The sequence below is a fragment of the Talpa occidentalis genome, unplaced genomic scaffold (assembly GCF_014898055.3).
Source record: "Talpa occidentalis isolate TD23 unplaced genomic scaffold, MPIMG_talOcc4v2.1 talOcc4.8, whole genome shotgun sequence".
NCBI classification, from domain to species: domain Eukaryota; kingdom Metazoa; phylum Chordata; class Mammalia; order Eulipotyphla; family Talpidae; genus Talpa; species Talpa occidentalis.
The window spans coordinates 88,876,321-88,947,992 of NW_023605194.1; the positions used below are offsets into that span (position 1 = coordinate 88,876,321).

Here is a 71,672-nt window from a genome sequence, read left to right on the forward strand (position 1 = left end):
TCTAGCTGGGCACGTAGCCTGTGTACATGGGGGCAGGGACAGGGGTCTGATCAAAGGTAGCTTGATCAGGGGATGGCGTTTGATGCTCACTGGTTTTCAAAATCATCCTCTAGATTGTTGGCCTCAGAAGAGGACATCTCCAGTGACACCACCTTAACAGGCACAAAACAAAAGGGTAACGGGGAGGAAGCCCATGAAGTGGCTTATCTCATTTATTTATTTTTCCTCCCCCATTTCCGTTTATGCTCATCCAAACCAAGCTCCCCTGGTCTCTGGTTCCCCGGGCTCTATCTGGCTAATAACCCCACACAGCCACATTCTCAGCCCCTGGTCTCTAGACCCAGCTGAGGGCTGCACTTAGCACCGCACAGGATTTCCGCAGGGCAGGCTGCTCGCTCCTCCTCCCTCCTGTCTATTTAGAGCAAGGGAAGAAATCTCTGTCCCCAGAAGATTGGGAGCATCCTCAGGTGTCTCCTGCACTGACAACTGAGCTTCTCGCGTGCACCTCGGGTCCGGGGGTGCGCGTTCCATTGGAAGCCAGGATGAGGTAGGAAGGCAGGGTCACTCCAGCCTGGGGTAGGGCAGGGCAGCTAGTGGCGCGTGGCCTCGGTCTCCTTGACGGAACTCCTGGCACCACATGGAGGACCCAGGGTCCTGGTTCCATCCACTTACCCCAGAGTGCTGACTTAACGCTGGAGCAAGCATGCACCTCACAGGGGAACTGAGACTTTGAATCTTATCACTTTATTGGTGTCACACACATTCAGGAAAGTACACAAATCACAAGTTCAATAATGTTAACAAAATGGACACATGGAGGCAATCCCAGGCACGCAGACATAAACACAGATACACAAACACACACACACACATATACAGACACACAGATCTTCCTGGGGTCCTCCCAGCCACCACCCACCTCCTCCCCACCCCAGCCCTGCACCCCCAGTCCTGACTTTGCACCTCACCACCTATTTTGCCTCCCATGCTTTTACACTGAAGAAATGGGATTCCAGAGATACACCGAAAAGATGTTCATTTTTCGTAATCAACAATATCTGGTACATTGTGGGGGAGGGCACTGTTATTGAGCCTGAGGTGGGTGTGCTACTTTATTTTCAACTGTCAAGACACCTAACTCCTTAACACTACGTACCTGTGAGGAAATTTCAGGAAAGAGTGATCTTAGCAAACAGCCGAGCAGCGGGCAGAATGCCAAGTGAGGAGAAAAGTGAGTGGAGACCAACGAGACCACAGCGTGGAAGAGACAAACCCCACGAAACTGAGGCTTCTGGGAGCTGCAAGGTGGCAGGATGTTGAACCACGTTCTCATATTTAACCTCTCTTTCTTCCACCCCTGCCTCCTTCCACTTCTCTATTTCTAGAGACATTATTTCAAGCAATGCCAAACCTACCCACCTCTTTAGTATAAGCAAGCATTGACCGGTACAAGCATAACACGAGCCATCCCTGTTATTTGTCTGTGTGTGTGGTAAAACACACAGGACCTAAAATTACCATGCATGACACTTGGTGCTTTTGTGCAACTGTTACCACCACCCAGGTCCAGAGCATTCTCATCAGCCCAGAAGGAAACCTCACACCCATGAAGCAGCCACTCTCTTTTCTCATATCCACAGCTCGACACCACCAAGCGCTTCCTCACAGGAGGGGAGCAAATCTGTTCTCCTTTATGCAACACCTCCATACGCAAGCTTTCCAGTAGCACTATTCAAAAGGTAGAAGAGAAAGATGAAATTAATTCTGACAATTGACACAACCTGACACAACCTAATACGTGCAAACCGCTCACACCTCAATGTCTAATGTCTGACATTACTTTATTTGTACTAAATCATCAAAATTCAGTGTGTAGTTTACACACACAGCAGCTCGACCTGCCACACATCAGCCCCATGTGGCTCGTGGCCATGTGTGGGATGGTGTGGCTCTCAACAGTCTGTAGAATGCTATGGCTACCCTAAGTCACCTTTATAAAAGGTGACTATTAATGCACAATAATAACGAGGCTTTAATTTTGCAGTTCAAAACTGTATTTTCTTAATATATATATATATATATTAGAACTACAGAAAAAAAAATTACCCATAAGCACCAACACACAAACAAACCGAATACTTTATAGTGCTCCATAGGGTGTGACTTCTCTAAAGAATTTTCTCCATGTGTCGATGCCCCGCAGAGCAGCATCACCACTTCACAGAGTGTGAGGGGGCGGGGGGAGGAGGGGGCAGCAGTGGCCCCAGGAAAGCTGCAGGTTTGGCCAACCTCCTATCCTACCAGCCACCAGCCAGCCAGCCAGAGGTAGCCGGGGCCTAGAAACTCAGAGCCTGGCAGCATGAGAAGCTGCCCAGGTGGTTTGAGGGGTGAGGAAGGTCCTTTTCTCTGTGGTTGGGGCCCCAGGTCTGGTGGAAGAGAATCCAGGACAGACCAACATCTGCTCCCCTGTGGCCTCTTGGTCTGGCCCTCCTCTGCCAGCTGGGGCATCTTCCCCAGGGTGCTGGTGCTTCCAGAGGGGGTGCCCAAGGCCCTCCCTTGGGAGTCTTTACAAGGAGCTACAACATCCTCTTGCTTGAGGATTCAGGGAGAAAGAGGACTGAAGGCAAGGGATGAATTCAAGCACTTTCAAAATCCCTTCAAGGGCCTCCCTGGTGGTGCAAGGGGTTAAGATGCAACCTATGAAGCTATCTGCAGCCTCTGCAGTACGAGTTCAATTCCCAGCCAGGGAGCTACCTACATGGCGCAGCAGACCTCTTCTGACTCGCCCGCTGCTCCCCTCAGCAGTGTATTTCAGTCAGTCTGCCTGTTCTGTTCCCCACTCTGTCTCTGGTGAATCCTTTCACCTCCCATACCTCTGGCCTGTACCCCAGCTCTTGTATGCATAAATAAATTAATCTTTAAAAAAAATCCCTTCAAACCTCCAGCTTTGGTGGCCTCTCACCACATTTAAACCTGCAATTGAAAATAGGATCTTAATAATGAAAAGCCTGGTTAACTAGCCTGAATGCAAGATCCCTGCTGACCTGAGCATTCCAGGGTTCTAGAAGGCCATTCATCACCTCTGCTGGACAGACAGACAGCAAACACACACACACACACACACACACACACGTGTGGACACACACAAGACATACACACAGACGTAGATACAGAGAGACACACATACAGACATACATTATGCACAGAGACATGTATAAACACAGACACACACATACATACATAAATAGACACACACACCCCACCCACCTCCCAGCTCCACCCCCAGAACAGCCTCCAAAGGAGCTGGGACAGTGTATTAGGCAGTCTTGCTAAACAGAAGCATGTTTAGTTCATGTTCATTCTCTGAAGGAAGAAAACCTAGCAGAAAGCAGACTTGCTCTCTAAGAATGTAAAAACATATTTTTTTTTTAGATTCCCAGAAGCTTCATGCCACAATGCCCCAAGTTGGGAAAAAAATGTGTCATTTCATATGTTTATAACAACATCTGATTTAATATTATACAATTTTGCTTCGTCACAAACCAGAACAAATACTTTCAGATTTATTACATCCTTGCATTCAAACTTAAGTAATCACAGTTCATAATGCCGCCATTCCACAGCCCAGGGAAAAGCTTCATAATTCCTTAGGACCTCAGATTCCTGAGAGACAGGTTATTTTCAAGAAGGATTTAAGGTTAAGCTCTCAATGAAGCTTGAAATTCATCTTTTCCAGTTCACATGAAGTTTTCTCTGTAGTTCGGCTGGGCGGAGAGAGAAGAGCTAGTGCTACAGACTCTCCCCAGCTACTAGACAATGCAACAGTCACTCAGCACCCTGCACTCACTTTGTCTTAAAAATTAAAACAAATAAAAAAAAATAAAAATGAAAAAATGTCATTGATTCCTTTATATTTTATTTTATTTAAAAATTTATTTATTTATGCATACAAGAACTGGGGTACAGGCCAGAGGTGCAGGGGGTGAGAAGATTCACCGGAGACAGAGTGGGGAGTAAAACAGGCACAGTGACTGAAATACACTGCTGAGGGGAGCAGCAGGCAAGACAGGAGAGGTCTGCTGTGCCATGTGGGTAGCTCCTTGGACAGCCGGGGATCGAACTCATGCTTCAATGGCTGCCGATAGCTTGCATCTTAACCCCTTGTGCCACCAGGGAGGCCCTCCTTTATATATTTTTTAAATTTATTTTATTTTACATATTTTTTACATCATTTTTCATTTTTGCACAATGTGTGCATTTTCATCTTGGTTATAGTCCCCATACAATCCCTCCCTTTATTTGGACCCTAATCCCTCCCTCCTTTATATTTCTTTTTTTTTTTTTAATAGAGGCATGTTTTATTTATTTATTTATTTGTTTGTTTGTTTGTTTGTTTATACAAGCACTGGGTACAGTCAGAAGCGCGGGAGGGTGAGAGAATTCACCAGAGCCAGAGCGGGGAGCAGAGCAGGCAGAAGGACCGAAGTACACTGCTGAGGGGAGCAGCGGGCGGCAGGAGAGGTCTGCGCACCATGTGGGACCCTCCTTTGGTGGCCGGGGAGCAGCCGGGGATCGAACCTGCGTCACAGAGGCCGCGGGCAGCTTTGCAACCCAGCGCTCAACCGCTGCGCCACCGGGGAGGGCCCTTCCTTTATATTTCAATGCTAGATTTTGGACTCCTTTGTTGAGTCATTAAGATACTAATTGATTTTTTTTAAATAACAACACACACTTTCCTGTTTATTCCCATACATATGTATGCACACAGGCGTTTATGCCCAATTTGTACAGAATTGTTAAGCCAGAGCATTGCCCCTCCCAGCTAATGAGGTCAGGACTAGTTAACTTTGTGGTTGGTCATTAACTGAGTTGCTGGGAGACCTAAGTTCTAGGTTTGGTGCCTTCAGAGCTTTGTTCTCTTTTAGGGTGCAGATGATCCTCCACTGGGTTTGATGGGGGCTCAGGAGGCAGGGAAGTCACCACAGCTTGTGGAGGAATCCGTACACACACACACACACACACACACACACACACACACACACACGGCATAGTCTGCACATGTACACTATATGACTAATGATCTGTTTTTTTTTTTTTAATAGAGGCATGCTTTTATTTTTTTTTTATTTATTTGTTTGTTTTTTGTTTATACATGCACTGGGTACAGTCAGAATCGCGGGAGGGTGAGAGGATTCACCAGAGCCAGAGCGGGGAGCAGAACAGGCAGAAGGACCGAAGTACACTGCTGAGGGGAGCAGCGGGCGGCAGGAGAGGTCTGCGCGCCATGTGGGACCCTCCTCCGGTGGCCGGGGAGCAGCCGGGGATCGAACCGGAGCTGCAGAGGCCGCGGGCAGCTTCGCAACCCAGCGCTCAAGCGCTGCGCCACCGGGGAGGCCCATGATCTGTTTTCTTTAAACTAAAACTCTTTCTTTAAAACTGAGATTCCTGCCCCATTGGTGCCCAAATGAGTTCATGCCATCAGATGTACCAGAATCAAGATAACCAAGAACAAGTGCTTTCCCACTGAGTGCAGGGTTTTGCTGCCAAGCTCATCTCTTGGATGAAAGAGACCAGAATCCCAACACCTGGTGGCAAGTAGCACCTAAGAAGCAGGGGAGGAAGAGCAGAGCACAACTGCTGCTCCCAGATTTACCAATCAGATCTCTCCTGAGTGGGAGGGAATGTGAGGAGGCAGAGGGGCCAAGACTAACCAGCACCCCTTGATTGCGTGAGTCGGGGACAGGTCAGATTAAAATACTGCAACTAGGGCCTCCCCGGTGGCGCAGCGGTTGAGCGCTGGGTTGCAAAGCTGCCCGCGGCCTCTGTGAGCGCCGGTTCGATCCCCGGCTGCTCCCCGGCCACCGGAGGAGGGTCCCACATGGCGCGCAGACCTCTCCTGCCGCCCGCTGCTCCCCTCAGCAGTGTACTTCGGTCCTTCTGCCTGCTCTGCTCCCCGCTCTGGCTCTGGTGAATTCTCTCACCCTCCCGCGCTTCTGACTGTACCCAGTGCTTGTATAAATAAATAAAAATAAATCTTTAAAAATAAATAAAAAAAATAAAATACTGCAACTAAACAGGGAAGCTATCATCTCTGCCTCCAGATTCCTCAATGTTTTGTTCTTTGAACCTGCCATGCTTAACCATTGTGCCTGCATTGAACTGGAAGTAGGGCAGCATCTTAAAAGGGGATCAGCCCCCAGCCCAATCCAGCCTCTGCTCTATTAAAGATCTTCCCTAGCAGACAATGTGGACTTTTGCCCCATAAACTTCTGAGATGTGTCAGTCCAGGAGATTATGCTTTTCGAGCATCCTCTGTAGACAAGATAGAAAATGTAGGTCCTCTGCTATTTTCTGACTCAAATGATTTCCCACCATCTTGAGCAACACAACAGATGAGAGGTGATGCAGTGAAATCCAATGGGGTCATGAAAGCACCCCAACCACAAAATGCCAATAAGATGGTCTGCACTTGAATTTAATCCCCCTCCCAATGTCAAATTACCAAATCCAAAATTAAGTCGAAGTTAAGGTCCAAAGAACTTAAAACAAGAAACTAAAGTCTGGAGTTAAATGATCTCACCCTCAGACAAGATTGAGTTCAAAGACAATGCATTGCAATTTCTTATTCTCCTGCACCTCTTGATGTTCGGGTGGGGCCGGGGCTGTCATCGGCTCTGCCTGCCCAAGTTTCCAGGAAGGGCCTTAGAGTTCACATTCGTTCAACTCCAAGTCTCTGATGTACTTCACTTTTTTTTTTCATTTTTTAATTGTGGTGAACTCCACATAACTTCAAATTCACCCACTTAACCATTTTTAAGTGCACAGTGCTGTGGTATTAAGTCCATTCACGCTGTTGTGTAACCACTGTCCATTCAGAACTCTTTTCATCTTGCAAAATGAAAACTGTCCCCATTTGACACAGGGTCCCCTCCCCTTCCCTTCCCCCGGCCCCTGGCACCCACCCCTCTGCTTTCTGCCTCCAGAGAGTCTGGCTACACCACACATCTGAAATCAATGGTCGTATAGCATCTGTCCTTTCGTGACTGGCTCGTGTCACTTAGCATGATGTCCTCACAGGTCGTTGTGTTGCAGCGTATCACATGGTTTCCTTTATTTTTCAGGAATAATTATTTTTCAGTCAATAATTCCATTGACTGCATGGACCACATTGTGTTTATTCGTGCTCCTGTGGATGGAAGCTTGGGTTGCTTCCACACTGACTATTAGGAATAATGCTATGAACATGGTGCATGTGCCTCATTTTATTTTTTATTTTTTTTAAAGATTTATTTATTTATTTATACAAGCACTGGGTACAGTCAGAAGCACAGGAGGATGAGAGAATTCACCAGAGCAAGAGCGGAGAGCAGAGCAGGCAGACTGACGAAGTACACTGCTGAGGGGAGTAGCGGGCAGCAGGAGAGGTCTGCGTGCCATGTGGGACCCTTGCCTGGCAGCCGGGGATCGAATCGGCATTGCAGAGGCTGCAGGCAGCTTTGCAACCCAGCGCTCAACCACTGCGCCACCGGGGAGGCCCATGTGCATAATTTTAAAATAGATCAAAAAGTTTAAACCTCACAGGAGATTATTACAGCATTGCCCTCAAATCATCCAACTGAGGAAATAACCCAATCCCAGAGAAGTGACCCGGGTAACACCGAGTTTCTGAAGGCCAATATGTGGCACGACCAAAGACCGCAGTGGGCTCAGACGGGAAGAATCTTCTCAGGGAAGAAGAGTAAATGGATTTTTTTGAAGTTCTCATCAATCACCCCTAGGTGACCATAATCTACAAGGGGGTTAATTATGGCGCCATGTTTACCATATCCAGGGAGATGAACTCATTCCTAGAAACAGCCTGGGGAGAGAAAGCTGTATTTGAGCCAGGATTGCCTTCAACGCATTTTTGTGGTTCACAATAAACACAATTAAAAAGAGCTTCTTAAACAAGGATTTACTTTCTGCCTGAAAAGCTTCAAAACATGGACCTCCACAACAAAGGTCAACCTGGTGAGCACCTCCTAAAGAAGAAGCAAGCTGAGCCTCCCTCGTGGCACAAGGGGTTGAGATGCAGCCTATGGAGCTATCTGCAGCCACTGCAGCACAAGTTCGATTCCCAGCCAGGGGGTGACCCACATGGTACAGCAGATCTCTCCTGGCTCTCCTGCTGCTCCCCTCACCAGTGTATTTCAGTCAATCTGCCTGCTCTGTTCCCCACTCTGTCTCTGGTGAGTCCTCTCACCCCCACCCCCACACCTCAGGCCTGTACCCCAGTTCTTGTGTGCATAAATAAATAAATCTTTAAAAAAAAAAAGAAGAAAGCTAACTGTTCAGCCTGCCCTACAGTGCACGCCCAGAACAGCATCTGCCAGCACTTGCATTGCCAGCTGAATGAAGCAAAATGTCACACACACATCTGCAGAGAAGGGACACAGTTTATAAGAAGCAAGACATGGGGGCAGAGGGAGGATGCATACAATTAAAACTTTACAACGCAGTGTAACTCAGGAAAATGTGGTTGAGCAACATATGCCTAGAACATGAAATCTTCGCTTCTTTCCAAAGCCCTATGAGCATAATGAGAAGAATATGGCTTTAAGAACTAAGATTCACCCCACAGGCACTAATGGTGTCCAGAAACAATGAGAACAATCTCACTTGACATCCCCAAGAAACATTTATATCTGTCCAACTCAAAACCAGAGGGGGAAGTGTTCATTTTCTCAGCCTTTTGATAGCACATATACAAGATTTCTTAGCCCCATGAAAAGCTCCAAATATATTCATTCTCTAGGACTTCAACGGCCTTAAAATATAGACTTGCATTTATCTTGGCCACATTAACGAGATCTGTTTGACCAATACATTTATATTTATGATGACTAAGGGCAGATTATGGTTGTTAAAATTTGTCCTTGGGACATGAAAACACTCCTCTGTCATTAATACAGTGCGTAATATAAACTATGATGTCAGGTCAACATAAAGGGTAAAATCGCTCCTAAAGTATGCACACATCATTTTTTAAAGCAATTGAGCCTAATGGAATAACAAAGGTCATCATAACAAACCATTACAGCCTGGGTCTTGGCAACTCTGGCCACAGAAGAATCTCCAAGAAACAATCATCATTTCTCCAATGTTATGGCATCCAGACGACAGGAATGGCTCGCAAATGAGTCATCGGGGCTCAGATCCTCAGTAGCTATGTGAGCGCTGCACGATCAATTATTCATGTGTTTACAAAGGGCTTTCCTGGTTGATGTTAACCAGAGCTGCTTGCAAAGAAGAGCTCTCCAGCTGTCCTCGGCCGTCCTGGGCCTCCGACTGACTAACAAGCTCCTTTAATTGCTGGGCAAGTCATGAAGAGGTGGCCCTTCTCTAGCCCAAGCCAATGTCATCTCTCTGAGACTTTATTGGGTATAAAAATATTCACTAGAAATATCGTGACAACAATACTTTATTTACAATACTCCCAGCAAATCCCAAAGAGAGAGACAGGTGTGGTACCTGACCTCCATTCCAAAGGACTCTATATGGACCAGAGTCCAGACTATTGAAGACGCAGGCCAGGGACAAGTGGAGATGGTAGAGAGAATGAAAGGCAATTGTCAAGGACCATGGGTTTCATGAGGGAAGCTGGTGGAAGGGCAGTCTGGAATGTTCTATGAAGGTAGAGCATGACTGTGGACCACCAGGGTGATTGACTGGATTGGTCAAGAGCCAAATGTGTGAACTTGACTCACCTATCATGATCAATCTTGGACGATAGGGATGGAAGTCACTTCTTAGCCTGTTCCATAATATAACCTATAACCTGTCCAGGAAGACTAATAATGTCATCAGATCAACTTCTATTTCTGAGCTAGGGAGAACATGGCTTTCATATTGTTAGCCCCAGGAGGCCCCAATAGTCCCCTATTAGTCATGTTTTCAGGGAAAACAGGATCATAGTTAAAACCAAGGCCTGGGCCTCTTCCACTGAAGACAGGGCAGCGCAAGCAGACAAAGGTTTAATTGCAGGCACATTTTTATCATCCCAATTCCAAGAACATTTAAATGCTGAGCCAGATTCCTCTGCTGGCTTGAAATGGGATAACTTCAGACACTAAAATAACACACTTGTCCACTTTCTATGAAAATGGAGAAGCCAACAATGTCCGTTCTTTCTGATAGAAGATCACAGTATGAAGTGAACAAGTGAGTATGTGCTTCCTGTGGGGGAGGCAGCTCTCACTGAGAAAGGGAAGGGGAGGGAAAGGGAAAGCCAGCAGACAGAGAGATGGTGCCTCCCTGGTGCAGCAGGCAGCCTGGTCCAATGTGTCACGTGGTACTGCTGCAAGGCCAGGACGTGTCACCCCACCTCTCTATCAGGGCACACCCTTCCATACATGAATAGGTTTGGAAGATGAGAGCAAAGTGAATACTTCTCCCTCGGCCTGTGATAGGAGAGCTGGTCTAAGACACCCTTTCCATACCATCAGCCTCTTTAGCCTCAGTCGCATCCTCCCACCCAAGTCACAGGGACCAGGGAGACAACGAGAGGAAGCATCTCCGAGGCCTCCAAGTGTTAACAGCTTGAAACTTCCCAAGAAGGCACCTCCTGCTGGTCACCCTTCTTGCCCCTGGCTGGTGCTCCCTTAGAGTTCAGAGCAGATTTTCTCCAGAGACCAGAAGGAGCGCCTTGGGGAGAGTGGTGCTCTCGTCTGCAGGTCCCCACAGCCTTCCACCGGCAGCTGGGCCTTTGAAAAGGAGTGAGGCATTCAGCACTTCCTACAGTTTTGGCCCATGGAATTTTTTGCTATGGGGTTTTTTTCACAGGCAATCTTCCAAATTCCTGGGCCCAATGGTGGCTAGGAGAGGGCAGCGGTGTGGCCTGGCTCCAATACTCCGATTGGACCTACAGTGGAGGGATGTCTGGTCTGAGAGGCTCGGGGCTTCTGTGAGTGACCACTGGTCACTCAGTGGATTCACCATTGTGGGCTTTATTCACCTGTCACACTCTCAGCATTGGCCACCAGCTGCCATAACTCTCAGGGACAGTATCACAAAGGGCCTCCCAAGGCACTCCTGCTAGTCAGGCTCTCCTGAGTTTGGCCACATGGGCAGCTGCCCCCAAGTGCATCTCCTGCCCCCACATCACATCCATGTGGGAGGAGAGGAGGGTGGGAGGAGGGTACCCCATATCACAGAAGGAGGAGGATCCCCCAAATCACTGAGGGAGAGAAAGTATGTTCCTCATTGATAGCAATTGACTCACTTCCATCAGCCCACCTGGATCTCTTTCTGACCTGGTGTGTCTAAGTGGCCTCTTCTCTCTCCTGGTAGCAAATTTCTAAATTTTCTGTGGAAAAGCCAAGAAAGTGGGCCTTGAGCAGGCTGCCCAGAATCTTTCCCACTCTGTCCCTTCTCCTCTCCCTCAGATAGCCACTGCTGGGCCTGTAGCTCCACAGTGACAGCTGCATGAAGCTGACACCCAGAATGATAGGCCCACCAAGGGGGGGTATCAGCCTGACCTCAAATGCCCATCACCCACACCCAGGAGGAGACCTTCCTGAGGGTCTGTGCTCCTGCTCCTATATTTCAAGTGGAATTGTGTGCAAACGTTCAGTATCCAAAATAAACGAGACATTAGGCCTGCCTGTGGCATGAACCCTCTCATTAAATATAAAATAAACACAAGTAAATGGCTTTTAAATCTCACTGACAGAAGGCTGGGCAACTACTCTGAGACTCGAGAGGCCACGGGACCCTCTGTTCTAACAGGCATTTCCCACACATCCTGAGAAGTAGGAGACTTTCCACCACCAGGGGTCCTCTGCCATGCGGGGAGTGGCAGGCCAGCAGGAGGTGTGGCCCACTCAGTCTGGTCGCCAAGAAAGTGGATGTGACTACTTGCAAAGGATTAAAAATCCAAGGTAGGCATTCAGCGTGTGCTAATGCTAAATATCTAGGAAAAGCTCCCTACCCAGCCTCGGGAAGTATCCCTAAGGACGGGGCTCTCAGACCATCCATAGCCAAGTGGTTCCCTAACTCCTATGTGAGCCTGTCCTGGGTTCCCCAAGCTCCTGCATAAAGTTCGTTGTTGGACTCTGACATCTGCCTCCACCTATCCGTAGTTCCAGCTACAGTGGACCTACCGGGGGAGGCGATGGGTGAGATGAGCTGACTGCTTTCATCCTCCACATCACACCAAATGTGCAGAAAACAAATTGCAGTTATTCACCGAGCAGAAAACACACACACGTACCTTTATCTCCGAGCTAGGCTACGTCCCAGTGATTCTGAGAGGCTGTGGAAAACACACAGCCCTTGGATAAAAGCTTGCTCTCCTGACAGCCCTTCAAAGATGGTTGTTTGCCCCGGGAGGCTGGTATGAGCTGGCCCATGTAAGAGACCAGCTCCGGGCCGGTGGCAGAATTACCGACTCTCACCTTCACCTACATCCGTTCTCAAAGTCTGACCCTCGAAACTGGGTGACTTCAGATGGTGAGCCAGGAAGCTAGTAAGGTCTGAAACTAGTCTGAAGCTAGTAAGTCACTTCCCTTTATTTACAGTTTTGAAACATTTTTTCATGATTGAGTCAGCTCCTTAATACAATCAAAGCGAAAAAAGGGCAAATGATACATTTCATCAGATCTTAAGAGTCATATAATTCAATCAGTAGGAAAATTAAATATTGTTTTTTTTTTTTAAAACAGCTGGCATGGTTTCCTCTTCTCCTTTGAAGGGTTTTCAATGGTTTATTTCAAACCACACAATCATGTTTCTTCTCATCCATGGACTTCAGCTCCATTTCACCTGAATCTGGGGAGGAGCATCCTGCCATGGAGAACCCAGCAGGACCCGCAACATCACAGCCCCTCCGAGTGCTGTAGGAAACCCACTGCCTACGGCAGGCCAGCAGACAACACCAAGCACAACACCGGCTTCCCTTCTAAACAACTTTTCCTAGGATAGAAAACTAAGACCCACCCACCAGCATTTTTCAAGTTTTCCAACAGCATGGGCTGAGCCACCACGCAGGGCCGCCAGGTGGCAGCAGCTGTCAGGCCGTTCTCTGCGCGGGCATTTCCCTGAGCAACATCCAACAGCATCTCAGACATCAGACTACGCCTCCTGTGCTCGAAAATTTTGGATCATGAGGGAGACAGACTTGACATTTTGTTTCATGGCAAGAAAGGGTTTGCTTCTCTTGCTTTTCTCATGTCCCATGTCAGGGTGTCACCACGGCTGCTCACATTAAGTTGATTTTCATCTTTTTTCCCCCACTTTATTGATTTATGAGTTGATTTTCTACCCTGACATTTCTTTTTTTTTCTTTTTTTTAAAAGATTTATTTATTTATACAAGAACTGGGGCACAGGCCAGATGTGCAGGAGGGTGAGTGGATTCACCAGAGACAGAGGAAGGAACAAAACAGGCAGATTGAAATACACTGCTGAGGGGAGGAGCAGGCGAGACAGGAGAGGTCTGCCATGCCAGGTGTGTATCTCCCCAGCCAGCCAGAATCGAACCCGCACTGCAGAAGCTGCAGACAGCTTCACATTGCGCTGTGCTCAACCACCTGAGTCACCAGGGAGGCCTCTACCCTAATATTTCTGTTGTCCTGTAGCAGCAATGCATGCCATGAAGGATCCATCAAATCCTCATCGACACTATCTGAAAAGCAATAGATGCATGAAAAAATTGTAGATATGTACGAAAGATGTATGATGCATGACAAGTGAACATCTTCAGTTACCTGACAGGCAGGCTCTTGGTGCCCCTTCAAAAGCAAGCCCAGGGCTCAAGGAAAAAAACAAAATGTATTTCCAGTCTTACATGGGGAGATAGTGGGCTTCCACTTCATTCACCATGCATTGGGGCATTAAAACATTCCAGAACTTTCCTCTCACTCACTTATTGATGATGGAAGTTAATGTGCTGGTAGGTGAGTGAAGAAGGAGAATTATCCCACAATCATAGTTCCATAGAGTTTTCAGAAACCTTTCTTCTCATGTAAGGATCTTCCAGAAGTTTTACTAAGTTACTTCTTTGCTTTGTGCACTGAGCTCCCGGAAGCACTGAGATACAAGAAAATCCAAAAAAGGGAAATCTTGGCCAAAAATTTTTTTCTAAAGAAAAGGCTGCAGTGGCCATTCCAAAACCCTGCTCTTCAAGCGCTGGCTTCTTCAAGGGCATTTCTCTAGGCATCAATACCAGGTCTACGACCCTATTAGTTGCCCAGCAGGTACACGGGGTCTCCCACTTGGATCGTTCCTGGGTTTTCCAGAACAAAATATTGTCCAAACAGAGGTGATTTTCCATATAACTTTTGTTCAGAAGGATCACACAGGCGATAGCTGCGGCAGGAGAGAAATCATGATGAGTCACAGCCGACAGAAGCGAGAGCTCAGACAGCACATGGCTGCTTCCCTGTGGCCAGGAGGGTCCACCTCACACAGAGCCACCATGTTGTCCAGCAGCGGACAGCGCCCTCCCCTGCCCAGTCTGTGGAACAGTGCCTCCCGGTGGTGCAGGGAGCTGCCTGGGCACAAGCTAGAGAAGAGGAACCAAGGGCCACCTCCCCTTATCTTTTCTCCAAGCAGTGCTCTCTGTTTCAGCATTAAGAGGTCAGACATTCAATATGTATTTTCTTCTTTTCTCCTGGATATCCTTCCTCCTGCTCCTCTGTCAGGAGACCACCCACCTGCAGATTCCCAGCATCATCCTTCACACCTTTCCCTCCAGCTCCAGCTTCGTTGTCACATGCTGAGAGCCTTCCTGCACCACCTCATTTGCCTTCGCTCACTGTTCTCCCACTATTGCCATCTTGGAATTCTACCCTTTTTTTGCAAGACCCAACTCTAATGCCACAGCTCGCAGAAAGGAAGCCCAGGATCCTGCAGCTGGAGTGAGGTCACCTTTTATTTACTCTGCCTGCCCCTTGAACATTCAGAGTCAGGGTGCATGTCTGTCTATCTGGCCTGCCAGGTGACAGGTGGTACTCCTGGAGAATAGGGCTCTGTTGACCTCCCCAGCCTCCTCACCCCAACATTGGGTGCTGGCATCACAGGAGTCTCATGGTGTTTGCTGAGCTGATGAATGTGTTAGTGGCGTGAATAACTTTGTAAAGCAGAAAACACTAGAAGCCCCTGAAAGTGTGCATAGGAGCAGGTGTGTGGGAGTAACATGCTGAATGTACCCTATCTTTCCTCCACCTGCACAAAGTTTTCCTTCACTTTCCCATTTAACTTCAATTTTACATTATTTTTAATAGTGAAAACATTTTTAAAGACAGCACTTGTTTCTTTCTGCCTCCCTTTTAAAAAAATTAATTGCATCAGTTAAGTTTGAATTCTGGTCTTCACGTCAGAAATGATGAATGAGAAATGGAAGTGAGTCAAATGTAGCGCCCCCTTCTGGAGATGCTCCGTTCTTCCCCCACCACTTCCCAGACTGCAGACACCATATGAGCTGCGTGGATTCTGTGCAGCCATTGCCGTGTGTCCTACACATACAGCGCTGGTTGAGCAAGAAATGAATAAATCAAAAAATAAATGAAACCCACTAGCCACTGACCCAGGCTGCCAGCCCTGCCAAGAGTACTGCCTCCCTCCCTGGTCAGGTCTCTGCAATGACCTTGGAACTGAGAACCCGGGCATCACTCCTAGCCTGTCTCTCCTGTGTGCATGCAACCCCAGGGACATTTGGGGTACTGTGTCTGTGGGAGGGTGACCTCTTCTGAATCAAAGGCGAATCTGCCACTTTTCTGGCTTGGGATTTCTTTCTGCTGCCCAGCCCTGTAGTCCCCATGAGGTCCTGAACTTTGACTCCCTCAGGGAGGGAATGGGGAATTGGAGCTCTGCATGTCATATATTCATAGTTTATAAAGGGCATCGCAAATATTATCTCTTTCAACCCTATGATAAACCTATGTGGGAATTTCTATCAGCTCAGAGAAGTAACTGCCATGCCCAGGAACAGGGATCTAAGTGGTTAGGATGTGGTCAGAAGCCTGGTTTGGTTGGTGACATTGTCTGGATTCTTCTTCCCAGTGTGAGCCATGGTCACCTGCACACCTCCCGAGGCCAAGAGCTGCCCTAAGTAAAATTGAGGGGGCCAACAGCTATTCTTCTACACAAAGGCTTAGCCTGCTCCCACCCATCAACCACTCACATGCACACTCTCTCCCACCAGAGATGTCAAGGGTGCAAGACCAAAAGGAGTCACCTCCCCTCCCAGCCCAGCATGGGGCAAGGGAGTGAGTTTGTACCAAAGCAGGTCTGGTCACCTGGTAGGCAGGTGGCCGCTCACTGTACGATCTAGGAAAGGAGTGGGGCAGTGAGTAGCTCTGGGCTCGCCCAGGCTGCCAGGACTTCCCTTGGGCCACTGCCCCTGCCTCCCCCAGTCTCTCCCCACCACCAGCTCCGTGGTGGCCTCCCTAGGCAGCAGGGGCTGGGAGACTCACTTAGGAGACCACCAGCGACCCCTGGTGGGGATGAGGCGGTATTACATAAGGCTATAGATTCGTGCGTACATTCAGCTTTTTCCAACAGACTGTCACCCAGTACCTGGATCTTTTATCATTATTTTCAAAATACATAGACGTGTTGGGAGCTAAATCACAGGTTCATTCAAAAGTTTCTCTCCTAATGCATCCTCTCTTTCAATAAATATGAAACATACAACCACTCATTTCATTTTGCTTCCCTTCAGCAAGTCTCCCCACCAGGGGGCGCAGTGTGCGGGAGGTGCGGTGGCTGCAGAGTGTTGTGCACCTGCGAGCGCCGCCCGCTGCTGTCTCTGCCCGCTGGCAAGTGACAGGCCGTGCCTAGGAGGGTCTCTGCTCCCGCCGGTCCCATGGAGCCCCTCACAAACAGCATGTGAAAACCAGGAGGAGCCAGGGGCTGAGCAAGAGGCGGGGGTTGAGGGGGTGTCACTCAATGCACACCCCTCCTCAGTGGAGTAAAGTGTCAGGTCAGTAAACAAGAGGCGCTGTGATGACAGCTCACGTGGGGCCTTGTCTATAGTATTTCACCGCCTATTTTTTTAAAAAATTCTATTTATTGCCTGATTCTGATCCACCAGAAGTATTATTATGAGTCCAGATTTTACAGAAAAAGTAGCTTCCCAAAGCTGAGTGATTTGTCAATGTCACACAGGTAGCAAGTGACAGAGGCAGACTAGGAGGGGGTGTCTGTCTCCCCCCACAGCCTCCCACCATTATCTGCTCTGACTTTGGCACGGCACAGCCTGACATCAGTGGCTGGTGACAGACGTCCCTATAGTCAAAGTGTCCACGTGTCCAATGAAACGTGTACCTAGACGCCCATGTGCTGTGTTCTCTCCACTGGGCACAAGATGTGGTAGCAAGGACAGCCCTCCTGCCACTCTCTGAGATGCAGGATCAGCGTGGGAGACACCTTCCCCTCAGCAAGAAGGGGGTAAGTCTGCCACTCGGCTATTGAAAAGGATGAAATCGTGCCTTGGGCTTTGGGGGCCATATGGATGGGTCTGAGCTGATGACACCCAATGAAATTATATCAGAAAGTGAAAAACAATGTCAGGATGGTTTCTCTCGTTCATGGAATATAAACAAGCACAGAAAACAAGCTGGCAAAACATAGCAAAAACGACTCTGAGAGTCATTGTAAACTGTGGTGGTTGGGGGGCACGTCTGGGGAGGTAAGTGGTAGGGTCTGGGAACTGGTGCCTTGCTGGAGGGCAAGGGAAGCGAAGCATGTGAGGGTAGTGCAGCTGCACTCCCAAACTTGTATTTTTTGTAAACAAATGGTAAAGCAATAAAACTTTGAAGAAAAATAAATGCTTCAAATATTTAACTACAAAAAAGAACCTGCCGACCTAACTTTAATATCTAATAAACATCCTAAGCTTTCCTTCTCTTTAAAAGGGTAATTCCATCCTCATATTCTCCAGGCAGCAGACAGACCTCACAGTGCTCCCCAGCCAGGTGAGGATTTTACAGACAAAGTCCCCCCACCCCCGCACCCCCTCCTGCAGATGCAGGCACTCTGAGCTCTGCTGTGTGGGAATGACTGAGACCCCAGGTGGGATTTGCAGCCCCCTGTCCTTCGAGGACATAAATGACTACATGCGTGGCAATTTAAATCTCAGTGAGAGACAGGAGACACGCAGGCTCGCTACACTGTCTCCTGGGGTATTAGGACTGACCCCGCATCTGCCTTGCTCTACTCTACGCTGGAGTCGCTTATCCTTCTGTAAACACAGGCCCCAGGGAGCGGCACTGAAGATTCAGACAGCTCGCCTTCAAGTCGAAGGTGATAACTCTTGCAAACACAGACTTTCAAGATCCAGAGCGAGAGGGCTGCAGACACCAAGCAAGGTGCTGGAGGCCAGAGAGAAAACAGGATGTAGAAAAAGGGGTAATGGGCAAGCCCCCAAATTGCACAGCTGAGTGACTGGAGGGGCACCCTGGGACAGGAGGCCGGGATGCAGCAGGAAGCCGGATAAGCTGGCTTATTCCGTCGGTGATGAATAGGGGCTGAGAGCAGGTGTGGTCTATCTTTGCTGCTCAAAGTCCTCCTCCTCTCAGGAGTACGGGTGACTCTGCCCCCCAACTCTCACTAAGACAATTCTCAAACAGGCCAACAAATAACAAAATTTTACAGCAAACACCTACTGGCCGATCACATGACTCCACCCTGGACATTTTCTCACAACTTATCTCCTTCCCTTAGCACATCGTCATCCACCTATCATTAATTTTTATGCATTTCCAAATAAGTGGTAAAGTTCAGCTGGAAACAGCCCCCCTCTTGCTCCCTAGAACTAAAATCTACTTTAGTTCTCCTGGGAGCGAGTGTAAGAGATCTAAGGGACACTACATATTCCATCATATCAGCTTTTCACAGAGAAGTTAACTAATGTTGTTTTAAGTCTTAAGAAATACAAAACAGGGCCTCCCTGGTGGCGCAAGGCGTTAAGATGCAGCCTATGGGGCAGTCTGCAGTCTCCAGCACGAGTTCGATACCCCGGCTGACCGGGGAGCAACCCACATGGCCCAGCAGACCTCTCCTGACTTGCCCGCTGCTCCTCTCAGCAGTGTATTTCAGAAATACACAACATCCCACAAAAGGATGGACTTGGCCTTAGGCTGCTCTGTAGCCCCTCTTAGAGTATTTCAGCAAATCCACACCCAGTGGTGGGAGCCCTGAGGAACCACAGTCATTTGCTCTTTACTTCAGGGGATCCTTGAACAACCCCCCACCCCCACCCCCACCCCCCACCCTGCACCCCCCACAGGCCTGCTTTCTCCAAGTTCCCTCAGCACTTCACTCCTGCCTGTCTCTGCACTGGCCCTCGAAGGTCAGCCATCTCCCTGGTGGGCCTGGCGCTCCTGACCCACGCTTCAGGGGCCAGAGCCTCAGGTCTGGGGACACGAGCTGGCTGGAAGACACCTGTCATTGCCAGGCCACAGCTTGCCCACCACCGAGGGGCAAGAGGAGCCTCTGGAAAGGCAGAATCGCCAGGGATGGATGGGTGCTATTCAAAGGAAAAGAGATTGCAGCCCTCAAGAGGCCCCAAGCTGGTGAGAGGTGGAAGAAAGGGGGTTGGCCAGGGAGGAGTCTGGTCCCACAAACCGCACACATCAGCTCCCCTGACATGCTCGGTCGTCGTGGTTCTGGTGTGGATGGTCACTGGGGTCTCCTGGGGGCTGGCAGCTCCCTCCCTGAACCCTTGCTGCTCCCTCCCATAAATAATACCTCGGACACATGTTGGGGTGAAAGCCCAGGGCCTCAGGGGCTGCAGACACGAGACCTGACACCCCACCTGTGGCCCAGCATCCCACATGGAAAGGACCAATGAAGATGAGAGACTCCAGTTCAGAGTCTCAGCAATGGCTGAGTCCTCATTTTGGCCAAAAACAGCGCTGAAACACATGGGCCCTGAATTGTCCTTTTAGCCACAGAAACGCAGTTTGATTGGAAAATGTTGGAGGGCCCATGTATACCCCCAGAATTCCACTGCCAAAAAAGCACCTCCACTAACATTTGGCTTAGACTCCCCGTCTTTTATCTACTTGAGCATTTTATTTAAACTCGAGCTTAGAAACTAAACTCATATAGATCAAAACAAAAAAGTAAATACTGCACATGCTATCTTCCCATGCAACTTAAAATTATTCTCAGTGTATCTTTCACTTAAAGTCTTCATGAAAATTCTAAAGCAAATATAGAAGTAGACCACAAAATTGTCACCCAGATTTTATTTGTCAAGATATTAGCATGGGGCCTCCCTGGTGGCGCACGGAGTTACCTATGAAGCTGTCCGCAGCCACTGCAGTACGAGCTGATTCCCAGCCAGCCAGGGAGCAACCCACATGGCACGCAGACCTCTCCTGACTCGCCTGCTGCTCCCCTCAGCAGTGTATTTCAGTCAGTCTGCCTGTTCTGTTCCCCGCTCTGTCTCTGGTGAATCCGCTCACCCCCCCCCCCACCGCCACACCTCTGGCCTGTCCCCCAGTTCTTGTATGCATAAATAAATACATCTTTAAAAAAAGATATTAGCATGTTTTTTTTTCTCTTTTTGCTAAAATAACACACAGCATGTTCCAGACATCACATGCTTCCCCCACACCTATCTCAATGTGCTTCTCCAAACCAGATAGGCAATCCCTGTATCTCTGCAATGTCATTCGCACACCTAACATATTTTGGTATCATCTAATACTCAGCCCATAATAAAATTTGCTAAAATACCCAAGCAATGTTTTTTTTTTTTTTTAAATTGGTTTGTTTGGATCATGAATTTGAAATGAAAAAAAAAAAATTACTTATGAAAGGAGACATTTGGAGACCAAAGCGCCCAGGCACCGGATCCCTCAGACTGCATGAGGGTGGATTTTCACTACTTCCTCTTAAGACATTAAATATCTGGCCCTACCTCTTCAGGGTCTCCAGTGGCTCCTTCCTGCTCATGATGCCAGTGTCTGGGTCCACGGTGGTTAAAATGCACCTGGACATACACAGAGTGTCAGGCAGAGGACAAAGCAGAAAGCCCTCCCTCCTCCCCCCTCCCTTCCCCTCCCCCCTCTCTCCCCCTGCAGGCCTGGGAGCTCACCTGGAACAAGCCATCACCCTCCTAAGTTCCACGTCACCAATAAGAAGTTCATCCCATGAATCCTGGGAACAAAGCACAAAATTCAGAGCAGCACTCCTGAGCCCCAGCCTTGACACACCAGTGTAGGGACGTCACCCGAATTGACACTAACCAAGCCACATGCATCAAAAATGGCAAACTTTCACATCAGTCCTGAGGAACCACACACTCTCCTGTCCCCTCCCTGTCTTGGATACATCAGCTCATGACCCTGAAATGAAAGGCTCCTTCTCTCTCCTGAATATCCAGGGATTGAAAGTCTCCTCCTTTAGGAAGCCACCCTGATCCCTGGGAGTGGGGGTGGGTGGTAGGGAAGGGGGCACATAGAGAGTGGGTGGAAAAGGAGAGGGTATGGTGAGGGGGTTACTCTAAGTTGTGCTGAGTCCCTTTTTTCCTGCCTAAGGTGGATTAAGATCCTTCAAGCTTGTGTTTGATCTTACATCTCCCCAGGCCAGGAGCAGGTCCGATGGCTTATTTCTCTGCATCCCCTGGAATTTTCACCAAGTGCTCAGCCCAGGAGGCTCTGCGGCATTTGTCTGTAACTTTGGTCATTAAGGCCTATTTTGAAGTACAAGGCTAGCGAGACAGGACACCATATGTGAAAGTTAATGAGCAGTATTCTACAGAGAAATGGTGGAAAAGCCATGTGAGGCAGGAGCTGCCTGTGGTTTTAACTGAAGCAACCTTATCCCAGGGATTGGAGGGACCCACCTTCCAGCTGCTCTGGCTGGAGAAGGTTACGGAGAAGCTGAGACCTACAGCAGCAGAGATTTCCAGAATCACAGAGAAGGGTCAGGACTCCAGTAATCATAGAAGGGAGGGCACCGAGGTGTCAAAGGCACCTGTGGTCCTTACCCTCAGAGAAGAGCGGGTTGGGCTGTCTGAGGGCTGAGAGGCAACATCTGAAGTTCATTTTAAAATGAAGTCCTATGTGGGTCACTAGACAGAGGCAGAGTTCCAGGAGCAGGATTTAAATATCTATGGTATTTAATTATTTAAAAATTTTATTTATTTATGCACACAAGAGCTGGGGTACAGGCCAGAGATGTGGGGGGTGAGAGGATTCACCAGAGACAGAGCGAGGAACAGAACAGGCAGACTGACTGTTGAGGGTAACAACGGGAGACAGGAGAGGTCTGCTGCACCATGTGGGTAGCTCCCTGGCCAGCCGGGGATCAAACTCGTGCTGCAGAGGCTGTGGATAGTTTCATAATGCTGTGCTTAGCTAATTGCACCAACTGACATACGTGTTGCTGATTTTTTTTTTTACTTTTTTTTTTCATAGTAATCTGTTTATCTTTATTTCTTTCATTTATGTTTTATATATTTCATAACTTTAATGCTGTCTATCATAAAACTAGTTTTAATCTTTTGCAAGTATTAATTTACATATATGCCTCTGAAAATATGTAATGAAATAATTATTTTAGAGGATTTTTCTTGATTTTTTTTAAGCCATCCTACCTGAACTTTTCCTAACAGCGGGAAAGCTGGGCACCTGGGGCGGGAGCCACCCAGCCTGCTCTGCGCACACTTCTCCATCAGAGGGCGCTGTGGTCATAAAAATCATAAAAGAGCCCAAAGGAGAGGAATTCCCCCTAGGAAATTAATTATTCATTAAAGAAATATTTCCAGAGCCTCTTTCATGTGCAATAAACACATAAAATTGAAGCACAGATACAGAAGGTAAAAATTCCACCATAGGAAAGTCTATTTAGCACAGAGACAAAAAGGAAAAGTTCTACATTGAGCCAGCACGGTAAGCCCAGAACACTGGAGAGGACCCCAAGAAAGACTTCCCACAGCACATTCCATGAGGGGGCAAGAAACTCACAGAGACAAGCCGGGTACGGGGCAGGCAAACTCAGGGGGCCATGGAGGAGGCATCTCTCCAGAACAGGCTTAGGGAAGAGGTAGCTTGTAATGGGGCTTTTAAGAAGCCAGGGCTGGGGCCTCCCCGGTGGCACAGCGGTTGAGCGCTGGGTTGCGAAGGAGGGTCCTGCATGGCGCGCAGACCTCTCCTGCCGCCCGCTGCTCCCCTCAGCAGTGTACTTCGGTCCTTCTGCCTGTTCTGCTCCCCGCTCTGGCTCTGGTGAATTCTCTCACCCTCCCGCGCCTCTGACTGTACCCAGTGCTTGCATAAATAAATCTTTAAAAAAAAAAAAGAAGAAGAAGCCAGGGCTTCTAAGTAGAGTTGAGGGCCAGACTGCAGGTGACCAGGACACCCAAGGACATTGTAGTGGGCCAGGAAGATGGAGCAGGATTTCTATGACCCAAGCAGACGGGTGAAGGAGTGAGTTCTGGAGGCCTCAGTGGCTTTCACAGGCTTTTATCAGGATTTACCAGGCACACAGCAGGCAGGGGTGCCAGGGGGCCAGGAGGCTGGCAGGCCTCCCAGCCCCCAGCAAGTCTTCACTCTATCTGGGCTCTGCAGCGTTGTCAGGTGGTCTCTGCTGCTCTCGTGTTTCTTCCATTCATTCTCTCTGCTTCTCTGTTTTCTGCTTTTCTCATGGTTCTCCTGTTTGTTCTGCTTCTGCTTCTCTGCTCTTCTATTCGTTCTTCTCGTGGTTCTGCTGGTGCCCCCATGATGCTGCCCTTATAAGCCCAGTCTCTCAGCCCAGGTGAATCCCATCTACAAATGCCCACACCCTACTCCAGGTGCCCGCCATCAGGCATGCATTCAGGACCGCAGATCCATCATCAATCCTTAATGGCGGGAGGGCAGAAAAGCCTGATATCATTTTCACTTACCCTACAGACATGAATCGGGTTCTAGCCCCCACGTGTAACTCAGTTTTCAGTCTCAGCATAAAGGCTGCCAAAGCATTTTGATGGAGGGATTTAAAGGGACAGTGGGCAGTGGGATCTTTTAAGAAATGGGGGATCACTGAGGCTTTTGAGCAAGTCAGTAACATTGACCATTTGCCACTGCCTGTGGAGTACAGATCACAGTGGAGACTGGGGGAAGGGAGGGGTGGGCTGGGCTGGGGCAACACCAGGAGGGACCATGGATCTGTCCAGAGGGTGGGAGGACAGAAAGAGAGCAGGTGTGGAGTGGCCGGAAGGAACATGGGAAGGGAGGCACCAGGGGACACTTTTTAGGTCCAGGTGGGGGTGAGAGAAATATGGCACCTGAGCCAGAAACTGTGACATCAGAGGAAGACCTTTGGGGAAGTGGGGGACTGGGGCAGAGAGCTTGTAAGTATGAATTTGTCACCAACAGAAATGTTTCTGGTAAGTGGTTGGAAAGGGCACCCCACACTTTAGAGGGAGAGCACTGGGGGCATTTGGGAAGGACCTTCATGGGACAGGAAGTGGGGAAACTGCAGGAGAGGGCCACCCCATCACAGGCAGGGAGAGAGAGGAGGAGCTGGCAGGGATCCTTGGAAGCCCTTGCTTGAGTAAGAAGTAGGACAAACAGCAGAAGAGCAAGGGCAGACAGGATAGGGACAAGGAGAGAAGCTTCTAGAAGCAGCACTCACAGGTACAACGGTCAGGGTCATGATGACAGGAAAGGGCATGGATCTAGGGGGAGGGGAGCAAAGGAGGCAGCACGGGTTTCCTTGCTTGTGTGTGGGGGGAGATGAGTGGACACCCTTGAAGGTTTAAGATGTGAAGAGTAACGAAGTGGAAAAGGACCACAATTCTTGCAGCTGGGTTCTGAGATGACCAGTGGGTTGCCTTCCAGAAGCCTCCATGCAGGTCCTGAGCCTTCTCCTGGTGGGGGTGGCAGCCTGCTCTCTTAGCTCCAGCAGCCCCACCAGCCTCCCCTCCTCCAGACCCACCAGAGGCAGGTTTGTACCCTGAAAATCAGATTTGTCACCTGCTCCCCTAAAATTGTTCCCAGTATAGTGTAGCCATAACTTTGATGTACACCAGGAAAAGGAAAAATTTATGACTCACTTTGTTGCAAAATTATTGCAGACCTGAGGGTGCTGGTAGACTCTGCTAAGTAAATCTCGGTCAAGAACTAATCCAGCTCCTAAGAATTATCTTTACAGTCTCAGACCCTGGTCCTCGAGGCCAGCATCTGCTTTCGTTTCCACACAGAAACTGTTTTGACCATCTGTTCGAGAAATGGGAAAATCGGGCGGTTGTGCGATAACAGGGAAAATCGGAAATCATCCTTCATCTGATCTAACCCAATAGCAAAGATTCTCACACCTTCAAGTAAATATTACATCCAAGGAAAGGGGCAAAGAAGACTGAAGACTGAGCATTACCTCTGCGAAGACACCACATCCTGAAACTATGATGTTGGGCCTGAAGTTAATTGCTTTCACTTTCTTCTCCAGCCTGGAGTTGAGATCAGTCAACGAAGCCTCAGAGAGGATCAGGAATGGGCTGGCGTCTGGGTAAGCGACCTGAGAGGAAACAGAAATCATAACGCGTGTCTCAAACAGGAATTTCTTAGCAGTCACCCTAACCCCCGCCCCCCCACACACAGGGATGCACACACTTTCTAAGCATCCCTTAATTCTTTTTATAGAAATATCATGGTGATTCAGAAACCTCAAGAAGACTTGAAGATGACAGGAATTACATGGGTGGAATGACGAGAACATGGACTTGTGATTTTAGACCTGCCATTGGCCAGTGGCTTTGGGGAAGTCACCTCACCTTTCTAAGCCTTTAATTTCTCAAAAGTTTAGTGAAGTGAATGGGTTTGATGACTATATAATGTGAGATGAAAAATATTACATGGATTCCACAGATATGCAACTCCACAACAATGTTAAGTACTTCCGTTGAGTGTATATATATATATATATATATATATATATCTTTTTAAACTTTTTTTTTTTAAGATTTATTTGTTTATTTATATAAGCACTGGGCACAGTCAGAAGCGCAGGGGGGTGAGAGAATTCACCAGAGCCAGAGTGGGGAACAGAACAGGCAGACTTGACGAAATACACTGCTGAGGGGAGCAGCGGGCGCGGCAGGAGGGCTCTGTTGCGCCATGTGGGACCCTCGTGCCAGTGGCTGGGGATTGAACCGGCGCTGCAGAGGCTGCAGGCAGCTTCGCAGCCCAGCGCTCAACCACTGTGCCACCAGGGGAGGCCCTTTTTAAACTTTTTTTTTAAGGATTTTATTTATTTATTTATTTATTTATACAAGCACTGGGTACAGTCAGAAGTGTGGGAGGGTGAGAGAATTCACCAGAGTCAGCAGGGAGCAGAACAGGCAGAATGACGAAGTACACTGCTGAGGGGAGCAGCAGGCAGCAGGAGAGGTCTGCGCGCCATGTGGGTCCCTCGTCCGGTGGCCGGGGATTGAACCGGTGCTGCAGAGGCTGCGGGCAGCTTTGCAGCCCAGTGCTCAACCACTGCGCCACCAGGAGAGGAGAGGCCCATATTTTTTAGATGCCATAGTAATTGAGCTACAAAGCACTGTGCATTGTACACCGTGTTCCTGTAAGTGCCGGTCTAGTCATTTTATTTAGACTACTATTCCGCACTCAACAGAACACACTAGTACAGACAGAACTTTTAAATGCACTGGGAAACCCAAAAATTGTGGGACTCTCTTTATTGCAATATTTGCCATTTATGGCGTTTTCAGAGTATGGCTCTCTGCACCTGCACACACTTGCCACCTACGAGCCGACACAAATGCCATCAAATCATTAAAATGTTGAACACCTTAAGCAATCACAGAAAGGAAAGGGAGAGGTGTTGGTGTACAACAGTTTTGCACCAGCAGGCTGACATGACATAGGCAAATATTCATGGGGAAAATGCAAGAGTCCCCAAATCAAAAAGTGCAGATGATGCTCCCAGGAGAAGGACAATTGCCGCCCATTGCCTGCGGTCTATCAAGCACAATGACAGCAGAGTTCAGGAGATCTGCCCCCAAAAAAGCCTGCCTTCCATGGGACACACCCAAGGCCAAAGCCATAGCATGCTCCCCTGACCTGGTCTGTGGGTGGGAATGGTTCCTCTATTTGGTGACAATTTCTCGGTTGCATGTGAGGCTCGAAATGCACCAGACGGTAGGGCTGAGTCTTCAGGAAGCTGGTTATCCACTGGGCTGCGGCCTCACCACAGTCCCTGCCCTCGATCTCCAGGCCGTGCACTCTGCAGGGGGCAGCAAGGGCAAAGAAGGGTCAGTGCTTTGAAAAATCTGGGTCTCTGGCATGTCCTCCACATGGTAGAAAAGCTGCAGCCAGCTGCGATGTGGCTGTAGTTACTGAATTATGGAGAGATGTTGTTTCAACCTGTCCTGCCTCTGACCACTATGTGCCCCTAAAAGAAAGCCATTTCCAGCCTTGCTGTCCCTCATTTTAAACTAAAGTGCTGCCTACCTCTACCTCCCTCCCTGGAAGAATGCAGGGAGAAGACAGTGAGATCATAGTTTGAAAAGACAGAGTTCTCCAGAAGGAAATGAATGGATCTATGTAGAAAGAAAACTTATAATGACTGCAAAATCTGGTTCACTCAGCTGGATAGCCATCAGAATGTCTGACTAATGGTCCTGGCTAATCTGTGTGTTATGCTTTTTCTTCCTGCCTCACTTCCTCATTCTGGAAACTGATTTCTGTTCGTTCACTCTAATACCTTTATATGAAAGATCAGAAAGGATAAACCCAAAGGACAACCATCAGCCTGTTTGCAATCATGTCCCTTGACATCTCCTGAGCCAAGCACTATTTATCAGATTGTCCTATAAGCACCTTCCTCCCCAGGATCCTATAAGGTTGCCCAGTCTTAGTCGCCCTCCTGTACTTCCTCTTATTTCCCATATGGTTAATTAAGCAATGCCAAAGCACTGCAAGACAATTCACCTGTGAAAATAATCTGAATCCTAATTCTGATTGCTTTGGCACAAGCGCCTGGGGGAGAAATCATATTTTACTACACAGCAGCCGATAACTTCCACTTACTGTCTGACACTGCTTTAAGAAACAAAGCTGGAGGGCCTCCCTGGTGGCACAGCGGTTGAGCACTGGGTTGTGAAGCTGCCCACAGCCTCTGCAGCACCGGTTAGATCCCCAGCCAATGCGTGAGGGTCCCACATGGCGCGCAGACCTCTCCTGCCACCCACTGCTCTCCTCAGCAGTGTACTACGTCAGTCTGTCTGTTCTGCTCCTCTTTCTGGCTCTGGTGAATTCTCTCACTCTTCCACGGTTCTGACTGTACCCAGTGCTTGTATAAATAAATAAATAAATAAATAAATAAATAAATAAATAAATAAATAAATAAACAAACAAATCTTTAAAAAAAAAAAAGAAAAAGAAAAAAGAAACAAAGCTGGAGCAATACTTCAAATAGAAAAATGTCCTGCCTCATGCAGCTTCTCACAGGTATACGTCACAAGATACAAGCAGTGGCCTAAAAGTCACTGGCAAAGAAAATCAACAAGAAAGCATACATGGCCGGAAGACAACTGAAATAATAAAGATTCTGTTATTACTTAAAAAAAAATAATAAGCGAGGCCTGACTACTTAATTGATACAATCATAAAACTAGACAAAGTATTTGGTGTGCAAATGTTCTATAGAATCTAAAATGTAGTTAACAAGAACAATCTAGCTTGTCATGATTGCTGCTAACACCCCTGAGGGATTTGCAGTGTTGTCTCCTGATATTTTGTGAGCAGGACGGTTTGGGAGTTGTGGTACGTCATAACTATTGAGGAAAGAAACACCAGGGGAGCTGGACCCCACCATGTTAACCCTGCAGTCTAGTGATGGCAAGTCTTGAATCTGGTAACATGCCATGTACATCTTTTTCAAAAGAGAAAGACTAGAACTAGATCCAGAGACCTCTTGGGGTGATAGTTTCTACTTAGAATTAGGCAATTTTATTTTTTTAAAGATTTATTTTTTTATACATACAAGAGCCGGGGTGTAGGCTAGAGGTGCAGGGGGTGAGAGGAGTCACCAGAGACAGGGTGGGTATTTGTACGTATTTAATGTTTCCCTGCCTTCTATGCCTGGCAAATTTTACACACAAGGAAAGCATATACACAAGGAAAGCATAAGGATTCCTTTTTAAATAAGTGTGTTTAAGGTTTTCAAAAGCTGAATCAATTTAAATAACAAATAAGCATAGGAGTGGTTTATGATTCTGCATAAATCATGGTCATCCTAATACTGATCGTACTTCATCTAATATTAATCATTAATTCAGAAGACTCACAAGAAGTGGACTTTACTACTTTTGAATCTAACCATATTTTTTAAAGCAAGAAAAAAGTCCTGCATAACTTGATCACCTCCTTCTTCATCATACTTAACTCCAAACAACTTTCTTGCTTTTTTCCAAAATTAAATCCACTATAAAAGAGGGAAGATTTGCAGAACTGAGCATGAGTAAGAGAGAGAGAGAGAGTGTGTAGTGGGATGGCTAAAATGTCCATTCCCAGCACCCTGAGCAATGGCAGCATTACCAAAATGCACGTAGACATCCTCGAGTGCCCCCTCCCTGTTAGATGGCTCTCTGCTGGTGCCTGTTCAAAGAAACCAGCCTCTTCCTCCAGGACAAACCCTTACAGCCAGTCAGTCCTAGGGCTTTTCCTCAGCTGAGTGTACAGGAGGGTGAAAGGCCAGCAGCAGGCAGTAGAGAGGAGGCTGCCTAGGACTTAGATTGACAAGAAGTATTTTACATTATTTAAGCATCTGCATCTATTAGGGTTATCAAAAGCATTTAGCCATGCCTAGTCCTGACACTTTCTTTCATGGCAGCCTCCAAATGTAGGTGGTGGGGTTCAGGTTCATCAGTCAGCACCTATCTATGCACAGAATGTTCTCTGCATTCTTCTTTGCCCCCATGTTTCTCCGGTGCCCTAAGCAGTCCAGTATGATGCTGACCCAGCATCCCTCTGGCCCTGAAGACCCAAGCACAAACAAGTAAAATCCAAACGCTCCTGAAAGCCCTGATGATGTGGGCACAGGAGGAGGGTGTTGGCCCCAATAATCTACCTAACAGTCCCAATTCTCTCTATCCCCTTAGTGGCAGAAAACCATGTGTCGACCTATATCAAACATTTATCAGACTCAGACTCTTTTTTCTCACAAAATGACTACTTAATTTTCCTTCAAGAGTTGATAAGAAATACAAACAAAATTTAGGCTGAGATATTTACCACATTCTTCTTCATACCTGGAAGAGATGGAAAACAATCCAAACAAATGTTTAATCATGGAGACATGTTAGAAGCAGAATGAAATATTATGCCAACATGAAAAATGAGATTCCTGAAGTTCTTTTAAAAACATATCAAAAAATACTTAACATATCAACTTAATTGTATAACAATATTCATGACTCTGATTTTTATATTATTTCAATTTGAATTTAAAAGTCATAGAGACAAAAAGAAAACATGTCACAATAATAACTAAATATGTCAAAATGATCTCAGGAGGATTTTGTTTTCCTTCTTTTTTTTGCTATTTTGCCATCTTTAATTATGAATATGCATTCCTTTTACAGACAGAAAACCACCACATGTAAATGAAAATCTGTCATATTTAAAACTCTAAGATATTATATAAGATATGTTGGTATCACATTTTTTTAGAGATTTATTTATTTATGTATACAAGAACTGGGGTACAGGCCAGAGGTGTGGGGGGTGAGAGGATTCACCAGAGACAGAGTGGGGAACAGAACAGGTGGATTGACTGAAATACACTGCTGAGGGGAGCAGCAGGTGAGTCAGGAGAGGTCTGCTGGGCCATGTGGGTCACCTCCCTGGCTGGGGATCGAACTCATGTTGCAGAGGCTGCGAATTGCTTCATGGTGCTGTGTCTTAACCCCTTGCACCACCAGGGATGCCCTGGTATGGCATTTTGAGTTTGGGAGGTCTTTAGACATTTTCTACCAAGACATATTTTTGATGTGATGCACTTCCTGGAGCGTTCACATTGCATTTTAATCAAAATGCCCAAAACCGTACAAATAGAGTAATGAGACTCTACTTCAATTTTCCCAAAACGGGTAAGAGAATCGATTCTGGACATGATTTACTAGAAATTAATTTTCCTGATATAATTCCTCAGATGTTAAGGAAGGAGCGTCCGCACTATGTCAGGGACCCCAGGCCCCCATTTTTTGGTTGCAGCTGCTCACTTCTATCTTGGAACTTCCAATGCCGGTAGAAGCAAATACCCCATGTCACACCATCATTTGTGACTCCTTCCCTCACTCAGCTCTGGAAGGGCTGACTAGGGAAAGCCACCGGAGATACAGAGATCTCAGCTCACCTCTTCCAGGACACGCTCCTTAGCTACCCCCACCCCACTTTTGCCCTTTTACCCATCTGTGGTTTCATTTATCTCTTGCTGACTATCAACACTCTTTGTCCCCATGGTTTCTACATAGGACTTTAGTCTGTCCATCTCCCATCAACACATTTGCAGACAACGGTTCATTTGATATCGTTTCCCAGGATTCCATCTGTCGTCAGTCGACCCTTCCTGAAAGCTGCAAGAGAACTTCTGACGCCAGGGCTGAGAGCCGCCTTCTCCTACCTGCACTTGAGCACCGCATTGCTAGCGGGTGCGGTGATGGGCAGCTGCAGGTCCTTCGTGTAGGCTGCACTGAGGGTCAGGGCATCCCCCTCACAGGTCAGGGAAATCAGGACCAGACGAGGTTCCTGACGGGCCGTCACCATGTTGCCCTTCTCGTTGATCACAAGCCAAAACCTGCCATTTTCCAAAGAGAAGACATGCAGGGATCACCACGAGGGGCGATGGGGCTCTCCAGGAGCCACCTCGACCCCACGTGTGAGCTGGTGTGTGTCTGTACTGGACATCAACCCAGCAGCAAGGCATGACTGAGTGACAGTTCATTCCAAAGGGTTTAATAATCACTCAAGCATCAGACATAATATCTGGGGAACATTTTGCCCTTTGATGGCACAGAAATCAAAGAGGTTAACTATGATTTTGTCTCAATTGCCAGAGGTCTGATTATTTTCATTAAACGAGAGAGTCTATTTCACAGAAGACTATGAGGGAGAAGGAAGCACAGTGCTTGGCAGACAGTAGGCACGGGGCTCTGCTGAAAGAACTGTTGGTGGAATAGAGCGTTCAGTTAAGCAGCGTACAAAGCCATGGACACCTGGACAATTCCATGCCCTCCTTAAAAAAAAAAAAATCTATGTCTCAATGCTTGGGACTGTGAATTCTGCAATTTGCTACAAGGTCTATTGTTCACATGGACAATATTTTTCCTGACCCGTACTCCTGGACTAGATGTACCTCCCAGAAAAAGGTGAATGGAGAATCAAGAGCAATAGAAAGAAACATTTCCAGGAAAAAACCACATTTTTGTGAGGTTAGCAAAGAAAGACTTTGCTAACTTAAACTCGTATCAGAGAGAATGACTACAATTACAGAAGGGAACCTGTACTCTGGGGACCACAGACAAAAGAAGAACACATGGCAGATACTTTAGCTCATTAAAAATATCCCTGTGTCACTTCCAGCAGGTCATCATGGTTGAATTGTCAAGTCACCCTAGAAAATATGGTTCCCAAACTGCCTTTTTTTCCTCCTCAAACTGCATTTTTATCAGCCCTTCATCCCAGACACAGATAGAGCTCTGTCCTTCCTAAATCACAGATACTAATTCATGAATATTCTTGCTACTCATTCTTCCTAGTAATAAAAGTAGCTTGATCTTTCTCAATTGTAAATTCAGATCATGCCTCCCCCTCACTCAAAATCCTCATGGTTCCTGCTTTCAGGAGCCAACCCTAACTCTTGAATCCAGCTGCTCTCCTAGTCATTCTGGCCTCCCTTGCCCTCACACACACCAGCCTGAGTTTTCTTTTTAATTGTTTGATTGTGGGAAGATATAAATAGCATATAACTCTGGGCATATGCAAAAGGACATGTCCCTAAGCACTGAAAACTGGTGCTCAAGCTCATACACCTGCATTCATAGCAACAGAGGTGGAAACAGCTCAAATGTCTATCAAACCAAGAAGGGATACTCAAATAAGTGTGATCTCAACAATGCTCAGTGCCCACTTAAGTGGTTTTCAGTTCATCCACCATGTTGTGAAACCATCACCACTATCAATTTCCAAAACCTTTTCATCATCCCAAAAAGAAACTCTACACCCATTAAGCAATCCCTCCCCAGTACCCTCTCGCCTGAATCCTTGCAACCTCTCACCTACTTCTGTCTCTAAGAAATTGCCTATTCTAGATCTTTGCAATAACTGGAATCATATTATAGTTGTCCTTTTGTGGCTGATTTATTTCACTTAACATAATGCTATTGAGATTTACCTATGCTGTGGTGTGTGTGTCAGAAATCCATTCCTTTTTGTGGCTGAATACTGCTCCAGTGTGTGTGCAGACCATGTCTCCCTTTTCAACCACTGCAGGGCACTGGGGCTGTTCCTCTTGTTTGGCTGCTGTGAATAATCCTGCCGTGAATATGGGCAACCCAGTTGGTGCCACAGACAACTGCTTGTGGTAGGAAGCCCAGCACCCAGAAGCAAAGTGTGCTGTGTGAGAGTGAAGGAGATGCACAGGGAAGAATCATTCAGTAGAAGGAGCTGAGGTTTTTCCCACAAAGGAAGGAAAAGTCTATCGGCTTTTCCATTGTACCCAGAAAATACATAATCCCTTTTTAATATTCCATTCAAGCTATGAGGTCATTTCTGACCAGCCCAAAGAATTTCTGGTGCCCCCTTCTCAATGTTACCTGACACTTGTCACATTGAATCAGTTACTAATTGAGGATAGAAGATACAAGAATGCTGTTTTGCCTTATTATCTATCTCCCTAAAAATAGGAGCTGTCCATGGCAGGGAGGAGATGGGAAGCCACCTTTAGAGGCTTATTACCCCAAACTAAGGCTGGCAAGCTGTCTACAATGCGTCTACACATCAACTCTACCAAATCCCTTCTTCTGCAAACTGCAAAATTCTTTGTTCTGTCTTTCCCCTCAAACGATTGCCCCTTTCTAGAGACCATATAACCTCACTGGAATGAGCCGATTCCAGGTTCCACTGGGTACATTATTGGGTGCCTAGGCCTCCATGCACAGGTGAGTAAGATAGTCTTTTCTTTTACTATTCTCTGGTGTCAGTTTAATTATTTTCCAGCCTAGGGACCTAGCAGGGTAAAGGAAGATTCATTTCCTCCCCAAAACTGGGAGCTTTGCTTGCTTCTTTTGCTTTACTTTTCAGGTAGTATGTGATAGCAAAAATAAAGAATTTACCGTGGCATCTGGTACAAATGCCAGCTTCTGTCATTAGCTACTATAATATGAGCTAAATTAATGTTTTTTGACTGGGTAGAGTAAAATTACAATGCCTTTTGCTTCCTGGGCCTAAAAAAGCAAATTCAATGAATTCTACCATCTTTCAGAGTTCACTGGACAAACCATGGAGTAGCTTGGATTCTTGGCTTCCTTCCTGAAGCAGAGGGGCATTTCCTTCCAACAACGTCATGAATTGCCCAGTGTCTAGAGAGGTAAGGGGGGGGCGGGGGGCGGGGGGCGGGGGGGGGGGCACATACAGCCCAGTCTGCCCTGGGCATTCTTTGCCCAAGTGGGGAGGCCTGTTTTGGAAGAAAGGAGTTTAAATGGCAGGCTTACAATGAGGGAGGGTGGGTGCTGACATGAAGCCAAACCCAGAAGAGGGCAAAGCAGTGGCTCTGGGGTTTTGTAACCTTCGCTGTCCCCCAGGAATTCATGCAGAAGTGACTACCCAGCTAGGGCACTGATGCAACGACTCTTCACAAAGCAAGAGTGAGTGACGGAAACCGAGAGCCCTGGGTCCAAGACCCCTGTGGCATGGACCCTCAGCTTCTTTACTTGCAGAAGAGTGTTTGAGAGAATCAGGGAAAATAATTAGGGGAAATAAGCACGTTCAAGCTGCAAGACGCTTATACTTCAACTGCTATCCTGATGATTAAGCACTCCGACTCGGTGTGCTTTGGGGGGCTGATCTCTGCAACTCCCAAGTTTCCCCAAGTTCTCAAGAGACGATTCCTAAAAATGAAGTGTAAGCACCAATTCCCTCAAGCTCGCGCCTCCGCTAAATGGAGTTTAAGAAGTTGGCTGGCGCGCTGGCTCCCCACAGGGGGCGGATACCACACCCCCGGAGGGCGCAAATCCTGGGGCGCCCTAAGGCGGGTCGGGACACAAAGGCCCAGCCTCCCGGGCACCCCGGGTCTGCTCTTGGGAGGTGAGGGTCCTTTTTCCTTGCCCTCCCTGCTTCCAGGGTCTTTATAACGCAGAGGGAGGAACTGTGGGTGGACCCTACCCACCCCGCCGGGCCCTGTATTACCTGTCGCGCAGGTGGCCGCTGCGCAGCCCCATGGGGGTGCACTCGGCCGCGCTCACCGGCACCCCCTTGCAGGACTTAACCGGGTAAATCCAGAGCTGCGCCACGGTGCCCACCTGCTGCCGCCGCCGGCGCCGGCCCGGCCCAACGCGGCGCCAGGCGACCGTCCCCAGCGCCACGGCCGCCAGGCCCAGCGCGGCCACCCCCAGCCAAGCCGGCCGGGGCTGCGCGGGGAGCCGCGGCGCCGGGAGGCCCAGGCGGGCCAGAGCGGAGGAGCCCGCGGCGCCCATGCCGAGCGCAGGCGGGCGAGACCGACGCTCTGGCTGCACCCAGCGCCGAAGCGCGCCTGCCCGGCAGCCCGGGGCCACTGGGGGAGGAGCAGCCTTGGCCCGGGGCCCGGAGGAGGCCGGCCCTTCCCGGCGCATCAAAGCCGCGCGACCTCCTCCCGGGCGGTGACCCCGGGCCCCGGGGTGGAAGGCGGAGGCTGAGCTTCGGCACCATCTTCTGCCCCTCCACCTCCGCCGCCCGGCTGCGAGCGACCCGTTTCTCTTATCTGTTGGTGGGCTCCTGACCTACCTAAACTAGACCAAAATGCAAAATTAGCAGGCCAAAGGGTGATTTCGCAATTAGAGATCAGGCAGAGGGAAGCGCTCTCCGGGAGAGCGCGCTGGCGCGGTGTGGCCCCCAATGGAGCACCCAGGGGCCCGCCATCACCCGTGCGGCCTACGGCGCAGGGACCGGGGATTTCGATCAGGGAAAATTTGAGAACTGGGAGATGCGACCAGGCCCTCGAGGACTTGGAACAAAGCCTGCAAGGGGCCAGAGGCGGCGGGGTTCCCCCGGTGATAACGCAGAGCCCCTGGGGGTCGCGGAGAGCGCCTCTGCAGGACTAGCGCGCATCCTACTCCTCTAGGCCCCAAGCCCCAGAGCGGGCTCTGCATTCACCAGGGTTGCGCTGGGAAATGTAAAACAGAATGTCCCAGTCTTCTTCCTGGCAGCGGGGAACCTCTCCAGGCCAAGCCGGCGCTGACCCGTCACTAGTTATTCCAAGTCAGGTCACGTGTCCAGCAAGGTCACTCGTCAGGGCCCTGCGTATTAAGAGTCTCTGGGTCTCAAAGAAAGCTGATGTGCCTGGCCCTCAAAGAAAAAGCTATTCTGATGCTTGTTAAAACCCTAAGGAAAACTTTATTCCAGACTATTGCACCTCACGATCTGGAACTAGACAAGGATGCCCACTCTCACCACTACTATTCAATGTAGTGCTGGAAGTCTGATCAGAGCTATGAGCAAGAAAGAGAAACAAGACATTCAGATCAGACAGGAGAAAGTAAAACTCTGTCTCCAGAGGATGTGAAAGTATATAGAAAAACACCTAATGGCTCCACCAAAACACTGTTAGAACTGTTACAGGGCAGGGAGAGGGGCAGCCCAGACCTGGCATACCTGCCTGTTCTAAATAGGTTCTGTCAGCTGCTGCATCAACACAAAACATATGAGACTTTAATGGGAAGAAACTTTAATACAATTAGTAAACAATACAGGGAAGGCAAAGAATCTAGTTTCTAAATCAAGCACCTAAAGTTACCCGTCCCCTCGTGGGTAAAAGTTCATCCAAATGTGATTGGCCCAGAGCTAGGCCCCAAAGCCTGCCACAAGTCTAAAGCATCTTCCAGTGGGGACCCACAGAAAAGGATCAGAAACAACCAGACAAGCCCGGAAGGAAAAGAGCAAAATCAAAATCAATACAAAACCGCCATTGTCACTTCCCCACGTGTCTCTCACCCACATCTGTGTCACCCAGTCCACAACCAAAAGGCAAGCGCAATTTCTTCACATGTCTCTCTGCTCCATGTGCCTCCTCCAGGTCTCCTTCTGGCTCCCCATCCTGCTTCCTTCCTTCCTCAGTCTCCTCTGCAGCTTCTTCTCTCCCTGCTCAGCAACACCCTCCCTTGGGTGGGGCAGGAAACCTGGAACCTCCCCCTTTCCTGGGGACCACCCTGTTACAGAACTAATCAATGAATTCAGTAAAGTTGCAGGACACAGACTGAATATACAAAAATCTATTGCAGTTCTATACACTAACAACAAAATATCAGAAAGCGGAATTAAGGAAATAATCCCATTTAAATTTGCACCATAAAGAATGAAATAGCAGCTCTCCTGCCCACCTGTGACTATGTAGGTGTTTCTTTCTTTCTTTTTTTTTTTTTTTTTTGTGGGACCCTCGCCGATGGCCAGGGATCAAACTGACGCTGCAGAGGCTGCAGGCAGCCTCGCAACCCAGCGCTCAACCACTGCGCCACCAGGGGAGGCCCTGTAGGTGTTTTATTTTACCAACTTTTTTCCTTAGCAAAAATGGAGCGACAACTCTCATCTGAAGACTGCCCACCTGTGTCTATGCAGGCATCTCTTTTAACAAACCTGTCTCTTCCAAATACAGCTCTTTCTGCCTGTTTGTGTCTATGCAAGCCTTCTCCCCCTCCCCCTTTGTTTAGTACAATAAATTTGCCCTTTGGATACTAATAAAAAAAGGAATAAGCTTAACCAAGGAGGTGAAAGATTATATTCTAAAACAATAAAACTTTGATTTAATGAAAATGAAGAAGACACAAATAAAAGGAAAGATATCCTGCACTCATGCATTAGAGGACTATTATTAAAATGATCACTTACCCAAAGCAATCTACAGATTCAATGCAAACTTCAATGGCATTCTTAACAGAGATAGGGAAAAATAGTACCAATATTCATATGGAACAACAAAAGATTACCAAAACAACCCTGAGACAGAAAACAAATCACACTTTCTGATTTCACACTATTTTACAAAGCTATAAGAAGCTATGGTATTGGCTTAAAATAGACACATAGATCAACACAACATAGTAGAGCTCAGAAATAAATCCACACATAATCAATTAGTTTATGACAAAGGAGCAAAGAATATACAATTAGAAAAAACCAGTCGCTTTAGTAATGATGTTGAAAAAATTTGAAATTCACATGCCAAGGAATAAAATTGGATCCCTATCATTATTACATACAAAAATGAACTCAAAATGAATTAAAGACTATTATGAGTATGAAACCGTACTCCTAGCAGAAAACATGGGAAGTGAGCTCCTAGACACTGGTTTTAGCAATGGTTTTGGGGATTTGACATCAAAAGCAAAAGGCACAAGGGTAAAATAAACATCAAATTAAAAAGCTTCTGAACAGCAAAAGAAATCATCAACAATATAAAAAGGTAACTTAAAGAATATGAGAAAATATGTATATATCATATATGATAAGGGATTAAAATCCAAACATATGAAAGAGGCCATACAACTCAATCACTAAAATGACAATTTGATTTTAAAATAGTCTGAGGGTCTTTTCTGAAGACAAACAAGAGACAACAAGTACATGAAAAGATTCTTAATGTCAATAATCAGGGAAATGCAGCTCCAAGCCACAGTGAGATATCACTTCATACAAGTTAGAATGGCTGTTATTAAAAAGACAACAAGTGTTGGGTAGGATGTGGAGAAAGGGGGACACTTGTATTCTCTTGGTAGGAATATAAATTGGTGCAGCTGTTAAAGGGTAACCCTGGGGTAGACAGGGGTGACCCAGATTGTGAGTTTTCATCTGTACTCTGACGAACTAGGAAAAGACCCAAAATCAAACATGCAATGAGAAACATACAGCATAGTGATGATACTTACCAATAATGTACTGTATGTTTAAAAATTTCTAAGAAAAGATCTTAAATGTTCTCATCACGAGAAAAAAAAATGGCTACTACGTGAGGTGACAGATGTTAACTAAACTTAGTGTGTTAACCATTTCATAAAATAGGAAGATACCAAACCATTATGTTGTACAACTTAAACTAACACAATATTATTTGTCCATTAAAAAAATTAGGCTAGGGGCCTCCCCTGTGGCACAGCAGGTTGAGTGCAGCGCTGTGAGGCTGTCTGCAGCCCCCCGAGTCACCAGCTCTATTCCCGGCAGGCCAGGGAGATTCCCACATGGCGCAGCAGACCTCTCCTGTCTCGCTTGCTGCTCCCCTCAGCAGTGTATTTCAGCCAGTCTGCCTGTTCTGTTCCCCACTCTGCCTCTGGTGAGTCCTCTCACCAGCCCCAGGCATCTCTGGCCATGAATGGTGGGATTCTATTCCCACCAAGGAATGGAAGGAATGTGGGGTAAGGAATGTGGGGGAAGTATGGGGCTGCTCCTCTCCTTGCCAAGATGCCTAAATGAGCATCTTGTGTCTTCCCCACCCTCTCCACCCCCCTTGACTCCCATCCCCCTTGACAGGTGCTATGTTTGTGGAACCCCTTTTGCATCTCTGCTAGTCAATCAGAAAAGGAAACCAAAAATGAATGACAGGCCTCAAAGTTCTAACATAAAATGAGAAAAGGCATGGAAGCAGATGCAAAAGAAGAAAATGTGCAATTGAGAGATTGGCCTTTATTAATATCAAAATACAGATTTGTAATGGATTCATATTATTTCATGAAAAAATTTGTTTAGTCATACCAAAATAGTTCATTTCTGTTACAAAAATTATTTGCACCTGAAAACTGTTATGCATACTTCCTCCCACTTAAACTCTCAAAATTCCATTCTCTTTTCAATTACATGTTCTTTGTTGTCATATTTGGCATTCCATGTGCTGTATTTGGCATTCCATGTGATTTTTACAAGGCTAAGAGAGGTGAGACTGAGTATAAAAACAAAGCCTATGAAATAATTTCCATACTCAAGTGAGGTCAAAAACGCATGAGCAAAAAATTGATAGTACCCAATAGTGCAGTAAAGAATCACCAATCGGAATCTGTGAGTGTGTTAACATGTTAAGACACACCCAGAAGACGTGTTTCCTTCCCATTCTTCAAGAACACAGAATGATAAAATGTGCACATTTAAGAAAATTTTTTTAATCTTACAGCTATATTTAGTTGATTCTTTAAACTTTCTTTACTCATCAAGATTAATGTCAAGGATTGAAGAACAGCTATAGTAACATTCAACATAATTTTATAGGCAATCTTTTTTTATTTAAAAAGTCTTCATTACTTAAAATTGCTATACCTTCTTATCCCCAAATCACCTCTAAGACTTTTCTTGCATTAACGTGGAGCATGCATAATTCCAAACAATCAAAAGCAAGAGATTTATTTCCAAGGTAAAGCTGGTCCAGGTAGCATAGCAAGAATTCACCCACATGTTGCTGCTATGGTTAAATTCCTCATCAGAGCCTCTGGATGCTGAAACCTGAATAAATGATAAGACCCTCCGATTATTTGAGCATTTCTCTTATACTCATAAATAATGCAAACACCCACAAAACACAGCCACAATTGAGGTTAAAACAAGGAAATATAAACTATTTCCTGTACCAAGTACCTTAGTGGAAAAAGCATGATTTTCTCAGGCATATGGTAACTTCTGCAGAGTAGTATGTATACCTTAAAATTGTGGTCTTTGCTAGGCAATCCATGTGTGAGAAAGGCAAGAATTCAGGAGATGAGGGTTTTATTATAAGGAAAATGCCTTTTTATTGGCTGTCTCTGGCTCACGCATGGCCAGAGGCTCCAGGATTCCAGGGGCCACCCATGCAGATGGACAGCTGATGGTGAGGACCAGGTCTTCACAGCAAGGCTGCACCCACTGACAATGCCCTAATTTTGTTCATATTTTATTTTTTTTCTTTTCACATTCTGATACCTAGTTCTATGTGTATTTATATATAAATATCATGTAATATATATAATGCATATATTATATAGTATATGCATAAAGTATGTCCTTTATATATCATGTTATATATGACATAGCTGTATATATAAAACAGATGTCATATATATCATATGGTATCCTCTGTATTATTGATATTATACATCTACATAGTCTATATAATATGTAATGTATAATATATAAATACACATATATGATTCTATAGATGCATAAATTATGTAATACATATATCCTTGTATAAAATGTTACAGCTATATTAAAAAAACAAAATCAAACACTGACCATATGCTTGCTTTCTCCTACTTTTCTGCTATTTTCTAATTTTGGTGATGAACATATATTTATAGTGGGACAGATAAGTTTTATATGATTATATTTTAAATGAACAAATCAATAATTCAGGTAACACTGGTGCAGTATTAACTGCTATTCTTTAAAGGCTTTAAAAAGCCTGTGGTGTGAAGGGTGGCCTCTGGAATGCACAGGTGCTCACATAAAGCAGATGTGTAACACTGCTGTTTTGTTTTGTTTTGCTTTTATTAAAATTTAATGATTCACCCTTTGTTCACAAAACCACATAATTTCACATGCACAGATGTACACTCTCCAGCACCAAGTCTCCAGAGCCCATACACACTGCTGTAATTTCTAAAGCATAATAGAAATGGATCATCAGAGAGGAAACCTCTCAGTGCTTCTGGGGTTTTGGAGGCAGGGAAATCCCCCACGTGGGACTCTGAGGGCCGGGTTCCTGGAGGAGCAGGCTTAGAACAGGAGAATATCAGGAAGTGCCCAGGTTCAAGCAGAAGGTTTTGGGGTGGGGAAGGTACAAAGCCCTATGGGAGCTTGGCCACCTCCCTTGGGACCCTCCCACCAAGGATCACAGGGATATCTCCAAAAAGCAGTTTTGAACACGATTTGGGCTTAACTATCCTCCACAGCTACTTTTACCTGCAAAATAACACTCAAGAACCTACTCTCTCTGGCCACCTTCCTCCCCTCATCTTCCTCTGCTGCTAGATCCCAAGGGGCTGACCCTCCCAAGTGCTTCCATCACCTTCAATGCCTAGAGCATTCTCTGGAACTTCCTTTCTCACAAGGTCAGATTCCATCTGTATCCTCAAGCTTTCCTCCACCACACCCTCCAGAACAAATTTCCTTCTCCTTTGAATCCATGAAGCACTGAATCTGTGCCCATGTTCTAGTTATTTCCTTCCAAAGTGGATGGTGAGATGTGGGGCAGGGCTTTGAGCTCTCAGCTCCTTTGCCCTGGGCCAGTGGATTTTTCTGAGCCATTGTTTCTTAGCTCAGAGAAATGCTGCTTATCATCTCTCAATCACCTAAAACTATTACAAAAGGTAACATATATCTTAAGTTCTTTCATACCCAAGGTTTCCTAGGGAGCCAGGACAACTGAAATCCCTGAGTCTGAGGGAACCACAGGTGTGGTTCATTGTTAAACAGGACTGATCCCAGATGCAGCAGTAGGGTGGACTGCTAAGGTAACTCAGGGGCTACTGGGCTCCCACAAGAGCAGAAAACCTGAAAGAACAAGGCTCAGGCCAAGATCTAGATCCAGACCCGGTGACCTAAACAAACAGCAGATCACAGGATCAGTTTCACTCAGGCTAGATGACTCCAATTTGATCATCCTCCCCAGACCAGAAATGGCAGGAACCGAGGGCATGACAGTTTTCTCTCTGGGACTAACTGCATTTCATCAAACTCAGGATACAGCGAGCACAAACTGCATCATTTTTTTATGTGTCATGATTTATTTTAAGGAATCCTGAATGTTTTAGGAAGCGTTCTGGTTTCAGAGATGCTAAGATATGGAATCGTAGAAGTAATGTGGTTATGGTTGTGTAGAGGCTTGACTGTAATAGGCAGTCAACAGAAGTTATTTCTTTTTGCTCACTTGGGGCCAGACTTGTCTCGTCTTTATACCAACTGCGGCATCGGCGACTAGGTCAGGCGTGAAGTCACTGTTGCAATGACTGAAAATCACACTGATATTTACTACACTCTTCCTCCACTTCCCTGACAATGCTGCAACTTGATATGAATTAGTCCTCAAAGCAATGTTAGTTGATTGTTTGGTGAGTAGTATTCTGGCCCCACTGTGTAGATAAGGGGACTGAGGCTTTAGAGAGGTTCAGTCATTCAACCAAATTTCGAAACAGAGCTACTAGGATTACAACCTAAGGACTAGCCCATTTAACTCAAATAACATAGCGCCAGACCCGTGAAACCACTATGTTAAGTGAGAAGGATGGTCAAGAGTTGTGGAGATAAGGTGACAGGAAGAACTGGATTATGGGTTTAGGAGAAGAATTTACTTAAAAGCTTCAGCTTGAGGTCTTCCAACTGTCTTTTCTATAATTTGGGGCCCCAGAAGTCAGGGTTTGATTTTGTTTTGGTGGAATCAATGTAAGAACATTATTTTCTACCCTGTGATTCCAATTCCAGGCACCTTGAGGGACTTAGATTCCTCATAATTTAAATCACACTTTAAAAAGTATTTGAGTTAACACTTTTCCCAAGGGATTGTGAATTATTTACGCATCCCCCCTCGACTTTTCCACCAGCATTAGAAAGAGTAAAGGCCAAACTCTGGAAAATCCCTCCCCTTCACTTCCTGATTCATTCACATCATGCCTTTATAACCTGGGAACAAAATCCTGTCTTTCTGCAGTGGCTCTTGCATGCACATTTTATAATAAAGTGGAAAAACGTGATGAAGAACCTGGAAGGGAGTATAGAGATTACTGAGGGGAGTAGAAATAAAAAGCATTTCCAGAAAAGTTAGAACACAAACCACTCATTCTCCCAACTAGTAAAGCAGCAATCTGCAAAAAAAAAAAAAAAATTAACACAAGAAAAAGTTGCCTGGGCTTCAAGGCACTGCATTCCAGAAACAAAGTGGTCCTTTACCATCACGGCACCATCCGATACACGGGGTCACCAACTTTCAGGTTCCCGATTTTTTCCACAGTATAATACATTCCGAAAAGTGGGGACGTCTTGTATATTGACTTCTCCGAAGGATCACACAGGCGGTAGCTGAAAAGAAACAAAAACTCACTATCAGGCACGAAAAGGAAATAATCAATATACTTTCCCTGCAATTCAAGTTTCCATTCTCAGGTCATCAATAAAATAAATAGTCTTTTCTCCCTCAAACAGTTGAGGGAGAAACTGTGGGCATTTAGTTGGACTTCAAATAACCCTGATTTTCTAGAAGTACCCAAAGAGTCTAAACAATGTTTTCATAGTGTCAGTGGGAATCCAAAAAGAAAAAATGTACAGGTGTTACTTAAGATGCCCAGTTTTTTTTACATGCACCACAACTGCACAAGGTATTGTAACATACACTCATGCATTCTGAAAGTGGAGCTCTGGGGAACTCTCCACACCCCGTTGAATGCATTTATGTGATACCATTCCACCCGTTCCAAGTTCATAAGCCTGAGGATGAGGCTTATGGGTGAACAAAGCAATGAAGTCAGAAACACCATCAGCACATGGGCTGAACTCTCACTGAAGCGATTTTTTTCAATAGATGAATCTAATTGCAAGAAAATTTGACTTCACTGCATCTTCAAAACCAAAAGTCAGGGTCTCCCTCATTGTTCAGGGGTTAAGTCTCAGCACCATCACCATTACAGCCTGAGATTCAATCCCAACCAGGGAGCTGACCCACATGGCACAGCAGACCCCTCCTGTCTTGCCCACTGCTCACCTCAGCAGTATATTTCAGTCAATCCACCTGTTCTGTTCCCCACTCTGTCTCTGGTGAATCCTCTCAACCCCCACATCTCTGGCCTACAACCCAGCTCTTCTATGCAAAAAAAAAAAAAAAAAATCAAAAGCCAAACCAGAATTGTACACCTGAAGGGCCCAAGAAATAATCTCTTCTCTGATTCATCAGAAACAGACAACAAAACAAAAGAAAGGACAATGAAATTGAGGCATCTGCTTCCAAAGGCTAACCTGGGTTAAGGTATTTTAAGCTATTTCAAAACACATCCTCTCTTGAGAACCCAGGTCAGCCTGAAATTCTCTAAGTAACAAGACAAACCACATGAAAACACTTTGGCATCAGAGGCTCCCAAATAAATAAGCTCAGACAAGCCATTACAGTCCATTTCGTCTACTATTTCATTACACAACATCAAATTATTCTCATATTCCTTGATGTTGATTCTACTACAGAAATTTGAGTTGCAGTAAAAATAAAATATTTTAAGTCTTTGGAAATACACATAAAAATAATAAAAACTGATCTGAGAGGTGAAATTTTCATTATGTGGCATTACACAAGAAGAAATGCACCAAAAGCACTAGAAAATCCATCGAGGAAAAAAAAGAGGGAGTAGAAAATCACTCACATTAACCAACAGACATGAACTAGACAGAAGCCAGAGGGGGACGGTGCACAGACAGAGGCCCTCCCCCGCCAGCCACACTGGGGTGGGGACACTCTTAAAAATACAGGAGACACCTGGCACTCTACCTCTTCAGGGTTTCCAGAGGCTCCTTTCTGTCTATCACTCCTGTATCTGGGTCCACCGTGGTCAAAACGCACCTGCAGTGTGATAACCAGGAGTTAGGTGATGGTTAAGAGCCAATGTGCACACCACACCCCAGAGGTCCAGTCCCCTGGGAAGCCTTACCTGGGGCAAGACAAAATCTTCTTCATTTCTACGCCGCCAATAAGGAGTTCATCCCAGGTATCCTACGAGGAAAGGGAAAGTTGTCTTTTTTTAAAAAAAGATTTATTTATTTATGCATACAAGAGCTGGGGTACAGGCCAGAGGTGTGGGGGGTTAGAGAACCCACCAGTGAGAGAGTGGGGAACAGAACAGGCAGATTGACTGAAGTACACTGCTGAGAGGAGCAGCAGGCGTGTCAGGAGAGGTCTGCTGTGTCATGTGGGTTGTTCCCTGGCAGGCTGGTGTGGCTGCAGTGGCTGCACAGGCCAGAGGTGTGGGGGGTTAGAGAACCCACCAGTGAGAGAGTGGGGAACAGAACAGGCAGATTGACTGAAGTACACTGCTGAGAGGAGCAGCAGGCGTGTCAGGAGAGGTCTGCTGTGTCATGTGGGTTGTTCCCTGGCAGGCTGGTGTGGCTGCAGTGGCTGCAGACAGCTTCATAGGTTGCGTCTTAACCCCTTGCACCACCAGGAAGGCCCTGAAATTTGTCTTTGGAATTAAGCCTTCGTTAGTCTTTAGAGCAGTTTATTTGAGGGCTGGTACCCTGGACAAAGAGAGGAAAGTAACAACAGATGCCAGGAAGTCGCTATCAAAAGAATTCAAAAGTGGAGAGAGAGACAAAGAAGCTCTTGACTACCAAATAACGGTCAAAGGCCTAGACGGCAGATCTGAGTCAGGTGGGAAGACAGTTGGCAAAAAAGCCTGAGCGATTTGCTGTGACAATGAGCTATACAAGGAGTATCCTGAAGAGCAACGAATTTCAGAAGATCAGCATTTCAAATCCCCTGGACAGCCACAGAGTCTTTGGGCACCTGAGCCTCAGATGCTCCTCCTACCCTCGCCCCACCTGCTGCGGCCGCTTTCCCAGCCCCGGCAACTCCAAAGCCCACTCTCAAGGCCCGTGTGCCCCTCCCTTCCCAGCTCTTGGTTACTAATTGCTGCTCATAAGTTCATGATATTGTGTTGTACACACACCTGTTAGACACTATTTTAGGCTCTGTTGAGACAAGTGGAGGGAATAACTACATAAATAAACAACATTATTTAGAAATTCTTAGCAAATTTTCTCATTTGGTATCGGTGATCCTACAGGATTACAAGAGGCTAGAAGTCATCTGCCAGAGACCAGCAAAATACCCATGGGACATATGTACCATGGTAACTGAGTATTAGAAAGGAGGCTGTGAATCTACATTGACTAACACTGAATAATGGTTAGATGCTGCTGAGTGTAGCGAGCACATCTCTATGCGCACTCACGGAGGGTGACTCCGCTTGTGTGAAGGTGTCTGTATAGAGAGCTATTTGTAGATATTTATAACAATACAGTTGAAAGATTCTTCACCACGTTTAAACAGTATGATTTGTTTATTTTACTAATTTTTATTTTCTTCTTTGTTTATTTTTCATAAGAAGCAGGATCCTTCCAACCACACATTTGAAAAACCATTTTGGTCTAGGAAGTTTCTCTGATTCTCTCTGACACCAAGTAGATGTTTTCCTTTCTAACACCAGATCTGCAATTCTGACTGACAAGGAACAGCTAAGCAAATTAATCGTTCCTGCTAAAGGGTCTTAGGCCTGGTGCAGTAAATAATCCCATGCAATTATAAATAACAAGTTTGCTTACTTGATAAACCTTTCCTTAGAGAGCTTTCCCTCTAAGTTTTAGCTTATCTAAAAGAGGTTACATTTTAACGAGGTTGCATTTTAACAAGGTTGGACAGCCGGCCAAGGTGATTTATCTCTCAAAGAATATCCCCGAATGTCCATCTTCCCCCCTTTGTATATGAGTTTTACAGCAAATAGCTGTGCTTGCTAACCAATGTTAGCAGTGTAAGATGGTTGTGTATAAAAGAAACCCTTTGTCTCTAGCTAGATCTTAGGGGACTGCCCAGGTCTGAAACCTCATGCATGAGTAATAAAGCTTCTCCTGACCTCACCATTCCTGAAGTACCGTTTATTCTTCCCTTGCATGGGTAAAAGGCTACAATTTATTTCTGCAACATGACAACAACTAGGCATCCAACAACGAGCTCCACTTCCAGCGCTCACTGCCTGAGGTTAGCCCTCAAGCTCGTCCCCACGTCCAGGGCAAATCCAAGTGTCAGTCTCCAAACAGCTATACATCAAGAGCACCACGACCCCCACCTCAGATCTGACATTTTGCTAGAAGCTCACTGAACTCAGGACAGTTCAGGACCCTAAAAGACACTACTCAGGAACAAGCAAACAGAAGAGATACAGAAGGTGAGTTCTGGTGGGGAAGCTGGGAACTCCCCAGAGGTGTGTGTTCACCAACTTGGGGGCTCTCCAAACCCCCTCCTTTCTGGAGCTTTCTGGCAGTTTCACTAGGTAGGCACGGTTGATTAAGTCACTGGCCATTTCTCACTGAACTCAACCTCCAGCCTTTCTGTGAGGTCGGTGAGGGGAGGAGGAGCCTTAAAGTTCCGACTCTTCAATCAGGGCTGGGTCTTTCTGGTGACCAGCTTCCATCCAGAAGCTATTTAACCCCTACCCTACCCTGATACCTCCTTAGCATACACTCAGCAAGCCAGCAAGGGGCTAATTAAAAATAACAAGAAATTCCAAGGGTTTTAGGAATTGTGTCAGGAAATGCGGACAAAGACCAAATATTTCCCATTATACCACACAGTTAAGTTCTCCCAAACCAAAAATTTTTTTACTATTTTTAAGATATATAAGTAAAATAATATCCCTTAATGTTCTAATCTAAAACTTCATCACTCCCCTATAAAGCAAGCCTGTTGGATTCCTCTTATGACTGACCCTACACACACCCTGTATCCAGTGCTCCTTTCTCTGGGGTCACCCTCCATCTGCTGAACCCTGGGCATGCCTCGTCTCAACACCCCCACAGAAGGCACAGTGGGTCCATTTCTGTTACCCCAGCATCCAGCTCAGAGATTAGCACCAGCAAACTTTCAATACATGGTAAATGTGTGCTGCCAGCTTGAGGACTCCAAGATCTTGACTAATGGTGTAAACTTGCAGGAAATGGGCCTCCCTGGTTGCTCAAGGGGTTAAGCACCACACTATCAAGCAATCCACAGCCTCTGCAGCACAAGTTCGATCCCCAGCCAGCCAGGGAGAAACCCATATGGCCCAGCAGACCTCTCCTGTCTCACATGCTGCTTCCCTCAGCAGGGTATTTCAGTAGATCTGCCTGTTCTACTCTCCACTCTGTCTCTGGTGAATCCTCTCACCCCCTCCCCGCACCTCTGGCCTGTACCCCAGTTCTTGTATGCATAAATAAATAAATCTTTAAAAAAATGAAAAATAAACTTGCTGGAAATATGTTTCCTTAACAGAAGGAAAATTCTATCTCATGGATGGACGCACACAGGACAGGATATGATGAGAATTATCAGTTTACACATGACACTGTTTTTCATTTATCAGATGAGTAAAGATTATAGGCATCACTGCTGACAAGAGAACCAGGAAAGTAGCATGTCTCTGCTCAGTTCCTGGTACTATACTCCAGCACAAGCTTTCTGCAAAACAACATGACAATACATATGGAGCCTTAAAATGCTGATTTTGCATTTGCTGAGAATAACTTTGGAAACACAGACAAAGAACGTTGTACAAAGCAGTTCATTATTTATTGTAAGGGAAAATGGGACACAGCCTAAATGGTGGAGCATAAGGGAATGGCTAAATAAGTTACTGCACAGTTTGCTGCCTGGAAATAAAGCCTCAATGAGAGTTAGAGAGTTTATTGGATAATCAAAGTGAGGATTTGAATCTGGAAGCAGCCCCACGGATTTTTTTTTTACTCTGCAAGAGTGGTTCCAACAAACAGTGAAATTTAGTTGATTTAGGTAAGAACAGTGAGTTATTTACTTTAAAAATGCAATTATTCTTGACAGAGGCGCTTCATGTTCTAAGCTTGTTTGACCTAAGGATATGCTGATGCAGAGATGCAAAAGTGGGGTACCATTGTTAAATCTTCTTTATCAGCTCCTGGATCTTAGGGTAGGGGGAAGAGACTGCCTTCATTCACCCTGTGTCTGGAGAGGTAAGGAGGATTAAATGAGATGATGCAGTGAAGGGACCAGCACATCCTGTAAGCATTTGAGGATAACTGGGAGCCATTTGCATTCTTTTTTTTCTGTAATTATTATTATTGCTACTTCACAAGTCCCTGTTATGCTTTTGGCAAGAGAGAAAGTTCTAATCTAGGCACTCAAATAAAGTCCTAACACATCCCACACCTAGGTTATTGGAGACTGGCTGTGGATGGCAACTTGCAAAAATTTGGTTTTTCAATAGCAGCAAAGGATAGTCCTAGGGATCACACAACTGGGGAAGAGTAGCGGTGAGCTTCTCCACAGCTTTCTGACCTCAAATCCAAGGCCTCTCTAAAAGCTTCTTGGATAAGCACTTCCAAAGCAACAAACACCACACTCAGGGTTTTCTCCAAGTTTCCATACTGCTCTGTTGTAATGTGGGGTGAGGAATGAGACAAATAAGATGTCCCCAAAACATGTCTGCTCCTGCTCACTGGGAGAGGAGGCAAAGTGCAGGGAGCACTGACTCCACCTTGGGCAACTGCAGAGATAAGCAGGGGTCAACTGTATCATTTGAAAACGCAGCTGCTTTCCATTCCCGGAGCTGCCCCGAGTACGCCGCCTTTTAAAATTTCAGCACTCCATGGAAAAATGCACTGTCCTTTGGATCACAGAGTAAAGTTGCACGAGGCACTATTGTTTATGTTTTTGCAACAAGTAATGGCCTGAATTTTTGCACCATGCTTAGCTCTGGTATTTTGTTATTATTAGTTGGTCTATTAAATATTAATGTGCATTATCATTTGAGATTAATATTTAATTTAAGTACCACTAATTGAAAGAGTTCCTGTTGGCCATGGTTCATGCATCAGGTTCTTTCTTAGCTATTAGCTATCAGGCTTCCCAACTTAAGGAAATAAATCAGCAACATTGGTATCGTTTTATCATAAGGCTAGTTCGAGAACTTTCTCAGAAAAAAACATGAGTATTCTACCTTGCTTAGTATGTCTATAAATTCATCAGTAAATAGGAATAAAACCACCAAATAGACTTGGAGCACCAAGTCACATAACATTTTATTACTAAGGAAAAAAAAAAGATTCCACCCAATTGCCTGAGAACACAATCAGGCTTACATTACCCTTTGCTTCCATTTCAGAAGCGACAGGAGAGCAAACATCTTCAGGCTGGAATGACCATCTTTTCTCCTTATTCTCATGACTCAAGATCGTAAACAAAAATTCCCAGCAAAACAATTTGTCCTCCCATGAAGATAAAGCAAGAAAAATTTTATTCCTAAAACAAAGTTTCTCAGAAAATAATGCGCCAATTACGAGATTCTTGTGAAAGAATTTTTACTTCAAGGACTCATTTCTAATCCTGTCATGAGTCACGTACATTAACACTGAGCACTAATTACACCCCCAGAAACTGGGTCAGGGGGAGATGGGTGGGTTTCCTGGTGAGCTAACAAGGCTTGAATATCAGACCTCACACACTGACTTGTACCTGACCCCTTTGAGTCCCTGCACCTAATGTTATAATTTAAATATTTTTTAAATGTGGTTATTTAAAATAAAACTTCTTAAAGAGAATCTCCAACTTGTAGAAATTTCAGATACTGCCAAGTCTGGATTTACTGGAGAAAGAAGGATCCCATCTTCAGGAGCCACAGGCCTGAGGTTGGAGAATGAGCCCATTGTAGAATCTTCACTCCCTTTCAGATTCTGCATAGTCATCCAAAATCAGCAACTAACTGAAGGCTCACAAAGAGTGAGCCCATCCCAAAGAGAAGTGTCTATCAGTGCAGTCTGCACTGGCACTGATAGACTTGGCAGCAGAAGTCCTTCTGCCCACCTGTGCCTATGCAGGTGCTTCTTTTCACCAACTCTCTGCCTCTGTAGGGCAGCCTTCCTGCCTGCCCGTGACCTGCACCATGCCAGGACTTCACTGACCTCCCTCAGCAGAGGCAGCTCTCCTCAAGGCCGCCTGCCTGCAGAGACCATGCAAGCCTCTCTTAGCAAACCTGTCCTTATTGGGGCACTCTTCCTGCCCACTTGTGTCTACGCAACTGTCTTTTACTCTTCTGTCCCTTTTCTAATAAACCTGCTCTTTAAATATAACTAATGTCTCTTATCTCATGGAGAAACTCGCCGGGGAAACTCGCCACTGCAGCTGAATAGGGAGCTCTGGTAAAACCTTCCCAGAGTAAACCCAAGAACCCCGCACTCCAAACCCACTGACTCCAAAAAACGACACCAAAGTCATCACCCCTCCTTACCATGCCCCTACTCGCATCCGCACCTCATCTCCTCTTAAGTCAGAGCTTGTCCAGGCACCCATCACAGGAGAGTCACCTGGGCGGTGCTGCCTATGAAGAGGCGAGGCCTGGTCACTACTCTGATGTGGAATTGAGAAGTTTTCCTAGAAGACAGTCTGCTGCTAAGCATGTTCCTACCTCGGATGAATGCAAATCATAACTACTCCCCTTTCAAAATCACTACCAGCTCCTTAATATATACCCACAACGTAGAATCCAAACTCCTGGGCAGGAAGGCCGCCAGCCAGCTCCGCCTGCCACTTGGCCTTTCCCCACAGAGCGCCTGTGATTCACAAACATCCCCATGTCCCTCAATGCCGTGGCCTCTGTGAGGTTGATTTTTAACAAAAAACATAGACTTGGTCTTCACGGGTGTTCAGCCCACCTCCAGCAGCGGTCCAAAACCCCTGACATTTCCTGTCATGAGATCCAGGAAGGTGTCTTTTGTTAACAGGGTGACTTTTGGATCCCACCTAAAGAGGGGGGGCTGCTTCCCAATGGAGCCACCCAAGAGTTTAGAAGCTGGAACTTCCAGCCCCACCACCACCTTCTGGGAGGGGAGAGGGACTAGAAATGGGGTTCAAGTTCTACTGGCCAATGATTTAATCAATCATGGCTTCATTGATGTCTCCATAAATATCCAGAAGGAGGGTGTTTGGGGAGTTTCTGGGGAGGTCAACACATTGGAGAGTGGGAAAGGCATGGAAATTCTGTGTCCTTTTCCTGCCCCTTGGCCCCTGCACCTCTTCCATCTGTCTCTGAGTCAGATCCTCTTATAGTAATCTGTGACCTGGCAAGTAAAAAGTTTCTCTGGGTTCAAGTCACTCTAAAAAATTAATTATAGGCAGTTTAAGCCCAAGGAGGGGGTCATGGGAACCTCCAATCTGCATCCAGTCAGTCAGAAGCCAGGTGACAAACCGGACTTGAGATTGGTCTCTGGGGCTGGGGGGTTGGGTTCTGAGCACTATGCCCGGAGCCAGGAGCACTTACCTCTTCAAAAGCATCGCAGCCCGTCACCACAATGTTTGGCCTGAAATTTTCCATTTTCACTTTCTTCTCCAGCCTGGTGTTCAGATCAGCCAGGGAAGCTTCCGAGAGGATCATGATGGGGCTACAGTCTGGGTAGGCCACCTGTGCCAAGAACGCAGACCTTTTAGGCCTCCTGTCCCAGAAAATGCCCTCTACCCACTGTGCTGCCAGGCCAAGTCCAGAAACAAAGGCAGGTGATGCTGTGGGCCGCTCTGCAGTGGAGTCAGCACCTCACCTAGGGCCAGGCTCTGGGTCCACCCCCAGGAGTGTGAGGCCAGAGCTGGGCTGAGCCAGCACTACCCCAGGCCTCACCTTCCTTGGTTATCCCACATCCTCCTCACACAGGCGACAGGAGGTGGCAGTCAGGCTAGCTCTAGGAATCACTTCCTTCACTACCATGCTGTCAGGCAATGTGCATTTTTTTTAAAAAGATTTATTTATTTATACAAGAACTAGGGTATAGGCCAGAGGCGCAGGAGGGTGAGAGAATTCACCAGAGAGAGAGAGGGGAGCAGAACAGGCAGACAAACCAAAGGCACTGCTGAGGGGAGCAGTGGGTGAGACAAGAGAGGTCTGCTACACCATGTGGGAATCTCCCTGGCTGGCCAGGAATCGAACCCATGCTGCAGAGACTGTGGACAACTGTGCTCAGCCCACTGCACCACCGAGGAGGCCCCGCAATGTGCATTAATTGAGCATCTACTGTGTCAGTTCTAGATGGGTAAACGGCAGTGAACAAAAGCAGATAATACCCCTTCATTCAAGGAATCTATAGTTCAGGGGGTGTGGTCGACATCCCTGAGGGTGCTTGCGTTTTAAACTTGCCTCCCTGAAGAATCAAAGGCATTGGTCCTGAATCATAGCTGACAGCAGGGCCGTTTCTTTAGACAGAACCTTCTCAGTGCCTGACATTAGCACACTGGAAGGGCAGGCCTGGAGAAATCCAGTTTTAGGCCTCCCTGGTGGTGCAAGGGGTTAAGCACCGCATTGTGAAGCAATCCACAACCTCTGCAGCATGAGTTCGATCCCCGGCTGGCCAAGAAGAAACCCATATGGCACAGCAGACCTCTCCTGAATCTCCCAGTGCTCCCCTCAGCAGTGTATTTCAGTCAGTCTGCCTGTTCTGTTCCCCATTCTGTCTCTGGTGAATCCTCTCACCCCCTGCATCTCTGGCCTGTAACCCAGCTCTTGTATGCATAAATAAATAAATCTTAAAAAAAAAAAAAAGAAATCCAGTTTTGTAATTTTAGGAAGGCTGGATTTAGCCCAAACAAACCTCTCACTTTCACCCTGAGTTTTCTCCTGGCTGCCCATCTCCATGGGGGTCACCTCCCAGGAGGGACAGCGTTCACCCTCTGCAGTGTCACAGTCTATCCTCCCTGCCTCCTGGGGGCCCAGGCTGTCGATCCACTTTCCACCCCGAATCCCTGCCCCAGGTGCACCCCAGCCCCTGGGTTACCCTATACCTTCCTACCTGGCACCCCCAGCGAGGCCCTTGTGAGCCAAGAAGGAAAGCAGGAAGAGAGGAGGTACCAGGAGAAGGGAAGGGCAGCTCCTGTCAGCTCACCTGGTAATCCTGCACAAATTCAGGGAAAATTTTCCTTGATGATCTTCCCTTCATGTTTTTTTCAAACTGAACCAGCCTGAATGCTTCTGTTTTCAAGAAGTTGGTGAACCACTGAGCCGCTTTGTCTCCACAGTCCCTGCCCTGAATGTCAAGACCAAATAGCCTGGAAGATCACAGGAAAACATTGGGGTCACTTTCTTGCATCAACATGGGGACAATGGCGGCAAAGATGGAAGAGGCAACTCTTGGGAACTGAGAGTCCCAGAAGGGGCAGTGGGTGGTCCTTGAGCCACAACTGGGTGGGACTGTGGGAAATGGAGGCAGAATGCAGTCCCAGAATGCAGACCCTTACTGTGCCTGCAGTTCAGATGCACCTGAACTTGGAGTCCAGCAGACCTGGTTCAGCTGGGAGGTCAGCCATTCTCTAGTCCCTGCCTGTAACATTTAACTGCTCTGACCTTCTGTCTGTAGCTGTATATTGGAGCTAATAATATAGTCCCAACCCTTCTTGGTGGAGGGAGGTACCATTAGATAACACAGTGACCTTCATGGGGCTTTTGCTTGAACACCCATAAAAGACTTTCAAAAAGCTATGTACCCCTTACAGAATTGTAAACACTTGTACCATAGGTCTAATTGGTTGTGAGAGCTGTCATTCCCATTGGATAGTAAATATTTAGATAGTAAATATAATGTAAATATAGAAATTGAAAATAAAATATTATAAAGTATAGTCAATTTTATAATTATTATTATAGATATATAAATTATATCAAAATAAAATTATGCAGTGGAATCCAAATTCCACAATAGTGTGATATCCACTCCAATCCATTTAAAATATACATTATTATGTATATCATGTATATTATGGTCCAGTAGATATGCAGCACTGTATAATTTGAAGGTGCAGAGGATCATGACTTGACTTATATATATTACGTAATGATCACAACACAGTAAATTTAGTTAATATCCATTATCTCATACAGATACCAAAAAAGGGATTTTCCTTGTGATGAGAACCAGTAAGCTGTACTTTTATATATGTATTATATGTCTTCTTATAGATCATATGTCCTTCCCCCCCACCTCTGAAACCACTACTCTGCTCTCTTCTTATTTTAGTTTGTGGGGTTTTTTTCCATTGGAGGGATTACTTGTAGATTTCACATATAAGTGAAATCTTATAGTACTTGTCTTTCTCTGCCTGATTTATCTCACTTAGCATAATGCCTGAAGGTCATCCATATTGTTGCAAATAGCAGGGTTTCCTTCCCTTTAAGGGATGAATAATACCCTGTTGTGCATCTATATCCATGTAACATATACACATATACATGCATACATGTCTATGCATATATATGTGCATTATTCAATAAAGTACTGGAGTTGATGATTAGTATAAGGATTATATAGGATGTCTGCCTCAAACCGTACACAAAAATAAATTAGATATACTAGAGCCATAAATGAAAAAAGCAAAACTTCAATAGTTTTAGGGAAAGGATAGTAGAGGAATTTCTTTATAACTTTGGAGGAGATCAAATTTCTTAAGACACAAATAAAATGCTAATCCCAAAAGAGAAAGACTAATTCATTTAAGAAAAATAAAATTGGGAATGTCTGTTTATCAGAAGATACCATCAAAAAAAAAAAAAAAGTCACAAAGTGGGATGTTTGCACTTCATATAATTGGCCAAAGGTTTATATACAGCAAATGCCAAGTAAGGGAAAACTTAGGCATAAAAATATGAACAATAATGAATCATAAAGAATCCATAATTACCAAGAAAAAAATATTCAGCCACATCAGAAATCTGAGAAATGCAAATTGAAACCACAAAGAGATGCCACCATCAAGATATTTATAGAATTTGGGCCTCCCTGGTGGCGCAAGGGGTTAAGTCGCAGCACCAGGAAGCTATCAGCAGCCACTGCAGTGGAGTTCAATCCCTGGCCAGGGAGCTACCCACATGGTGCAGCAGACCTCTCCATCCTCACCTGCTGCTCCCCTCAGCAGTGTATTTCAGTCAATCCACCTGTTCTATTCCCCACTCTGTCTCTGGTGAATCCTCTCACAGCGCCCCCACCGCTGCACCTCTGGCCTACACCCAAGCTCTTATATGCATAAATAAATAAAAATAAATCTTAAAAAAAAAAGATATTTACAGAACTTAAAGTGTAAGGAAACTTAGATGATGAGGACACAAGACGATGGACCCTAACTCCGATGAGGTATAAAATGGTATGACCTGGGAAAACAACCTGGCATTTTCTTATGAAACTTAATATGCACCTACCTATGAGTCAGTAATTCTATTCCTAAATACATGCCTAAAAAATTTTAAAAATCCAGAGAATATTGTATTAGGGGAGAAGCTAAAAACAATTTATATGAGCAGGGGCAGGAGAATGAATCAGCACACTGCAGCAGATTCACACAATAGAAACTACGTCACAGGGAAATATGAACTAGAACTATCAGTTAGAAGCAACAAATGGATCAATCTTAGAAACATAACATTGAGAAAAATAGGAAATTGCAGATGAAAACATGCAGCATAATATTTTGATAAACTTTGAAATTAAGCAAAATTTAATCATATCTTATTTAGGAGCACATACACAGGTAAAAAGACAATGGGGGGCAGCAAAGAATGAGGAACCAAAGAAATCCAAGATATTGAGGGAGGAGGGGGAAATAAATTTCCCCTACCGCTCTGGCTCTTCTCAGGCTCACTGAGCCATCAAATTAGTATCACAGATTAGTAGGAGAAAATAATTCATTTAATTACACATGTATGGAGAATCTACTTGGCTGTAGATTCTGAAGCCAATGGAGCCAAAGGGGGCATATATCCTGAGCTAAGGAATGGGGCAAGGGCTGGGGTTTTCAGGAGAAAGGAGGGGAACTCGCATGCTGAGGAGAGAGAGGGTGAATCATGTGACAACGACCAGATGCTCTGTAATTAGATGCTCTCCTGCCTTATAGATTAGGCTTTTTTTTTTTTAATTTTATAGAGGCATGTTTTTATTTATTTATTTGTTTGTTTGTTTGTTTGTTTATACATGCACTTGGTACAGTCAGAAGCGCGGGAGGATGAGAGAATTCACTAGAGCCAGAGCGGGGAGCAGAGCAGGCAGAAGGACCGAAGTACACTGCTGAGGGGAGCAGCGGGTGGCAGGAGGGGTCTGTGCGCCATGTGGGACCCTCATTCGGTGGCCGGGGAGCAGCCGGGGATCGAACCAGCACCGCAGAGGCCACGGGCAGCTTCGCAATCTGGGCCACTGGGGAGGCCCAGATTAGGCTTCTTTTGGACAGAAAGGCTATTTCTTGTAAAAATCCTAATTCTGAGTAATACCATTAATTTTCATTCTCCTAGGTAGTTAAGGGAGTGGCAAAGGTTTCTCATGAATCTGCAGGGCCTCAACTCACATCAGCCCCAAATAATCCACATGCCAAACTGACATGTTCTGGACATCTTGGGGAGGTCTGTCCTTTGCTGGTTACCTCCAAGGGGCCAGTTACCAGGAAAGTACCTGAAATATTTCTGTTCATTGTATTTCTTACATTAGGTACTTTGCTACATGTTTGTTTCATTATTATGTTTTATAATTTACATATACATTATACATCCTTTGGTTCAAATATTTACTAATGTTGTCAATTGTCAATATGTCCTATTCCTGAATAAAACTTAGCTGGAGAGACTTCTTTTCAAAAGGAAATATTATTTCAGTTATAAAGAAATTAAACTTCCGTTGGACTGTCCATGTTTGAAGTAATTTCTTCCTTCCTTTCGCTTTAAAACATAAGCTCAGCCTTTTTAGACAATAATCACTCATAAATCTTTGTGATGATTAAGAAGACCTATTAGTCTATAATTGTTCTCCAAGCTTTATGCCACACAGGGTGTTCTGCCTGTTTCACAGGTCAGAGAGCCTAGAGGGAAAAAATTGCTGATGAGAAAGGGAAGTCTGCCAGGCAACATTTATATCTGTCACTGAACTGATGTCAACTAAGCATTTATCCATGAACCTTGGACATCCCTCAATCTAGTTAGAAAGCTACAGTTCCCTTTGATGGGTTTATTTGCTCAAAACCTGCAATTAGTGGGAAGGCTTCTCCCCTCCCAGTGCACAGGAATTACAAACACACACCTTGGTGGGAGGTGGGTTCAAATCCCAGCTCTGCCTGTGATTTACATCTTAGTTTCCTCCTTTGTGATGCAGATTTAATGGCATGGGTTTCATAAGCTTGCTAAGATCATTAACCAAGAGATTATATTCGTTGAGTTATTGTTTCTGCAGGTGTTTGAAATCTGAGAATCTTGAGTAATGGGTTTTAGCTTAGACACTTCACTTGTAAAAGCAGACAGAGTACAGGAAGCAATCTGGGACACTCACTGAGCCTTGGAACATTTGGATAACACCAACTCCAGGGGCTGAAAATGTTCAGCTGCCTATAAAGGGGTCAGCACATCCCATGACAAGGTTCTAAGCTTCTGATATTTCCTGAGAGTCCAGGAAAAACCACTAGGAAGCTTTGAACTGGACAGTTATGCAGGGTTCCCCTAGACAGAGAGGAAGCTCAGGCCTTAGGGTAATCTCTGGGCAGATGTGGGAATCTCTTTTTTTTTTCTCTTTTTCCTTTTTTTTTTTTTTTTTTTTTTTTTTATAGAGGCATGTTTTATTTATTTTGTTTTGTTCGTTTGTTTGTTTTTTTTGTTTATACATGCACTGGGTGCAGTCAGAAGTGCGGGAGGGCGAGAGAATTCACCAGAGGCAGAGCGGGGAGCAGAGCAGGCAGAAGGACCGAAGTACACTGCTGAGGGGAGCAGCGGGCGGCAGGAGAGGTCTGCGCGCCATGTGGGACCCTCCTCCTGTGGCCGGGGAGCAGCCGGGGATCGAACCGGCACCGCAGAGGCCGCGGGCAGCCTCGCAACCCAACGCTCAACCGCTGCGCCACCGGGGAGGCCCTCTTTTTCCTTTTTTTTTTTTTTTTTTTGTGGGACCCTCGCCAGCAGCCAGGGAATGAACAGGTGCTGCAGAGGCTGCGGGCAGCCTCGCAGCACAGCGCTCAACTGCTGCACCACCAGGGGAGGCCCAGATGTGGGAATCTCTTACATCTGACTCTGCTTGGGATGTCTTCATTTCAGTCCCAGACCTCAAAGCTACAGGGTCACCTGGAATAGCTCCAACATCCTTATCAGCCAACCCTGAGACACAGCTAGTGAAATCTCTACTCATTTGCTGGCCGCCTGGCAGGAGGGCTGGCAATTCTGAATAGAAGTCTACCTAACTTGAATAAAAGGAAGTAGACTCTAAAGACAGGCCCTTTGCAGCCCCTTCTACTTGTATTAATAATGTTTTATTATTTTCTGTATTTTTTGATGGTTTGACACCTTAAGATCTTGCTGATGATGCTGAAGGAACCACCCCTCCCAGGGCTGGCCAATTCCTAGAGAGTAAACCACTAGCCTGAGGGGCCTTCCGTACACAGGCCACCCAGCCCAGACCCCTCACCCAACGACCTCCTCTGACACCCCTGGACCCCAGACCCCACTGAAATTACTCAAATGAGCCATTCTAAGCCTACCCATCCTGCCTCACACTCAGTCTTTCTTGCAGAAACCGCAGTGAAGGCTCTTCTTGCTCACTTTGCCCTGCCTCCCTGCTCTGCCTCCTGACCGACCCTGGTGCTTACCATGTGGCCCTGCACGTAGGCCCTGCTTCCTGCTTCCCAGTGTCCTGTCTCACCATAGTGGGTTCAAACATCCTAATAGAGCAATATTCTGCCTCACCCACTCACACCTGGCCAGTGGCTCCATCTAACCCACTCTAGACTTCTCTTTAAGATTTCCTGCACCAAGTTCATCACCCACCACACCAGCTATAGCAACAGACAGCAGGGAGTGGCTGAAAGGAAAACAGGTATGTCCCAGGTCCCCGGGTTCCCCCAGCAGAGCACCTGCAGTCGTGAAGCATATTGGAGGGAGGCATCTTGCTGGGGAGGACCAGCTCATCCACGCCTGGTGCACTGAGGATCAGGTGGTCATCCTTGGCGGTGATGGAGACCAGCACCAGGCGAGGCTCCTGTCGGGCAGTGACCATGTGTCCATCTTCCTTAATCACCAGCCAAAACCTACCCAGAAACAAATAGGAACATGCTCAGAAAATTCTCCCCATCCTCCCAAGAGTCTTTCTCTGGATTTCTGTTTCATGAAGTACCTCCCACCCATAGCCCTGAACTCAGGACCAGCAATTTTTTTGTAGACAATTATCCAGATCTGGTAAAACTCTTTGGGTTCAAAAGTGAAAGCCCCCAAAAGGAGGCTGTTTGGCAAAAATAGCCCTGGGAGAGAACAATGGGTCAACATAGGAAAATCCCCAGTTCAGAAAATAAGGCTGGCATAAGGCTGACTTAGGGACCTTCCCTCTCTGCTTAGGCAACACTGTCCCTCATTTTGAACCTCCTTTTGGTCAGAAACGTCCCCTAGACCTGTTGGAAGCTTCTCTGTGGAGGCAAAAGTTTATAAAGCCTTTTTGTTGTGGAACAAAACGGGTTGGCGGGGACAGCAGGCCCAAGTACCCGAAGTCCTAGAAGGGGGTCTGGTCACCTTTGGGACTCCCAGAGAGTCCGCCCAGCCTGTTCTGTCTAAGTTGCTGCAACATGCACATCCTCCACCAGGAAACCCCCTAAACAGCCTTTCTTCTTCATGCACACACTGACCCCAAGAATAAAAACCCCTGCAAAACACATGCTTCACAGAACTCCACTTACCTCTGAGGGAGCCTGCTGCTCTGGGCTCAGTTTTCCAACTCTGTACGGTAACAATAGAAATGGGCAGAAAATCAAACAGCTCTGGGCATTTAAAATGTTGCAGAGGCCAGAAGTCAGCTAAACAAAGCCCTTAGCTGTCAAGATGCCCGGTGGCTTGCAAGACCCAGCAGAACCCACACCCCCCTCGGATTATGCTATGACCACTGAGCGGAACCCAGTGTGAACGGGAAGTTCCCTGTGTGACCAGGCACAGCTCGACCCAGCAAGTCTGTTGAAATAGTTTCCAGGAGAAAAAGAGCTAGAAGTCTGGCTTCTCACCTCTTCTCACACATAAATTAGATCTGGGCACAAAGTGAATGAATGTCTAAGGTATACGACGGGCTCTCGCACCCTCACCTTTTAAAAAATATTTATTACTTATTTTGGTGTAGTAGTGTTGGTGGGTGACACTATGTATGAATTAGGAGATTAGGGTCACCCTTCTTCAAATGCCACACCATGGACACCACCAAAACACCCATCCTCCTCCACCATCACACCCCTTATCTTGAATGCAAAAAAAAAAAACAAAAAAAAAAAACAGATCCCCACATTGTAGAATGACTAACACACACTCTTACACAAGCACAAAGGTATGTAAATTGAAGCCAAACCTCTGAAGGGCGAGACCAGCACCCAGAGAAATCTGGAGGCCTCTCCCAGATCTAGATTCTGAGTTTGATAGGTTCCTGGAAATTTTGACTTTAAGAGAAATGACTATAAGAAATGACTATAATGACTATAAGCAAGTCCTCCTATAAAGATGTTCAACATCTGCTTGCAACCACCAGCAGTCCCCAGTGGGCACCGGGGCTTTGCTTTTTCTTATCTCATCAACATTATAATGAAACAAGGTTTATTCAAGGACAGATCGGTTACCCATGGTGAGGGTAGGGTGAGCTGAAGAGTGGGAAGGGAGCTTCCTGGTTAGCTCATTTACACTTTTGCCTGGAGCAGGGCACAGGTGAGTGGGTAAGGCAGAATATTGCTTTATTAGGAGACACAAAGGATTTGATTACTAAATTCTTAATGAAAGTATAATGACCTTAAGGAAAATAAATTTCGACATCACTCTTTTGGATGCAATGTGAAGTTGGCAGACAAGGACCGTGGGCCATGAGTCCTTGGGTACTGATGAGTGAGTAGCAATGGAAATTTAGAGGCTTCCCAGCAGTGAGCAGGATGAAAGGACACCCCTTCTGGAATGAGGGCAGCTTCCCCAAGGAACACACCTCAACTTGTGACTGGAGCCCAATGGAAGGTCTGAGATAATGTGATGAGGCCAGCTGAGGGGAGGTCACCATGAGCTAATCCCTCCTTCCCACCTCATCTCTGGAACACCCACCTCCCCCATCAAGCAGAGCCCTGGCCAGGTGCTGACAGAACTGCCCCTTCCCTGCACCACCAGCAGACCCCAGCTGGCACCTGCGTCCTGCTGAGTGTTGGAGTGAGTCCTGGCGTGGCAATGGTGACAGGACAGAGGCATTTTTGGAACTGTCTAGACTTGTCCTGTTTCCTGAGCAATGCAGGGCAAAGGCTCATGCCCACCTCTCTAGGGTACCTTTCAAGGTGTCTGCAGTTCCCAGCATTCTCTGACCCACTCACCTGTGGGGCGAGGATGGATCTGTAGCCCAAGGAACACCTGCCTACTTTCTGACATCTCTCTTCCCTTGGGGCAGGGTCCTATCCCAATTTCCAGCCTCATGCTTAAGTGTGGAGTTCTGCATGACCCTGCTCCAATGAACCCCACTGAGCCTTGTCCCCCAAAGGACTCCCTTGGAGATCAGCACATGACAGGTCACACATCCACATGGAGTCACAACCACTTGCACATTATTTCTGACAGCCCCTCCCTGGGCTGAGCCTTCTCATCTCATGCTCAACTCCCAACATTAGCCCTTTCCTGGGCTCACAACCCTGCCCTTTGCTGCAGGCTTTTTTTTATAATCAATTGGGAATTAACAGTGAGAAGTGGTGCTGGAGTTTGGTGCTCACCACGACAATGGCAAAGGCAAGTGACAACTTGAAAGCAGCCCGACATGGGATGGGGCAGAGACACCCACAGACCAAAGGTTGCTACCTGTACCAGACCCAACCACCCTCACTATGCTGTCATCCTGAGAAAGGATATTTTTTCACCACTGCCACACAGATGTTGCCAAACGGGTAAATAATTGGCAATGTTTGCCAGATTCCAAAGAAAAGCTAAGTTCACAGTGTGAAGTGTTCCATAACCAAGCATCTCAACCTAATGTCCCAACCTAATATACTGGACTTAAAGACACTGATTTTACACATAAAGCTGGAGTCCGTGGTGGAGGGATCTGTGCAGGAGCCAGCGCCTCAGATTCCCCAAAAGAACAACAGAGGGAGGAGAAGCAGAGCCCGGACAACTGGCACATCCGTCGTCACTTCTAAACTTACAGATTGGCCTGGGAAGCAGAAGGAGTGAGGCTGAGAAGGGGAAAGTAAGACCCCCATAGAGAACAGACGGCAGGAGGAAGCGGAATCCAGGAGGGCTCATGACACTTGGGAAAATCCATTTGGGAACTCATTTCTCCAAGGGATAACTGTGCAGAAGAAATAAAAGACTGACATCAGAGAGGGTTTGGACAGATTTTAAATGACCTGGTCAAATATGACTGTGAAGCAGAACAGGGATTTACAAGGTCGAGGAGAGCAGCCGTGCCCTCCCAGCGGCTTGCGGGATGGTGGCTCAGCATTCTGCTGGGGATGCTTCAGATGCACCTGAAGTTCTGGGTGCTCAAGTCAAGCAGTCAGAAACACATTAGAGCTTGGAACAAAACATCTCTGGAAATGTGAAGCGCAGAGCACTTACAGAGAAAGACCCCAGCCTCTTAGAACAGTTCCTAAGAACTGTCCCAAATGGAGCTATATAAAGTAGGCCTTTCCCTGCTTTCTCCACTATTTGTAGTCTCAGATTGGTTGAGATAACAATAGCAGTCATTTAGCAGAGATTTTTCCTGCTTGTTTTTGAGTTTCAATCATCTTTTAATAATCCAGATCAGACAAGGTCTTAGAGAACATTAAGTTCTTTTGCAATGATAAAAAAAAAACGAGGCTCCAAAGAGGTGAGAGGTTAAAGGTCTCCCCCAATCCATCCTTGATCCTCAAAGCAATCTGCATTTTCACACCACACACCAGCGTGCGTGACAAGGTGTGCATGCCCTCATAGAAATCTGAGTTCAAATCCCTTCAGCACATACTAATTTTGTGACCTGGATGACCTCATCCATCCTAATACTGTTTCCTTATTTGCAAAGTGGCCATACCACTTGGCCCCCAAGACTGTTAAGAGGCTTACGTAAAATCATCTCCACAAGGATTTAGCTCAGTGTTTACTGCCTATTAAATCACTGAATAAACGCTTGTTTCCTGAATAAATGCTTTCCTTCCATACCCCTCTCTACCCAGCCCCACCTCAATCCAAGTATTTATTGTTCTAATCAAGGAAGCTGACACTGTTCCATTAATCTGAGGATGCCCACAGGTGCCAAAAAGCAAAGGACAAATGTTTTCCTTGCCCAGAAGCAACAGTCATAGCAAAGTAGTGACAATGACAAGTGGGAAAACAATGGGAATTCAGGTGATCAGAAAAAACAGAACTGGAAACTCCTGGTACAAATATGACAAATACGTCAGCCCTTCTATGAGGAAAGAGGCAGCACACAAGGCATCCCAAGAGTCCGCCTCTCCCTGCTTGGGGACGGTGTCCAGTGCCTAAAGCCTTCCCACAAAATGAGAACTTCTGTAATCCTTCACACTTGAATGCACTCTATCCAATCTCTCCTTCTTCTGAATGATTCCAAATAAAATCCTTTAATTGAAGCAGGAGAATCACCTGGGGTGATTTCAACACCCTGTGTGAGCTGGCTTCACTCTGGGTGATTCTGATTCCATAGGGCTGGGATGGGACTCTCCAGAAGTTATAGGTTAAAATAACTCTCAAGGATTAAAAATCTGGGGTGGAAAATTCCCAGTGAGTGACACGGTCTGCATACAGAACACCTCTCTAAAATAAGCTGGAGTTTTCTCTTGTGGGGAACCCAGATCTTTAAGAGAAGAGAGATTACTTGAGTCCTGGAGTGGACTTGGGGCAGCAGACGGCCTCTGCTAGAAAGTTTCATGAATGACCTCCACCCGCTGGACACAGGACCACAGCCAAACCATCCCAGCCAGATAGCAAGGCAGCTGGCACCTCTTTCTAGGGTTTAACATCCTCTGCTTCAGATGAGCCTTCCTCATAGCCAGTTCAGGGGGCAGTGAGTGTTGTCTGTCACCCACGTCTGGGGTGAGTTCAATGGCAGGGCATTGAATTCTTTTTCCTACCTGAAGGAGGAGAATAAAATATCTATGTACCGGGCCTCCCCTGGTGGCGCAGCGGTTAAGCGCTGGGCTGCGAGGCTGCCCGCAGCCTCTGCAGTGCCGGTTCGTTCCCCAGCTGCCAGTGAGGGTCCCACAATAAATAAATAAATAAATAAATAAATAAATAAATAAATAAATAAATAAATAAATAAATTCTATATACCTGGCCCTGCATGGGACATTGTGAGTTCTCTGCATCTGAAGGAGGGACACACTAGCCCCTTCATGTCCACCATCACACTGGCTTCCCCAGTGCTGCCCTCCCCCTCCTCAACAGAACCCTTCACTCTGCTCACATCTTCAAAGTGGGTCAGATGTGTCCACCTCCTGGGTCTCCCAGCTACTTTCTCCAGGACTACAGACATGGGGGAACTAACCTCAGCAAAGCCCAAGCCAGTGTCCTTGAACAAGACTTGGTTTCCAGCTCCTCTGTCTCCCCACTAGTAGCAGCTGTACTTTAGATTTCTTTTCTTACGCTTTTATCAAGAAAGGATCAAAAAGGGCCTCCTTGGTGGCGCAAGCACCACACTATGAAGCAATCTGCAACCTCTGCCGCAGGAATTCAATCCCCCAGCAGCCAGGGAACTACCCACATGGCACAAAACTCTCCTGACTGGCCCGCTGCTCCCCTCAGCAGTGTACTTTGGTCAATCTGCCTGTTCTGCTGCCCACTCTGTCTTTGGTGAATCCTCTCACTGTTCCCCCCACACCTCTGGCCTGTACCCCAGCTCTTGTATGCATAAATAAATCTCTTTTTTTTTTTAAAAAAAGGCAAACATTAAAAAACAAGGAAGAAAGAAAGAAAGAAAGGATCAGAAATGTGTCAGCAGGCGCCTTGGAGATTACAGAAGGTGAATTTGCCATCCAGAGAGGGACAGGGACTTGCCCTACCTACCTTTCCAACTCTGAACCTGACATGAACTTCACCTTCCCTGTGAAGGGTCAAAGGCAGAGAGAACAACCAGCAGCCCCGGGAAACCAGACGGTCCACCTCCACTCTCCTTCCCCCGTTCAGGCCTCACTCCTCTCCCCGGCTCCCCACCCTCTCCCGGGCAGTCCCTGGGGCCCGCCCCGCCGGCTTGTGTCCTACCTGTCGCGCAGGTGGCCGCTGCGCAGCCCCATGGGGGTGCACTCGGCCTCGCTCACCGGCACCCCTTTGCAGGACTTGACCGGGTAGATGCAGAGCTGCGCCACGGTCCCCACCTGCTGCCGCCGCCGGCGCCGGCCCGGCCCAACGCGGCGCCAGGCGACCGTCCCCAGCGCCACGGCCGCCAGGCCCAGCGCGGCCACCCCCAGCCAAGCCGGCCGGGGCTGCGCGGGGAGCCGCGGCGCCGGGAGGCCCAGGCGGGCCAGAGCGGAGGAGCCCGCGGCGCCCATGCCGAGCGCAGACGCGAACCAACTGGGCCGCCGGGGCGCTCGGCCTACAGGCCCGGCGGCGGGAGGAGCCAGCGCTGGCCCGGCGCCCTGGGAGGCCGGGCTCGCCGCCACTTCCTCCGGGAAGGCCCCTTTGCTTTACTTCTCCCTCTTCCCGGTCCCCTGCAGCCGCTGCCAACGTCGCCCACACAACTAACTCCGCGGGCGCACACCACCAGGCTTCTCACTGCCCGCGGTAGTTGGAGCAACGTGGAAGTGATTGTGGGCGGCAAAACGGAAGATGAAAACTTGCAGCGAGCGCTTTCCCTGGCGGATCACTGCTCTGACTCCGCAGGAGTCTCCGAGGCCATCTCTGAGCTGAGGCTGAAAGCCTAGTGTGGCTTCTAGCAGAGCCTGGGCACAAACCCCTCCATTAAAATGCCGGGAAGAACCACACAGCTGCCAGATTCCACTGTTTGTTGTGGGTAACATCTGAGAATGGGCCCCTGGCTACCTGCCCTTCCAACATCAGTGTCCGAGGAATACGAGTGTCCATCCTTCCTTTGTCCTGTGGCGGGTCTTCTCAAGGACCAGCGAGCCATGACTTTGAAATGAAAAAATAAGGAAGGGCAGGGCCCTAGCCCAGATTGGTGGGGTGGGGGGAGTTGGGAGGGGGAGGAGGGGTTGGGATGAGGTGGGTGGGACTGTGAGGACCCACCCTCTCTCCAGCTGCTGGGCCGGTAGACCCTATTGGTCCCATCGCATTTGCACCACCCTACCTTTGTCATTTTCCCTCCAGGCTTCTTTCTTGCTCTATCATCTCCCTTGTGTTTCCTTTCACGCCATTCTGAACAGAGCTCAGTGGTTTCCTTTCTCAGTTATTGGATAAGATCTGATTTCACTAATTTTTTTTAAATCTCAGCTCTCTCTCTCTTTTTTTTTTAAAGATTTATTTATTTTTGCATACAAGAACTGGGGTACAGGCCAGAGGTACCGGGGTTGAGAGGACTTACCACAGACAGAGTGGGAACAGAACAATTGGATTAACTGAAATACACTGCTAAAGGGAGCAGCAGGCAAGACAGGAGAGGTCGGCTACACCATGTGGGTCACCTACACCAGTTTTCTTCATTGACTTTGTGGATTCTCTGTAGATATGTAATTAAAATTGGATTTTAGCTACTAATCTGTCTGATGTTAATTTGGTTGCTTGACCAGCCCAAGAACAACCCAGAGGGCTAGGGAAAATTTTCCCTCCTCCCCACATAAACATGACTCCCCTTTTAAGAATGTCTAGGGGCTCCCTGGTGGCACAAGGGGTTAAGCATCAACACTATGAAGGTATTGGCAGCACGAGTTCGATCCCCAGCCAAGGAGATGACCCACATGGCACAGCAGACCTCTCCTGTCTCGCCTGCTGCTCCCTTCAGCAGTGCATTTCACTCAATCTGCCTGTTCTGCTCCCCACTCTGTCTCTGGTGTATCCGCAAACCCCCCACACTCTAGCCTATACCCCAGTTTTTGTATGCATAAAGAAAGAAATCCTTAAAAAAAAAGTCTAACTTTTCAATGTCCATGAGTTGACTCAGCTCAAGATCACCCACCTTTGCTAATAAGGTTCACAAAAGGTGGATAGATAATTAAAACATACAGCCCATTTCAGTTATCTGTAATAAGAAATACCTCTGTGTGCTCACAAGTTTGTGCCTCAATGTGGCCATGATTTCTTCCTCCTAGTCAAGAGGGAACAGGGAGAAAAAAACAAAACCAGGGGTGAACTTGAGTGTTAGCCAGGTGCCTCCCTCAGGCTGCAAGGGTAGCACTTACAGACTTTGTTAAGTTGGAGCTTTGTGGCCATCAGGGAGGTGAGGCCTGGCTGTCAAATGCAAGTTACAGGCTTCTGGACACTGAGCCCAGGAGATAACAATAAATATGGGGGAAGATTGATTCTAGCCAGGATTCATTCATGATTCTAGCCAGGATTCATTCACTTAGTGTTCAGTAATAACTCAAGAGTCTCTGATGTCCAGGAGTCAGTGACTTGCTAAGGATACAAGACAGTAGCCATTGCAAGATGAGAAGAGCTGGGGTGGGGGAGGGAACTCCTGGGGACCTCAGGCCACCTCCACAGCAGACAGAGGAGTTAAAGCCAGACTGATGAGAAACACATTACTACAAGAAAAAGGGTGGGGGGAGAGGGTGATTGAGAGCACAGCATTTTGAGGAGCTAAACTCAGGATGGGCTGGAAAGTGGAGGGCAAAGGCTGGATACAGGAGTGGGCTGGGAAGATAAGCAGGCCCAGATAGTAGAAATAATTACACTGTGTAAAGAAATGTGGACTTCACCCCAGCAAACAATAAATAAGTAACATTTACTGATAGGAAGAAAAAACTGCTTGGCTGGAAACATGAGAAGGGATACTAACTTTTCACATATAGGTACATTTATACCTTTTCCATTTGGAATCATGAAAATGATTCCTTATTCAGAAAATTCAAAAGTGCAATTATTTTAGATATATTTTCAAATGATCCGACCTCCGAAAAGCCTAGGGGTGGGGTAACGGGCTCTGGTTGAGCAAAACAGAGAGCAAACCTCCTTACCAGTATCCCAATCCACGAGGCATTTCTAAACATTCTGGTCTATCGGAGACATAATACACCTCGAAGTAGATTCCTGATGTCAGTAGATGTATAAGCAAATACTTATAGCATAAACAATGCCATTACCACACTAGAGAGAGGGGCTTAGAACTTTGGAAACACGAGTTGGGATTGGCAGCTTACTATGCCTAAAAGGTGGGGGAAGAGAAGATGCAAACTGGGTTTTGAAGGATGCATAGGAGATTTTAAAAATGGAAAAGAGAGAAGGAACAACTCATAGACAGATTTTCTGAAAAGGCCTGAAATGTTCTTGGGGAAAAAAAAAGTTGATCAAGAAAGAATAGGAACTACCATGAGATACCATCTCACACCAGTGAGAATGGCACATATTAAAAAAACTAGCAACAACAAATGTTGGCGAGGATGTGGAGAAAAAGGAACTCTTGTGCACTGTTGGTGGGAGTGCAAACTGGTCCAACCACTATGGAGAGCTGTGTGGAGATTTCTGGACCTACTAAACATAGAGCTTCCATATGATCCAGCAATTCCACTCCTAGGTATTTACCCAAAGGACACAGAAACATCAATTCCAAAGAGCACCTGCACTCCTATGTTTATAGCAGCACTGTTTACAATAGCTAAGCTTTGGAAACAGCCCAAATGCCCAAAAATAGATGACTGGATCAAGAAGATGTGGTACATATATACCATGGAATATTACTCAGCATTCAAAAAAGATAAACACATGCAATTTGCAGCAACATGGATGGCACTGGAAGGGATCATGCTCAGCGAAATAAGCCAAAAAGAAAAAGAAAAATACCGGATGGTCTCACTCATAGCAGGAATCTAGAAAACTTAAATAAGGGACCAGGAAAATCAATATAAGAAAGTGAAAATCAAAATCAACAAAAAACTATGAACCAGAGACACTTTTTGGGGGGGTGGGGGGCGGGAGGGGAAGGATTGGGGTCAGAATGGGGCGTTTGCAATTGTATGGGGGAATATAAAAATAAAATTTAATATTTAAAAAAAAAAAAAAAAAAAAAAAGAAAGAATAGGAAATAATAGAAGGTGAGGTGACCAGCAGGAAGACTCTAATTATGCAGGCTTTGCAAGTGGCTTTAGGGGTATGGATCTCTCCTAAAAAATTCAAATACACCCTTGTGGACTTTGGTATTCTGGAGGTCGGTAAATATTTAGCTTTTGGGAAATTGATTTTTTTCCTAAATTGTAGGAAAAAACTAACTTAATGAAGAAATTTTTTCTTTTTAATTTCCCTCCTACATTATTTTTACTGTCACCTCCTATTTTCTGCTGGTTAATATATGAAAACAGTATGACAAGCAACTATACGTGGGAGACTCAGAAGTGAGTAAATGAGGTTGTTCTTTGTTTCTCCTTGTTAAAAAGTGCGCCATCAAGACTGGGGCCTACCCTCTCTGGGCCTCACAGGTTCCAGAACCACTTGGGTTCAAGGGCGCCCCGCCTTTCGCTTTGCCCCACGTCTGCAGGCACTTTCCAGCAGGGGCTTCAGGTTCCACCAGGGGGCGCTGTGACCCGCGTTTTGGCGAGAAGGGCGGGGAGGAAGCGCTGGGAGCTGGTTCTGACTGGCTGGGAACGGAAGCCCGCCTTTCCTTCCTGAGGAGCAAGTCCCAAGACACAACTTCCTTTGACCCAACTCAGTGAAGGTTCGGG

General features: G+C 46.5%; 2 protein-coding genes across 2 annotated transcripts; both read right to left on the minus strand.

Annotated features, from left to right (window-relative positions):
• Positions 1-8,368: 8,368 nt before the first annotated feature.
• Positions 8,369-35,676, minus strand: MTARC1 (mitochondrial amidoxime reducing component 1). Its single transcript, XM_037496674.2, has 7 exons — positions 35,390-35,676; positions 31,608-31,781; positions 27,044-27,206; positions 25,350-25,490; positions 21,088-21,149; positions 20,911-20,982; positions 8,369-14,345 (listed from the first exon to the last, which is right to left on the minus strand). The coding sequence occupies exons 1-7, from the start codon at positions 35,674-35,676 to the stop codon at positions 14,219-14,221; spliced, it is 1,026 nt and encodes a 341-aa protein (XP_037352571.1). The 3' UTR covers positions 8,369-14,218.
• Positions 35,677-39,691: 4,015 nt separating this feature from the next.
• On the minus strand, positions 39,692-67,394 carry MTARC2 (mitochondrial amidoxime reducing component 2). Its single transcript, XM_037495974.2, has 8 exons — positions 67,108-67,394; positions 60,780-60,953; positions 54,806-54,968; positions 53,200-53,340; positions 45,814-45,875; positions 45,654-45,725; positions 44,072-44,200; positions 39,692-40,654 (listed from the first exon to the last, which is right to left on the minus strand). Exons 1-7 carry the CDS (start codon positions 67,392-67,394, stop codon positions 44,074-44,076), a joined length of 1,026 nt encoding a protein of 341 aa, XP_037351871.1. The 3' UTR covers positions 39,692-40,654; positions 44,072-44,073.
• Between the last annotated feature and the right edge of the window lie 4,278 nt (positions 67,395-71,672).

Bases quoted from the DNA above. Each gene is read 5' to 3' on its own strand.
- MTARC1 (XM_037496674.2), bottom strand. From the start codon at position 35,676: ATGGGCGCCGCGGGCTCCTCCGCTCTGGCCCGCCTGGGCCTCCCGGCG. The intron at 25,491-27,043 runs GTCAGGGGAGCA...GTTTCCTCTCAG, and splicing joins CATTCCCACCCACAGACCAG to GTCGCTTACCCAGACGCCAG. The intron at 21,150-25,349 runs GTAATGCTCAGT...CTTTGTTCCCAG, and splicing joins GATGTGGTGTCTTCGCAGAG to GATTCATGGGATGAACTTCT.
- MTARC2 (XM_037495974.2), bottom strand. From the start codon at position 67,394: ATGGGCGCCGCGGGCTCCTCCGCTCTGGCCCGCCTGGGCCTCCCGGCG. The intron at 53,341-54,805 runs GTGAGCTGACAG...TTCTTGGCACAG, and splicing joins AATTTGTGCAGGATTACCAG to GTGGCCTACCCAGACTGTAG. The intron at 45,876-53,199 runs GTAAGTGCTCCT...CTTTCCTCGTAG, and splicing joins GCTGCGATGCTTTTGAAGAG to GATACCTGGGATGAACTCCT.